The sequence below is a fragment of the Pseudopipra pipra genome, chromosome 12, assembly GCF_036250125.1.
Source record: "Pseudopipra pipra isolate bDixPip1 chromosome 12, bDixPip1.hap1, whole genome shotgun sequence".
In the NCBI taxonomy this organism is placed as follows: domain Eukaryota; kingdom Metazoa; phylum Chordata; class Aves; order Passeriformes; family Pipridae; genus Pseudopipra; species Pseudopipra pipra.
The window spans coordinates 15,859,903-15,931,991 of NC_087560.1; the positions used below are offsets into that span (position 1 = coordinate 15,859,903).

Sequence of the window (72,089 nt, forward strand, 5' to 3'; positions counted from 1 at the left end):
CCCCCCACCCCGTACCTCACCCACTCCATGTCCTCCCCCTCATTTGCACAGATCCATTCTCCACTGTGTTTCCTGCACTGCCTACACTAATTGCACTTAGCATGGATGGGGTGGGGGAGGGAGGATGGAAAGGGAGAAAGTAAAGAGAGGACTTCTGAGGAATCTGAGTGAGTTAAAACTGGAGACTCCTCTGCACATGGTAAAGATGGAAGACATAAAAGAGGCAATGGACGGAAGAGGAGAGAGGAACAGAATAAAGTCCAGATCCAGAGTGACAAAAGACAACCTCAAGGTCAGAGCATGTTGGTTCTCACCTTGTTAGAGGGAGCAAGGAAAGACCTGGACGCTCAGGAGATCCAGTCCCTGCTCTCTACACCACCCACCTGAGGCAAAAGCCACAGGTAAGGCTTATGGAGCCCTCCTTGCCACCTCTGCTGGCAAAAGGTTATTCAGCATACAGGAGAGGTTGTTTATTTCTTACTCATTCTACTTTCTTCTATATTCCATACCCCTTGACCACTCATTATATTGCAATTGCTTGTCTAAAATACGTGTTCACTGCCTCTGTCCCTACTCCAATCCTTAAACTACAGGAAGATGTAGGACACTGACATCGCAGAAGCAATGCACTGCACGTCGGGGCTGTTCTTGCAGGCTGGGGATGAAATCTGCCTGGAGGACCTTCAAAGTTGAGTCCCTGTGCTCCTCACTGTGCTCCTGACAGTGTGTGGTGGATGTGAACGTCACCTCTTTCTCAGAGCAGCTTTTAAGCGTGAGTATTTGTCTCAGAAAGAACAAGCACACATCATCAAACAACAGCCCAACTAACAAACCAGCCCTCAGACTGGCAGCTCCCAAAAATCACTACTCAGTACTCTCTGAAACTTCATTCATTTGGATTGAAAGATACCTGGACACAGAGCACTTGAGCTAGAGAAACTGCACATCTGTGACATGTATTTATTTATTTATTTACTTACTTACTTATTTTCCAATCTTGCACTTGCCTACTTTAGCTGATCTCCAGCTATCAAATTGTGATGGAGTAAAAATAATAAAACGCCTGTAGGGTAGAAAAACCCTGCCTGAAGTTCTCCCACAGCTCAGCCAGACCTAGAAGATGCACAATTCAATTAAAAGAAATACCAAGTTTTTCTCTCCTCACCTTGCCATTTCCCCCTTCTCTTCTGTGCGTTTCCTATATCCATATATTTATATATATATATATAAATAAATACAGACACACGCACACACACGCACGCAAACACACGCACGCGCACACGCACGCACACGCACAAACCCACCCCTCCCCTTCCCAATCCTTCCTTTAAGGTTTAATTTAACAATAACATTTGCGATCGGGGTCCTGAGCATCTCAAGGGCATTGCGCTTGAAATTGCACACACTCCGCACCATTTATCATAGCCTGACATGTGTCATGTTCCAGACTGCAGCTCCAAGAGGTTACAGCTCACGACTGCTCCTTTGTTGATCAGCTGCCGAGACAACTGAGGCACCTTTCTTTCTTTTTTTTCTTTCTTTCCTTCTTTCATTTTTTTTCTTTTATTATTAAAGCTGCACCGTCCTCTTTTCAGAGGGTTCACTCTGACACAATAGAAAAAGAAAACAGATTCTTGTCCACTCTATACAGTTCCCCCACTAGACCTTCATCAGCCCAAATTCATATCACATTTAATTTGGGTTCTATAGCAGAGCCTTGGCTGGTTAATATTACTGCTAATACTCATTGTAAGAGGGATAAACTGTTTTGAAGATAGTTTTCTGCTTGAGGAGAAGAACAGGGTGTATAACTGCTAAGGATATTGGGGACAATGCTAAGGGAGTCCCAAAGTCCTTTCTTATGGCAACACCTAGGATTGGCAAGCCAGTGAGCTTCTTCCATTGCCCAGATTCAGTTCTGCAACTTTGGGGAAATTAATTTTCTCTTCTCCAGAGCTTCTGTTTCATTTACTCCACCCCTTCTCCTTCACTTTCTTGGTGCCTTGTGGAGTTCTTGCTGCGTGCAGAGCATCTGAGACCTACATGTATTTTCGCAGAAATGATGTGTAAGGCAATTCAACAAACCAGGCTGTTTATAAAGCATATTGGCCAGAGCCACTGAATTGCATTCATAAATCACTTGTAGATTCTACTTTTGCCAGTCTTCATCCTGCCAATCAGCATTTGTATAGGGTACAGGTCTGGGTGTCACTGAAACTTACTGTGTAAAGGATGCAAGGTGCTACTGATAGAAACAGAGTCTGAACACTGCTCTAAGATCTGAACAAAACCAGACTTTGCTTTGTATTGTTCTGCTTTCACAAAAAGGTTGGCATATCAGGTGAGCTAATAATTTCTTTTTAAGCTATTTGTAATTAGGAGGTCCTGAAGGCAGGGAATGCTGAACTGGAGCTGATTTCTCCATTTCCTCTCCCCGATTTCATGTTCAGCTCTGTCCTGGAAGACCTCAAGCCCTAATGTTCGGGTCCCAAAGTCTGCCTGTGTTTTGGAATGATACTTGATCTTTCAGATTCCTATTCCCCTCTGAGCTCTAAATCATGCAGTGTTCGTCACCACCTGTTAGCATCAAGCACAGCCTCTGCCGACACAGTTGGAGTTGTCTTACTTTCTCTCACACTCTCGGCTCTTGTCGATGGATATTTTCAGAGGTTTCCTCGATTTAGAGGCTCTTGATTAATCAGTAGTGCCAGATGGGACGGCTCAACTACTACCACCATGTGTGTGTCACACGCCTATTAGATTCACAAATGGAAGGTTTTCTTACCATTGGCCAGCAAGATTTCGCACTTTATCCTTCATTACTTGATTTTTTGCAGTCACCCATCTCAAACCTCTTTGCTTTCCTGTTCAGCACTCTCCTCTCTGTAAAGTCTAATCAGAACAGCACTTTGCTGTCTGAAGGACACATCGTTTCCTTCCTGTTTCTCAAGGAGAGAAAGGTCCATTTTTGTGGCTGTAGCTGGGTAGTCCCACATTCACAGCATCCTCTCTGAGCTACACCCAGAGCACAGGGCCAGCTCCCCACTGCCTGTGATGCATTTCCCCCTTGCATTGCTGCTTGTGTTCCTGACCTTGAACCATGCTTGATCCCTGCCCTCCCCCTCTGCCAGCGCCGAGGCACCTGCCCAGCTCTGCAGGGATGATGTAGTGCTACCAGCTGGGATGGCGTAAAGCAACGGTGGGACTCGGCCAACTTCCAGTCACATCACTCTGCCTGTCCTGGGGAATGCAACCACCTGCACGGTCTCGCCTTCCGCCACACTGAAAGGTGACAGTTCAGCAAAAGTAGGACAAAGCACAGAGGTATAAAGGTAGAGACCACCATAAATGCTGCTCCTCGATCAGTTTGCCACCCTGAGCAACCACCTGCCTGTGTGTGGCTGATGCTGGCGCTGCTCCTCTGCCCCCAAGCAGCAAGGAAGCTGCCTGACTGTACAGTCTTAAATGAATATAATGTCTCCCTAAAACTCCTAGTGAGAAATACTGAGGATATTTAAGAGGGCTGGAGTTATGTTATTTATGGAGGGGCTGTGTCCAGGATGTGCCTGTGCGTCACTCTCTTTTTAGGACAGCTGTTCCCATGAAAGCTGCTACAGTGTTTTAATTCCTCACCCCAGACCTCACAGGGGCCAGTCTAGCCCCCAGCAGTTTTAAATGAAAGATGAATAATTTTAAGGGCATTTTGTGGATTTATAAGCAGGAAGTAAGGAGACTGCATGAGGGGAAAAAATAAGAGTCTATGGTAAAAATATTGAAAATAACTAAAATATCACTAAAAATAAATCAATTTTCCCCATCCAACAACAGATATTCTCATCTAATACCACTCAGGAACGGGGTGCCTTTGGGCTGTCAGCGAAAGTGATACAGAGTCTGAGTGTACAGAACAACAAGGAAAGCAGCACACACAGTAATCAGGTGAGTGGTCAGTGTTTCAGCTGAGGCCATCCTCTGAGTATCTCAGCCATGGAGTAGTGGTAAGACTGGATTCAGAACTGTCTGAACATCCTGGTCTCCTTGTAGAAGGAAATATGGCTAGATCAGCCTCTATTTATTGGGATGGCATTGGGGGATGCTGGAAGTTAATTGGCTCTTCAGATATGAAGAATAAAAGTAACCTTGGGTCTCTCTGCTGAAAAGAAAAGATGATAACCACCAAACCAAGCAACATATAAATAGAGTAGAACCAATAATGACTTTAAAAAAAAGTATTTAAATGCAATCAGGCGGAGTGGAGGAAAGAATAATGACATGTGTATAGTAGACACAATGTAGATTACAATTTATAACAGGATACAGGATGGAGCCAGCACTTGATTAGGGGACCATGTCACAAATTTTTCAGCATATGTCCTCTGTTTTTCTTTGCCTTGGCATAGAAGGCTGGGCACTGCTGGTAAGTAAATCAGATCGTCAGAAAATGCCCATGTTGATGAGAATTTCAGGATCCAAGGAAATTAACTTGACTTGTATTTTAGACAGTTCTGCCATATCCATTCCTTGCCCAGAGCTGTCAACTGGGAAAGAGTTGTGCCTGCTTACAGCTTTAATCAGAGATAAAAATTACCTCTAGTTCATGAATATGTTTATCATGAAGATATGTCAATGGCAGAGAATAGATTCTCAGCATTCAGTTCCGCATGTCTTACACTAAAACATGTCATATACTGAAGTGTTTTGCTCTCCAAATAGCACCTTCATACTCCACTCATTGTCCAGACACAGACAGAGCCTGGGCAAGGAGAAGTCCTCCAGAAGGAAGCACAAGGAGCTTTTGCTGATGAGCTTGTAGCCCTAAAGCTCCTTGGGTGCCTGCTTGCTGTGCCTTGGCCACCACCAGTCACCTGACTGCCAGTGAGGGAAATTTTCATTCGGTTTGATCACAGAGGCTGTTGGGACTCCTTTGATCCTGCTCTGTGTCTTGAGGCTTGATGTCCCTCCTGGATGTGTTCCCAGCTGCATGCCCTGCTGTTGTCCGGACCCAATGCTTCAGCTCTTGACCATTGACACCAGTAAGTCGTGTTGTCTGGTTGGGTGGGGAGGCTGTCATGTGCTATTTCTTGTGGATAGTTGGGCTATAACAAAAGGAAGATGTATTCAAGGATAGAGTAATGCTTTCCACTTCAGAATGTCTTTTCCTTCCCAGTCTGGTAACACCAGAACCCTCAGAGTACCCTAAATTAAAGAAAATAATATCAGAACAATAAGAGCAGGAATGGGAATGACACAGCAGCAAAACAGAGAGCAAATGGCTGACAAGGGATGTTTATGTGTTGCTTGGTGTTATTTTGGCTGCTCTGTTTGTCCAAATTGCCCTAGAAAACAGAGAGAGCACAAGCAGCTAAATGAAGGCTCCTTGAAGTCAGGGGGTTGCTGGATCCTGATGTGTGTGTGCATTCCATCTGGGTGTATTTGTGTGTATACAGTGGGAGGCTTGTTATTGTGGTGTCTTTTTTCTAGACAGGCATAAACACCCCTGTTTATTTCCAGCATGCCATCTAAATTCAAAATTAGCATAAGCTGATGGTGATAATTGATTTATATGCATGCAGGCAGTGCTTTATCAAAGGTAGAGGGACATAAGGTCACTCCCCTAAGGGCCTCTTGGGAACAAGTACCCGTCCGAGATAATGTTGAGATTGGTATAGTTGGGTATATAACTGCTTCCAAGTATGAAGAAACTGAGTTTTTTGTCATTAGCAGCAAAATAATTTTCCTATTAATATTGTAATTCTCCTTTTAATAAAGTCTGCCCCCATTGAGGTCTAAGAAAGGGCCCTCCAGATCCACTAAGAGGTGGCCCAGGCTGCAGCTGGCAGGCTGGCTGCCTTCCCAGAGAAGGGAAAAGTCCTGTCGAATTTGCCATCTGAGCAGGGCTCTAGGATTTTTTTTTCATTCAGGTCAAGGTACCTCAGCCATCATGGAAATACCACAACTCTTCCTTAGAGGAGGTCAGCAATGACACAGAGACAGCACGGACCAACAGGGAATTCCTTACTTTCTAAGGAAATTTCATGAAAATATTTGCCCACAGCTCCACCAAAAGCAAAAACAGAAGAGGGCCTTGGCTTGCAAGTGTCAAAGGAGGAAAAATATGTTCCCTCTTGCACTACCACCATCTCCAAAGGGGGGAAAGGAAAGGAGACAGTTGCTAAAATGCTATGTCCAAAATGTCTCCTATTGCTACTGGTTTTCACTATCTATTTTACAAAATGTTGATTTTTCCAAAGCATGAAAATGGTTTAATCTGAACTGATAGTTAATTCTTCTCTTTTTTCTTTTTCCTTTTTTTTTTTTTTTTTTTTTTTTTTTTTAATTCTCTTTTCTCCTGGGTCAGTTTGGGGGATTCAGATGTGAAATCTGTCTAAAAAAAAAGCATCTTCTTTTTCTAAGCAAGCCTTCCCTGCTTGGCAGATTGGGAATTTTACCCTCTCTGGTGGGAGCTGCAGTGTCTGATTGCTACCTGACTAAGTAGGAGCTCCACAAGGCCACCTTTACACTGAACAATCTCATACATCAGGGGCCATTCGAATTCAATGGCTTTACTAGTGCTAAAATAGGATATTGGAAACTTAGTCTTAAATCACACCTTTCAGGTAATAAGCAGCAATGAATGGGAGAGAAAAGGAAGAGGGAGGCTTATAGGATTTAAGGAGTTTCTTTTGAAAAAGGATCCCACCCTGCTGCTGATGGGCAGACGCTCATGTGTGTGTTAAGATGTGCAAATAAAGCAGGGTATAAAGCTGTTAGCAGTGGTTCAGAGCAACAGACTAACTCCTGTCAAGGAAAAGCAGGTTAGGTAAACTTTTCAGGTGTTTGGAGGTGAATCGTTTCATTCATGCACAGCCCTTGTTTGACCCAACTATTTCACATCATTACCAATTGCTTTGTTCGTACATATCAAACTTCCCTCTTGTGCTTTATTGGTTTCTGCTCTTGCTGACCCCTTCCAGCAGTTTACTTTCTAACATCCTGAAAGCTCCATCATGACTGTTCAGCACACCTCACCGAGGGCTGAGATTAAAAGTTAAAAAAGAGAAAGACTGAACACAACAGGAGAGAAAAGAGAAGAGCTTATGGCAGCAGCCTGGTGACACTCTGGGGAGAGTGAAATGGGATGAGTAACCACCCGGAATAATGGCAGAAGGGAAAAATGAGAGAAGAAACTACAACAGCAGGGCCTGAGTGAGAGAATCAGTAGGAACATCAAGCTGAGCAGACCTGGGAATGGGAGGAAGGTAAAGTCTATCTATTTGTCTCAGCATTCTGTTCCAAAGACAGACATCGAGCCCTGTTAAGATAGAAAATAGGATCATTTAGTTTACAACACTGGGCCCAGATATCTTGTATTCAATGGGCTTCTCTCCTGGACTAAAAGTCTGCTCAAGTCTAAGGAATAAGAGCAGTCCCAGGGAAATCTGCAGTGAGGACAGGCAGAGGAGAAGGTGGGAATCGAAAGAGGGGGAGAGCAGATTGTGTCAGACCCACCTTCAGTGGCTGCAGGACACTGATGCAGCTCGGCCAACACAGCACCAACATCCTCCCTCCACAGGGGCTACAGAGCTGCTTTTGTACCCCCTCTCTGCTCACAAGACTACAGGGGACAGAGGGGAGGTCAGAGGACATCAGCCTGGCAGAGGCTCACTCTGGCTGAGCCCAGGACCCTCTGCCTCCTCTATCCTAGGAACTCCCAGCAGAGTTATGTTTAGGCTGATCATTACTGCTGTTGGTGGAGAATAAACATTTTATTCAACATAGGGAGGCTGAGATTTGGGAGCCTGGCTCTGTTCTGGATGGAGTGACAATGGAAACATTCAGTACTAATGCCAGGAAACATCATAAGATTTATTTCGTGTCAATAAAAGAAAGAAATGTTTTGACAAAACCAGAATATTTTGCTGGAGTTTATATATTTTCTTAATAATTCTCTATTATATGATAGAAAATTAAAATGATAAGTTAAATATTGTTGTGTCCCCTGAAAAAGTTGGCATGGGTTCTTTAGCACAGTCAGAACCTTCCAGTTTTCCTCCAAAAAAGAAGCAGTGTCAAAATCAGTTTGATGTTATGAAGTGTCTCAGTGTTGATGGAAGCACCAAACTAATAGTCAGGATATGTATGGCTATCTCTAACTCTGCAAAGAACCTGACCTCCAGGTGCTCATCTCAATTTGCAAAATTCAGACTTTGCTTTAAGTTTACGGTGCCATGAAACAACATAAAGCTCGGTGATTCTTGGATTAGGTTTTGACAAATAAAAGAAAAACAGTGGGATGTAATGTTAAAGCAGAAGGAACTCCAGGAAAGAGCAACTGGAGGTCTAGGTAAAAATACTGACTATGTGGCTGCAACTGCAGAATATTCAGGCTGTATGAAGTCTCTAACAAAAGATATTATATAAACTTAAAAAAAAAAGTTTATTTGAATTAAAAAAGAGTATTTGACCTGCATTCTTTTTCTCATTAAGTATATCTTTTCTGTGTACATTCTGCCTTTTCTTTTTAATGCTAATGAAGAATTAAATTGTTACATTTACAGACTAATGACCCTCATCAAGATTATTTTAACAATTCCTTCCCAGCTGTTCTAAGTCCTGTTTTCATGTTTAAGTGACACAGACAGTTTTAGCTTCCATGTCTGCCTTTGGTATCTCTACCAAGTGTAGATTTGAGAAATGCACTGCCATGTCCCAGGGTACATAAAGCTTCACTTTGGTGTCCTTGACATCTTTGGTCCTTTTTGTGGCTATCTCATAATTCATGCAAGTGATGCCATACAACTGTAAGTTTTTCATGAGGTCATAAAACTGATTTATAGAGGTTTTCCCATAATCTCCAAGCAAATTAAAGAAGGTTGATGGAGCTATGCAACTCACTGTTGCCTCAACAATGGTCTCATTCAGAAATGACACTGAACAAGATTGAGGTATTAAGATATCAAGAATGTCCTTAAGAAGCCTTGTCTGTCTGTAAAAAATATGATGCCTACAAACCAAGAAGGGCTGTTTCTTCTATACACTGAGTTGATTTTACTCATGACATCTACCTTAAGATTAGTCAGATAGCTTCTTCCTTTGCTTTCTGCTTACAAATGGAAAAGTCTGATTAATCCATTGAAGATCAGCACTTGAAAAAATAATTTGAGGTTAATCTGCTTTCCCTTCTAAGATAGTTGAAGTTTTAGATTATCCATTTTAGAAACGGTGTTTTATTTTGCTTTTCAGCTTTTGAAATAATTTTACAATAAAGGAAACATTCCAATAGAGGAAAATTTTAATTCCAAAAGGAAAAGATATTTATATATACATATATATTTACACACATATATATAAACAATATACATCAAACTATATATTTGTATATTTAAAACTATGGGGTTTTTTTATATAAAGTATTTAAAACATGCATACATAAAAACTGAACACAAACCTCAAGTTACTCTATTTCCAAACTTTTAAAAGTGGACATTTCAGAATTGTGGGAACTTTATTCTTCCATCTTTATTTCTGAAGCTGTTTGTGAAGCACTTGCATTTTGACAGAACTATATAGTCCAAGAAAATGAGCTTTCACTAAACTGCCTCCAACTTCAATATATGCCCTGTGTCAAACAGAGAAAGCTTGGATGTAGTTCCAACCTCTGTGGCTGGGGCTGAGTGCCAATTACACTGCACCCAATGGCCTATAACTGTCTTTTTTGCTTCTGTGAATATCACTTTTCTAGTTAAAACCTTCAGGACAGCTTGCAAATTATTTGCTACTATTGCTCTGGAGTTGAAAGTAACCTTGAAAACATTTCTCCATGGTTGTAATCGAGGTGATTCTTCCATCCTTTCTCAAAAATGGCAGCATATCGCTCCTCTTTTTTCCTCCTCAAACTCTCCCCAGCAGGTTTCTAAAGAACTTTTTGAGGTAGGTGCTATCCTTTTGATTTTCTTATTATTTGAATATTTCATCTCAAACTTCACAGGGAGATGACTATCTCCCAAGTGCATGAAACCAGCCAGGAGTGTTTTATATTTATGTTCTAAAACATTTGATGCAATCTGTGCTGTGATTATAAATAAATAAATAAATAAATAAATAAATTCTTTTTAAAATCACCTTTTTATTGGAACGAGTGGGCCTTTTAGAGCAACAACACCAAAAAGTTCATACACAAACTAAGAGAGTTCTAAAGGTGAGAAATCCAGGAACTGTAAAGAGTATTTGAAATACAAACCAGCAAATATAAACATTAGGCTTATTAGTTTTATTATTAGAATGAAGAATTGATTGTTAGAATGATTTCTTGAGTAATTTAAAGGTGCTAATAAAAATATTGTGCCATAATCTGATTACACTGTTTTGTAAATTAGAACTAGACAATGTGAGTTCACTGAAAGGGAGATGGCATCAACCTTGCCATGTTCAGGCACAGTACAAAGAGATTTAAGTATTTAAATAAAAGACATCTTCTGTGACACACATTACAGAACTATATTTCAAGGCAATGCTGGCTCATGGCCAGTGTATTGCAACAGGCTGTAAAAGAAAGTAATGAAATCATCAGATACTGTGGCCTTGAATTCTATTTTCTGTTTACATGATATTAAACCCTTATTAATATAATCATCCTTGTTATTGTTCTAGTGTTGTAGTTTTGTCATGATATTCCTTAAAGCCTCAGCTGCTGGAATCAGGTGATCATCAGGTAAATTTCCAATTTCTTTTTTTATTTTTTTTTAATGTAATGCCCTGTTTTTTTCTAATTGTGGAAAGAAGTTCAAAACCATATTTTGAGTGCAACTCAAATTGTCCAATTTTATGTAACTACATCAGATGAGTCAAAGCACAAAATTTGCAAAACCCAGTCAGTGTGTGAAGCACAGAAGCTGCCCTAAAGGTCCCAGCATTTAAATTAAACTAACTCCGTTGTTGCCAGTGCCAGTAATTACAACAAGCCTGGCATTTCTTGTTACCCTGTGAAATTACCTGCGAGGCCTTTTCATATTGTTTCCATGCTGTTGTTTTCATGCTCAGTAGAGCATTAAGAGTCAATGATGGGCAGCTCTTGTGTTAGACTATGAATTGTGGGGCACTTTCCTTTGGACTCTATTGAAAATCCTCAAGGTGTTTATTGACAAATGCTTCCTACGGGGCTGTTACAACAGAGAATTCTCCTCTCCGCCTGCTCCCCGGCTCCTACAAGGCCAATATGCTCCACATCTAGTCATGCTGTTTCAAAAAATATATTTTTTTTTCAGTACTCTCCGTAACGTGCCTCCAACAGAAGCTATGGATCAAGCGTGCTTCCAGACCAAAGGCACTCAGTCCTCCAGCTCCGAGCGCCGCGCTGCCATTTCCCCTCCATTTGTTTCTATGGAGCTGCCGGTGTGTGCGGTCATCCATAAGGGTGCTGAGATACCCTGGAGAGAGGAGGAATAGCTGCAGCTATTTTTCATTATTATATACTTCACTTCGTAATAAATGAGATCCATAGCATGTGAACACTGGTCTTGTAGATCATCATATCAGCGAGCACAAGGAACCTTATGTGCCACAAAGCTAAATAAAATAAAGTAAGTAAGCCTGAGAAAAATAGGCTGGGGAGGCAGCTGAGTGTTCAGGACTTCACAGTGCGTCCTCTCAGCCTGAGAATGACCTTAGGACTTGAAGCAACTAGAGAAGAAATAGTTGTAAAACAATTATGTCTGTGTGTATGTCTGTCTGCCTTATCTCCATCTATATATGTAGCAGAAATGTACAGATGTGCTCTTCCATTGTCTTGCAGATGTCTTTGGGATAACAGAAATCAGCAAACAATTTGTGATCCAAAAAAGAAACAGCAGCAGTACCAACAGGACTCCTTTCAATGCTCGTGATGATGGTGAGTGTTGAGTATTCATATAAAGCAGAGAAGACTGGATGTGGGATTTTAAGATCAAGTTTATGGCAAATCGAGTTTTGCAAAACCTTCATGGTCTTGCATGTACAGTATCTGTCTGTAATGCAACACAGCGGAGTTGGATGGTCCTGGTGAGAGTCCAAAGTGAATTTCTAACTCTGTTATACATTTTGACCAAAGATATGAACTATTAAACATTATAGGTATCTATTTCTTGAAGAGCAGTTATACTTCAGGAGAGGAACTTTGTTGTTATTTCCATATATCAGTGATGTTATTTCCATTGATCCTTTTGCAAAGGGATCTATTTATTGGGAGAGATAAAGACCAGTCCTAAAGCTAAGTTGTTTTTGTGGATGCATGGAAGTGTTAGCAAGAGGCTCCAGAATACTAAAATTTAGTTCTGAAAAACCACATTCAAAAGAATGAAAGAATAGAGCTAGACTAAAATGTAGCTCTTTTCTGCAGGTGAGGACTCTACCTTAAAATTTATTTGGCATCATAACATCTGCAAAATCACACACAGAAATTTACACACACATGCACACACAGACACACACACAGACACACACACAGAGTTCTCCCACTGTTTCAAAATATGGTGGTTTTCTTCACTGTTTGCCTTGGAGTGAGTTGAGAGAATTCTGGTTTGGTTAAACTTTCTGCCTCTCAGATAAAAAACAGCAGCAATTTTCTGCTTGAATTTCTCTGTGACTAAATCCATTGATCATCCTTTCTCTCTGTGAGTGAGGAGTGTGTTTTCTCTTTAATAACTCCTATCCTTCTCCCTGAATATTTTTTTCTCTCCCCTTCACTTGTTTGTGTTGTGTTGGTCAGTCCACTGCACTATTCCTCCGAGAGACAGAGAGAGTGCAAAATTGAAGTTATTTTATGCTTGGTCTCCCTCGGTCCCAATTTTCAAATCTTCATGTCAATTTTCACACATCAGTGTCATATGGCGAATGCTATGGAAATTTCAGTGGGGTCCTTGGGAGACAATTTATACATGACCCCCCTATTCCCTCCCCCAAACAGGCTGCAGCCTCTGCCTTTACATAGAATAAGTGGATTTATAATTAATGTGGATTTTAAAATAATAAGTACATTCAGAAATTTTTTCATTTGTTTCCCTCTTTTGCAGTATGAGTCCAAAGAAATACAAGCTCTCTCCATCTTTTTCTCCCTCCCCCCGCTAATAAATTGGCTCAACTAAAGTTAATAAAATAATAATTAATAATAAAAATTTTAATAGAAGATAACTCATTATTAACTTTACTTTTTTTCCTAAAAGTTATGTTGAGAAAGGTTTATCAATTTGGTGATCACCAGTTAGCAAATGCACTCATTGCCACCTTACTTAGGTGAACCAGGTTAGTAGCAAAAGTACTGTGGTGAAGTTTGGATGGGTAATTATATCCTCTTTTAAACTAATGAATTTAAAAGAGTCCTTGCTGAGTAAAATCCTAGCAACAGATGAAAAAGCTTATCTGACACCATCAGAGCATTTCAGTAATTGACCTTAAAATGGGCCCCTGGCATCGGGAAGGGGTACACAGAGCCTACTGCATTTTTTACAGTGTTAATTATACTCTCTGTGGGCAAGGAAAGGATGGCAAATTGTCCAGATTATGTCTCAGAACATCTTAAAACTTAAGCCATTCATGTGGAGACCTAAACTGCACCCAATTCCTACTTTTTTGATTTTACTTAAATATGGTACCAAGGTATCACATGTACTTCATTCTCTGCATCACCCTACCACTGGTAGCTAAAGAAAGATTTTCTAACAATGCCAGCTTGTCAGCTATAAAGTTTTGGGTTGTTTATTTTAGGTTTTGGAGTGGTTTTTGTTTCTGGTTTTTGTTTTTGTTTTTTTTTTTTTTTTTCTTGACAAAAGCAGAGCAAATAGTAACAGGGAAAAAACCTAATGCCTGACTTTGAAAAAAGTCCATCTTCCCTCAGCACCCCCATCCTTTGTGGACACTCAGCACCTCTTGCAGGTTCCCTGCTCTACCAAAAAGAATTTTTTTATCCTTCAGTTCCTATATATCCTTTCCCTCCTCTTCATCTGATTTTGTACACTTTTGAAAAACTATCTTAGGAATAGCAGTGGTAGCAGAATATTTGAGGGAGTTTTTCTTCGGAAAACTCTGGGGATCAGGTTTGGGCTTTGCAATGCAACGTCTCATCCAGGAGATGTAGAAATCAAAATCACATCATCCTCCAGTTTGTTTAACTTGCTTCAAAGCCAACTGCAATGTGTACAACAACACCTCCCCCAAGCCCCCTTCCCTGGTGATTTTGGGAGCAACCTCTGGATGGGATAGCTTTATCAGAATTGTTGTCCCTCCCTATCAGAGGGAAATTAACTGGATGAACATTCTGCTGTGCCACACAGAGACCACACAATGCCCTCCACTGGGTGTGCAGGCAACAGCACACTGTAGTTTGAGGCTGTTTTGGTGACATGACTCTCAGAAGGGCTGTAGAAAATGTACTTGTTCGGCACCTGCCACCCTACTGCCGACTGTGATCTTACCACATCTCCCACTCCAGGTCAGATGAACTTCTGGAGAACAATTCAAGAGGGGAAAAAGAGCATCCTGTAGGTCCTGTGGCTGCCTCACCCCTTAAGGTGGTATTGGCTCTGGAGGCACTACTAAGCCAGTATTAGAGAGTTCCTTTGGGATACTGAGGCCTGCAGGGACAGTCTAATGTAAAGCTGAAAGCTGTAGGAAATATTCACTGTAAACTTTGTGAAGACCTGAGTTTTGTGCCTTGATAGGGAAATTAGTCTCAGAGCAGTGACCAAGATTGTCCCAATTTAACCAGGACCTGCCCATAGCGTGGTTCTAACAAGCCTTCTGGTGGTGGATGAGGTGCAACCCTAGGACAACTTTGCACCACGCAGTCGTAGGACCATCAGTTTAGGGCTGCAAACCTTCTGTTCTCACCAGCTCTACTAAAAACAAGAAATCCCTGTATCTAGGGTTAAATCACCTCAGGCATATTCACTGCAGGAGCAGTCTGCCTTACACTGATGTAGCTGGCAGAAGGATAGAGCCCTTAGCTATATTGTATATATTCCTGTAAAGACAGGGGTAATCCGCCAAATCAAGGCACTATAGCACATAACTCAGAGAGTGGGCACGTGCCTCTGTGTGTGTGCGTGCACCTGGATATGTGAGAGACAGAGAGAAAGATGAGATATATTGGGAAATACATGAGAGATCAGACTGGAGAGATAACTTCCAGAAAATACAGCAACCATCAGAAACTCTGTCTTTCCAGCTGGAGGGTTTTGCACTGCTGGTGCTTCTCTCTTAACTTGACAGCTCCACTCTTAGCCCAGCTCATAGTTGCTGCCTATAAATTTAATTAGAATGGGGGGAAGGGGAGGAACAAGCCTGCACAGCACTTGGCACAGCGCTGAAAATAACCAGCTTTAATACCTTTGACATTGAAGCACCTGCTAAGGGCACAGACTGCTGTACAGCTGACCCACCCTGCTCTGGTGACAGGATGTGTCACTTCGCTTGTCCTCAAAATGTGCAGCCCACCCCGAGAAACCAGGGGATCACATGTATGGCTCTGGGGCTGTGCTTTTCGTACAGCACCACAAGGCAGAATTGCACCCTGGAGTCACCAGAGAGGGACATTCAGCAGCCCTGACCATGTGAAAAGGTGGCAGTGTGCCTCTTGTGTTTCATTTTTCTCTCCCTCTGATGCAGTGGGCTATTTTCTGTGTTTGCAACTAAGTGCTGCACTGCAGCCAGCCGTGAACGTTTCTGTTGGCCCAGCTGGCCTCTTGCTTTAATGCTGTTCTCAGGGCTTTCCCTGGGTAGAGCGGTGAAGTAAACAGATTGGAACTTTGCCCACACATATATATTTAATTGTGAGCTGATTTTATGGTAGGGAAATGTAATAGACCCATCACTTCAGGCAGACAACTCCCAGCTGAGGCAACAGGTTAGAGGTTTTCCCCACTTCTGGTGCTTCTTGAGATGTAGCAGCTCTTATGTACGTGGGGACTCCTTACAGAGACTGAACCTTTTATACCATTTCTGATAAGCTCTAGGCAGCATGGAAGCAATTTAGGGATTTGAGGGATATTTGACCTCTTTCCTATGCAGGGATCTACTTGTGTTCGTGACTTTGGGTCATGTTTGGAGATTTACCAGCTGAGAAAAGAAAGTCCATCAGCTCCTCTCACAAGAGTCCAGTGGTGACAGGGTGTCAGAATGCAAATGAAACCTGGACCACATCTGACCATTTTACCACCATTAAAAGGCACTGATGCTGCTGCTAGAAACAGTTTTCAAAAGCGTAATTTGATTTTTTTTAATTGTGTTTGAATTTAAACCAATTTTAGTTCAAATCAAGTTAGCTAAATTCAATTCAAGATCAGATTTAAACCCTCTTGAAATTTGAGGGTATTTTCACATCCTTCAGGGAAGGACTCCACAGACCCGTCCTTAACTTGAGGTAAAAAAGACTATCAGGGTCTTGAAACAATCTTCACAGAATCATAGAATGCTTTGGGTTGGAAAGGACATTTAAGGTCATCTAATCCAACCCTCCTGCAATAAGCAGGGACATCTTTAACTACACCTGATTTCTCATAGCCCCATCTGGTCTGACCTTGAATCTTTATCACCCTCTTTCTTTTTAGGGTCCCTCTGCCATGTATCATGCTGCCTGGCTATATTGCTCTGTTCCAAAACTCTGGAGCAGCTGCCTTTGCTCAGACCTGAGGCTGAAGCAGCACAGGCAGCCTCCAAGCAGGGCACCATGCCAGGCAAAGGGGTGCACACAGCCCTTGCATAAACCATGCAAGACCTCGGAGGGCAAGACAGAATCCATTTTAAATATGCAATGGAGCTGTGCAATTTTCAGCCTATTCAGGCTTAGCAAATGCCTTCAAGGGATCAGACTGCCAAGCACCACGAGTACAGTTGTGACTATGCAACAGTCCGTAATGCAACAGCTCTGATGTGAAGTTATTACCGGAGGCACAGTGTTGATACCTGTGTTAAGCCTCTGAGCATTGCCCAGTGTGAACTATGTGTTTCCACAAGACTGAGCAGACCCAGACAGAGCTGATTGCTCTTGCAGTTAATAAAAAGCACTGCACTTTCTCTCTTGACAATCCCGACACCTGAGTGCTTCCTACGTATGACAGTTAGCACATTCTGGTTGCTCAGTGGCCTGTGAGAAATGAGCCTCTTCTCAATTTAGTTCCTATCATCAGACAAGCAGTACACACAATAAAAAACACACCTTGACAGTCAGCCCCCAAAGTAGCCCTGGGGACTGAGGGTCTGAACTTCCCTTTCTCTCATACGCAAAGCCATAAAACAGATGGAATTTATTGGGCTGGATTCTGCTACTTCCTTCAGGTAAATCAGGGTAACTCCACCAAGGTCAAAGAAGTCACTGTGGTCAGTGCAGAAGTGCAGAATAGCCTGGAGGAGGGGAACCTCTCCTGACCCTTCCATGTTTCTTCTCTAGATGGAGCTTGTCAAACCCTCTTGACTTGCATTGGTGGCCATGGTCTGTCACAAGGTGCCCTCACAATCAGAACAAGGTAAAAACACTGCCTCCACTCATTAGCTGTGCATTGGGCCCAGGAACTGACCTTCCTGCAGCAAAGAGCATCAGGATGGATTTGATTTTCTTTCTTCATGGGATGGTGAGAAAGGCACAGGGCAGAAGGGCTGGTGGGCTGGAGCAGAAGTAGGTGGATGGTGGATGCTCCGCTCCAGCCAAGCCCAGCTCATCAAGTCATGTCAAAGAGAGCTAATATAAATGTCAGTGTGCCTCTTTCAGTTGTGAAATCTCTGTTTGCTGTACTGCACTTCATTTTCAGTCTTCAGCTGACATGTCTGGCTGGTATCCTCTGCCACAAATACACGCACTCTCAACATTTCTTAGGAGTTGGGTTTTTCCCCCTCCCTATGAAATACTCATGTCAAATATCTTCCTGGCTCTGCGATGCACAAGACTGTCCACACCTACCAGATAAGGAGTTTAACATTTCAAGTACAGAAGTTCTAAGTCTGAGCAAGACATAGGGTGGATTTGCAGGCCTGATTTAGGGTAGGTGCCAAAGGTGGCAGGACTCCTTTAAGCTTCTCTTTTAAGATATTTAAACCCAACAGAAACAGATGATGTACAGATCGGAGTACCATTGATATTCTTGTTATAGTTAAATTGTTTTTAACAGTAGCTTAAATTTTTCACTCATTATTCCCTGCTTCTAGAATAAATTCAATTCTCTTTTGGCAGAACAAGATGGATCTGGAATCAATTCTGCTCCCTCCCTGGGTTTTTCCTATCCTGGCCCTCCACTGGTACAGTTAGCAGGTCTACTTCAGCTTCCCTTTCTCCTCCATACCTGAGTCATTTACCTTGTCTCTGCTCGTGATGCCCTCTCTTCTCTTCCAACCCTTGGCCCTCATCTCTTACATCTTTTTCCAAATGCATTTTTTACTTCTTCCTCAACTTTCCCCTTTTTGTTTACAGTAGTGTACAGGCTCTTGCTGATTTTTCTGAAGAGAAAATTGAATCAGGTTGTTTTTCCCTTCTTTCTCCCTTTCCCATCACAGCCACAAACATTTTTTATTCTTTTCTTACCCTTACAACCCAGAAGTTTAATTTCATCTCTTCATCTTTAGTTTCCCCTCTCATTTTCTTTCTCATGCTACTGAACCTTTCTGTGTTTTCTAGCTCTCATAATTACAGTGCTCTATTCTATTTGAAAGCCTTTTACTCTGTCTTTCTTTGCTTCTCTGGAAACCTCGCTCTCTTTCTTATCTAGGCTTGTTCAATATGCTTTCTCCACCTTCTCTAAAATAGCTCTCAACAAAACCTTTCTGTATTTCTCAGGCAAAACTTGACAGCAGTTTGCCAGCCCCAGCCTCTTGACCCATCAGCAACTTTTGTCATTACTGCTTACCTTTTGAAACCTGTTCTGAGCACCTGTATCTCAGTCCTCTATAGATGCTGCTCTGATTGACTGAAAGCTGTTCATTATTTCCCCACCCTTCAATTTTCTGTTGGCTTCACAACTATAAATCCTTAATCTCTTCCACTTCTGCTCCCATACCTTTCTCTGTGCAACCTTGTCTGCATATTCAAACTCAAGCATCACTGCCATGACAATGACTCACAAGTCTACTCTGGACTTGTTTCTTTTAGTCCAAAACTAAAATTTCATGCTTGGCCTTTGACATTTACTCACTCACAGTGAGCTGTTATCTTAAGCTGATCACAAATTACAAATTTCCTCCCCATAAAATCTTGCCACTTTGTCTCTCTCTTTTTTTCTATCATGACCTGGAGCCCATCTTGTTACTAAGACTTTTTAATGTAAGTAATTTCTTCAACTGGCTCACCTCCCTTTAATTTATTACATACAGAATGTGTCTATGTCTTTCTGGGTTTTATTCATAACAAACAGAAAAGATGCTCACTTTTCTGGTCCTCCACACAACTGAAACTCTTAGAGTGGCTTAGAATTATTTGCATTTTATCTGTGGAAACATCCTTTTTTTTCCTGCACAAATTAGATCACCCGTTTTTCAGAATTGCTCAGTAAATGTAATTTCTCTGGCTTATTAGTGTTACCAAGTTGTTGCTGTCTTGGCTTCCTTAGTGAAAGGAAGATCTTTGTCCATGAGAGTTCTTCTGTTTCAACAAATACAAGCTGTTCTTTACTTTGAAGACACTCTTCTGCCCATTCACACACTGTACTACTTCAGCTTGGTCTGCTGCAACGCTGCTAGTCCCAGTCAGGAGAAGGTCATAGGGGCAGCCAAGGAGCCAGAACCCTGTCCACCCTCCTGGGCTGCCAGGCTAGAACAGACACACTGACTCCTTATGACAGCAAGAGGTAAGTTTGCAAAACTCTTCTTCCCTGGATGAAGCTGAATTTTATGCTGGTGCATGTTCTAATGCTATTTCTTCTGCTCTTTTGGCAGTTCCTCTTCCCTTGGTCTTGCTTGTGCATTTCCTGGGAGAAGAAAAAGATTTTATATTTTTACAGCACCAAGCACAGCAGGTGCCTCACCTCAATGATGTGGACTGTGAGATGTCTCATGCAATGCTGGTAATAAATAATATAAATTAGGAAAGGGTTATGAAATGGCAGTAGGGGAGCAGAAGAGGACAATAATCAGAAACAGTGCTCCAAACCATGCTTTTGAGTCACTCATGCTTTGTGGTGGATCAGATAGTTGTTGATGATGCTTGTGGGTCCCTTCCAGCTCAGGATATTCTATGATTCTATGGCTGTTACACCAATGTTTGCAGAAATGTAGGGTCACCAAGACCAGAATCACTTCCTCTGGCCAGTGAGTGACAGCAATGCTTTTAGTCTGGCAGGCCAGCATCATTCCAGCAACCAGCACAGGGGAAAAACATGCACACACGCAGCCCTGACCTGCCCGTGGCAGCCAGAGCACCTTTCAGACATCCCACCTCACCTGCTGACACAATCCATCAGCGCCCACCAAAATCAAATGCAGCTAATTGGAAGGTGATGACAGCCAGGGGACGGCTGGATTTGCATGCTAATTCCTCTATTTTAGCATCACACAGCCAAAGTACAGGTAAAATGAGACTGTGCACTGCATTCCAGACTATTTCCTGCCTTCTCCACATATACACACACATACACTTTCTCTTGGGTTTTGCTATCCTGAAGCCAAAAATTAGCTGTAGATTGCTTTACATGTGCTTTCCAAAAAGCTGGCCAACAATTGCAAGGGGCAACATGTTTTTGTCCTCTTGTTAGGACAGGGCTGCAAACTGCAGCTGTAGACAAGTCTTTAGAAGTCACAGCAGCTCAGTTCACGGTGGGGAGAACAGAGCTCTTTCCACAGGTCAGGTTACAGCTTCCTCATCCTTCTTATGCCAGGGCTTAGGATGGATTCCTGGCTCTTGTATCACATGATATTGTTGAAGCTTTGTTTCGAGTATCCAACCTCCTCTCCTGTTCTACCACTGGCATCTGCCCCCGCTCTAAGTCTACCAATTATTTCCTTTAAGTGTCAGCAGCACGCCAGACACACTGAGGTATAACCTTTCTTCAAGCTGATGCTGTTAAACTATTACTTGAAACTGAAGTCGCAGTTGACAAGTGCTACTTCAGTCACTAATAACTACTTCAGAAGTGCTAGTGGTGTCTTGGATCTGAATGTTGTGGCTCAGGGCTCAGGGAGTGTCTTTACAGGTCACTTAGAGCCATCCATCTGATCTGAAAGGAGATCAGTCAATCTCTCCTCTGGCTCTGTGCCTTGGTTGCTGGGAGGTTCTCTCTCCATCCCCCCGGGGCTGCAGCAGTGGCCTATCTGGGTGGCTGCAGGGGGCTGCCCAGATCCTAAAAGATCCCACTTTGGGACACACCTGTTAGCTACAACCTGAATTTCTGTGTTTGCAGCAAAAGAAAGCTGAGGGCTCCAATTCCTTGAGGTTGAATACAGCCTTTCAAGGGAGAAGGATCTCCTCTCCTTGTCCCCATCACAATTTTCTGGTTTTTAAAATCTTTTTTAAAGCAAGCTGAACACCTTCCTGGGAAAAACAAAATTCCTGCATGGAAGGAGGATGAGCACTCAGATACACACCCCAGCTTTGCAGCTGCAGGTAGGGAATAGCTTTCCTTTCCTTACACACTCTCCTTTCTTCAGGCTCAACTCCCTTTGTCTAATCAAAGCATCTGAGGTATCTCAGTCACAGAAGCTTCATAGTTTGGCAGGGGTCACAAATATTTCCCTTATATTTTGGCAGGTTTTTGGCACAGTCTTAGGATAAATTGGGAACAGACTAATATAAGACAAGGCCAGATCATCTGGGTCACTGTGCCTTATGCCCTGTTACTGCAGATAATCCTCTAAGAGAAAAACCTGCACTTTTCCTTTCACTCCTGCACATAACAAGCCACAACGTGGTATAACAAACTAGGTTGGGCTTTTCAACAGAGAAAAGGTTTTAAGTCTCCTTGACATGACAACATCTTCATCTAAATTGTGAAGCCATCCTTTGGATAGCCCAGCCTTGGTCTAATGTCTTTTAGAAAATGATGCTCATTTAATTCCTGAAATGTGAAATCTAGGTCTCAGGTCAAGAGCATAGATGTTGTTTAGCTGAAAAATTTAGATCCATCAGACTGTCTGTAAGAGTCTGCAACTTTTCAAACTTTGGATTGCAACTAGACTCTTACTGAAATATATAGTCTTTTGAAAAGTAGGATCTAAATAAAAATACCCTTGAAGTACAGGGTATATTTTATGCTCCCACCCTCATAATTTTTTAGGAAACAAAAGACTTCTTCAGGGCCACAACTTGCCTGCACAGAAAAAATAGCCAGACCTCAGCTTAAACTTTATTCCTCTTTCACTCTATATCTGGCCCTGAATTCCTTTCTCAGGCAGGAGTTTGATGGAACTTAGTGGGAGAATCCCTTAAGATAGGCAGTGTCAGATCACACAGATGAAGGGACTTGACAATATGGGAGATATGGAAGCACCTCAGCCAGAGCAGGGCAGCTACTTCATGGAAAAAATAAACCAAGTTCTTATCTTAGTAATTGTATGGACAAATTAAATCTAGTCCCAAGCAATCAGGAGTCACCCCTTCACTGTTACAAGATGACAGACCTCCGGCCAAGCCACGTATCCTTTGGTAGTGAAATGATGAGCTGAATCTCTTGCCAGGTAAATTTCTAACTCTCAGGAGTTTTGTTGGTTATGGGCAGATGTAGCTACAGCACTGGGAAATTTTCATCCTCAGTGGGAAATACAGCTGGGCCAAAGGGAAGCTTGTGTTGCACCTGTATCTAGCACAGATCGCACATACCTGGGAGTCTCCAGAAGGCACCAGAAAGTCCATTCGTATGGCAATTGTGTCTTTATATCCTCCCTATGTGTATGAATTTATGGTTGTATGAACAGCCATATCCAGTTATTGAAGTATTTGATGATCCAGAGTGCTCAAGGCCTTCTTATTCCATCTCATTCACCGTTAAAGTTTTGTACAACCTTTTTACTGGCTTGCAGCCTGCAATAAATACAAATGGCTTGCCAATAAAAGCTGGTGTCTCCCTCTGTCAGGAGGACTATAGCATCATTGTTATTTAAGAGGTGGCAGTTTTGACACAATGCTTATTTAAAATTTGTAAAAGGAAAAAAGATGATGTAATAAATCTGCATGTTCTTCCTAAGCAGCCATTGAAAGTGGATGCTCTTCCCCTTTCCTAAAGCATCAGCAGTTTAATGTTTCCTAAGTTGTTTTTACATGAATTAGGGCGTTTGAGAGAAGCACTGTCAGTTACAAAACCACGCTGTTGTCTCCAGCTAATTTTGCGTTAGTAGCTCTTTTAAACTGCTAAATCTAGTTTTTAGTGTATGATGATTTTGTTTCGTGATGGTGTAAAACAGCTGCTACTTTTCTGATGAGTTGCCTGTTTTCCATTTTATGTCTCTGCAAGATGCTGGGTTTCACCACGGCCCCGCCTGACTGGCAGCTGAGAACAACCTGTAAAAAAAAAACAACCCAAAGCACAACAAAAAAAAGCAAAGATCCTCAAATCCAGGGGTTCAGCCATCCATCCATCCAAATTTCAGAGCGATCTGTATTTCTCTGTCTCTACTTGTACCCTCAGATCATCTCAACACTACTCTAGGATGGTCTAAATGCAAAAAGGAAAGCAGACTTAGCAGGAAGGCAGGTTATTTGCTGCTCTAAGAGGACACAGGAGTGGCCAGCCAACCCCCCAGGCCGGGGGGCTGGTTCAGACTGGGGTGGCTGTGCTCATGCTGTAGCTGCTCATGCTGCTACTCCCAGCTCTTTGTCTGGTTATGGCCAGCAGGATGAAATCATGGCTTGGGGTGTCTTTCCAAGGTAATTATCACTCTTCTTTCCTCAGATTCTGCTTGCTAGCCACTGCCTTTTGAGGGCCATTTTGCCACTGAATTGTGTGGGTGACAAACTCTTCCTGGGATGTGGCTGCTCATGGCTGTCAGGAGATGGGAGCAATGTCCAGACTGACTGTGGCTTAGCCACCTCTCGCTGACATTCCAGGGGCCTCATTTAGGTAAGTTCCTAATACCTTTCTGCAAGGTGTCTTGCACTTGATGTTCACCAGGAGTTCTCATGAGGAACCACATAGTGGTAGCCCTGTGGATACTTTGCTACTGACTTTCCCATACAGGGAAACAGCCCTGCTTGTATTCAGTGGCAGAAAGCTGAAAGATTGTCTTTGATCTTGTCTTATCCTCTGTATCCCGTGGGCTGGCATTCATTCCATGTGTGCAAGAAAATGACAAAATGCATAAAATAAGCATTCAGAGAGCTATTCAGAGAGGTAAAGACTAAGATCTTACCAATAATAACCCACACCCCATAAAAAAGATCTTAGATTTTGGATAGACAAATTGGAAGCAGCTTGCCTGCCTGATTCTTCCTTCCCTTTGCACTAACACCCCTCCCCAGCACGACTTGCAGGCTTTTCCAAAAGCTGTGCAGCCCATTGAACAGCGGTGGTCTAAACTGTTATGGGGATCTTAAACTGCTGAATTGTTACAAGCTAAAATTGATTGCAACTGAGCCTGTGAACTGAAGTGCTACAAAGAGCATAGAGAGAAGTGGGGAAAGGGTGCAAAGGATTTAGCTTCTTTATTATTTTGGGGTTCTTCCTCTTTTCTTTTTTGTGAAACACCATCGTAGGCTTTCCAAGCAATTTTGCCCTAATGAGTTCTGCATCTCTCTCAGTAATCATTGACAGCTTTTCCTGGTATTTTCAACATGAAAGATATTCTCAGTTTGTCTCCTAATTTGCTTGTTACAGTGTCATTTCTGAAGAATTGTGAAAGTGCTTCAAAGTCAGATCCAGAGGGAAAATCGATGTTGTGGATACTATGATATTTACTCCTCCACAAGCTAAAAAAGCCTTTTAAGCTTTTTAAAACTAAAAATCCTCTCTTAGCCTGTTTCACTCTATTCTGCCTTAGTTTTATTTGCACTCCCATCACCAGAGCATCTGAACACCTTCAAGTAGTACATTAAGCAACGTGACTAACATCTGTCATGTATAGTTTACTCGCTGTTTCTCAGCATCCTTAAAATGAATTTAGTGCTTGTGCTGGATCAATAGTGCTGGAGACAGATGGTCTCTCTTTAGCCTCAGAGCAGCCACAGTATGGGTGAGACCCTTGTGATGGGTCCCCCCAACCTGACCAGTCCCCCAAGTGCCAGCTCATGCATGTGGGGCGCACTCATGGAGAAGCAGCTCTGCACTAAATTTGTTTCCAGTGGGACAATGTCCAAGTGGTTTGGGGGATTGAGGATGTTGGTGTTTCCCTGCTCTTGGCTGCATGCTGAGGGACACGTGTATGGTCTTGTGTGTCTGCATTAGGTAAACAACTCAGGAGCCCAGATGGATCCTGCAGCCACCGATTTTCCGAGGTTTTCTGCCTTCCTCGGGTGGCTTTGCTTATTTTTTAGCATCAGTTACAATTTCTGGCTATTGATGGACAAGAATTTTACGGTTTCTCACCATCAAATACTTTGCCACATTTCTTCAACAGAGACAGCGGTCTCAGAAACTTGAATTCTGGTCAATACAGTTATCACACTGAACAGGGCTGGGAGCCCTTTCCTCCACAGCCAGCACCGGGAGCAAGATCTAGGCATCCTAGGGCACTGTAATTTCAAGCAATATGTTTTCTTAATGGTCCAAATACGCTTTGCCTAATTTTGCTTTCAATACATGGGATTGTTATTGCTCAGTGGCCCCACACAGGTGTTTAAGCAGTTTTCTGGTATGATTTTTCAGTAGCAGCATAAGGTTTTATTGACTGATACCTCAAGAGTAACTTCAGAGGAAATGACATCCACAGCAGTTTGTGATGGATGCATGTGGAGCTGTGCTAGAAAACTCAGAAGCCAGTGACCTCTTTGTCACAGTCTGTCATATTTTGGGTAAGAATGCAAAGTACCTGAAAAAGGACACTGCTTTTCATGCAGTAAGAAGAATTAGGAGGAATTAAATTACTAATTTACTTCTTTCCCCTGAAAACTGTTGCCTTCTCAGCTCTGATAATATGAACATACTGAGGATAGATCAACAAAATTAAATTCCATGATTTTTAGGGATACTAGGTTGTGTGGCTTAATTTGGTCTATGAGTATGCATTAAATGGTAGACCAGGGGACTTTGGTCACTGTGTGGTAACCTAAATTATAAATTATACAGCTTTTGACACATAAGAGACATCTGACCTACAACTTGCCCTTGTTCCAGTTCCATAGTAGGTCAAAACCCAGGTGAGCACCAGTCATTTCTCCTCAGTGCCACCAGCCTGTACCTTGTCATCCATAAAAAGTGAACTCGGGTACCTGGCTGTTTGAGAACCTGGCAGCCTCCTGCAGGACCCACTCAAGGCACATTCAGCCTGTGTCTCTGGCTGATACTGGAAACTGTGCTCCAGTGGAAGCAGCAATGGAAACATGAGTTATTTGATCAAGTAAGATAAATACATCTATTTCAGAATACATAATCTTACCACATATGTGAAGTAGTTTAATCATTAGCAAGTTGTCAAGCATTATTGAATGGAATTAGCCTCTTTATTTCTGGTCAGGATCAATTTTTTTTTCCCCTTCCCAGTACAATGTGAGCTTACATGTTACACATTGCAACGTCTGGGGCAGATGACACTTGCCAAAGGGCTTGATGATCACTTCTGATACAAATCTGACATGAAGAAACAGGAGAGAATATGCATCAGATGATCAACGGGAGAGATAAATCCACATTTAATGCTTCTAAATGTCTATGTGTGTTATATCCACCTCAAACACATTAGTATCCAAAAGCAAGCACAGGGCACAAAGACAGCATTTGGTCTAGGACATGGACAGAGTACAAGGGGTGAGGATGGGCACATGTCTTTTTCAGTTGCATATTGCAGAACTGTGGGATTGAGAGGTTGACAGAATTAAGAACAATATTAATGATAAAATTATGGGGCAGGAAAATGGCCTCTTGTCCACCAACTCTGTGATACTGAGACCATGGGCAGAAAAAAAGTGACATCCCATATTTTTTATTCACTAAAAATCGCTGTTATATTTGCACCTCCAGTTTGGAGATGAAAGAGAGACCTATTAGCAGTCCCAGACCTTGGAGCCATGCCTTCATTTACCACCAGTCTGCTTTGCTCCTCTCCCTTTTCCTTTCCAAGTGGGGCTGTATATGAGTATTCATGAACGCTCTTTATTATTTCTCCCCTCACAGTTGCTTTTTTCTTCCCACACCTGCCAACATTAGCTCTTTTCTTTGACTCACGCTGCTGTACAGCCTAATGCATGTGATCTCCATGCCAAGACGTTATTTAATTTCCCAACAAAGTTCTTTTGGCGTGGAACGAGCTGAGCAGTAAGAGCACAGGAGGGGAGGCATAGGCAGGGGTGGGAAAGGGAAGGAACAGGGGCTCAAATTTACGTTGCCTCTGGCTTCACACATCCAAGTTGTGTTGTGTGTGGCTGGGGAGCAGCACGAGTGGGGTGGAGATGGCAGCAGGGGGTTCATCGATGGCAGGTTGCTGAATCAGGAACCCTGACACTTGTGAAGTACTCTGTCAGGAACATTAAGTATCCAAAAGTGATAAAGCTTCAATTTGCTAGTCCATTAGACTAATTACTGCAATAATTAAGTAACTACTTGATTAGAACTAATGGGTACCTAATTATCCAGGAGAAAAGTATCAGGTGGCAATTATCAGGTGGCAATTAATAGACTGGAGTTAATGTCTTAGCACTGTCTTTGTATGAATTCATAAGCAAGGTAAAGAAAACAAACAATAACTTATTAATATTTATTGGTGCCACAGTGTTTTTCAGCTTGTTTCATTTACACAGAACCAATTAGTGAAAAGACAGTTAGCGTTGCAAAGATGTAAAGTGACTGAAGCAGGAGTTTGATTTTAAAGGAACAGGATCACATTAGCACTTATAAGCAAAGACAAATGGGTATCAGCCAGGGACTTGATTCTGGTGCTACTAATTCATCAACAGAAGAAATCAGAGTAATTGAACTCAGTATTAATAATGAAACACACAGGAAGGCAACTCCTGTCTTAATGGGGTTCACTTTAGTTTTGGTCCCTCCCTGAGCCTTCATCAGCGTTTTCTACATTGCACGGGAAATGGAGGGACAGTTCAGTGAATGAACGGGAACCTCCCGCTGGCAGAGGTGGAAGACACTGTAATAAAGTCCTCCGGATCAATGCTGCAAGCTCTCGGAAGGAGACACGTTTCCTGGACAGCTACTGCCTGGTTGCAACACAGTTTCCATCATGAAGGCAAGGTGCTGGAGCTGAATTCCTGCCCATTCACTGTGATTACCTGTGCAAAGAAACCATAACAACATCTCCATTCCTGGTAATTTCCCCTTAGCTCAGCACCCATTTGAAACATCACTGCTAGTTCCTATGAGTGATGTCTAAAAGCAAATCTAACCTCCTTTAGAACTCAGCTGATTTGAGTGGTTTTTTTGTCATTGTGGGGGGGTTTTGATGTCTTTTTTTTTTTTAATGTTGTTTTTCTTGGGGATTTTTTTTCATGCCCATGCAAAGGTCCATCTTCTCAAATTACATAATTTGCTGTTGTTTCTTTGATGTCAGTACAACTGTAGTGATTTATGCAGAATCAAACTATGACCTAGCATCTACTTTTCTTACTCGCTTCTCCAAATTCAAGAGGCTTTACATTTCCCAGCAGAAAAATGAAAGATCCCAAGGCTTTCTTTCCTACAAATCTTTATGGTCCTAATGATCATTGCTCCTCTTAAATGAGCTTCAATCCAAAAACAGTTGTGCATGCACGTTGTCTCCTTGTCTCTCAATGGGAGATCTCATATTAGCCATAATCACTCTCCTGAGTAAGAGTTGTTAAAGTGTGATATACAATGAACTGGTGACTGCTTTTAGAGCACAGAATGAACAGTTCCCCTATAAATTTAAATCCTTTGAAATTCAACTGTTAGTGAGTGAAAGAAAAATTCTTAGATGGCTTTTGTAGCTCTGCACAGTACATGGTTTTATGGAAGTTGAGGATCTTGCCTTCACAACATCTATCCCCCCCAACCCCCACCCTTTTTTTCTATAGTATAAATAAATGAAAGGTATCCTAATCATATTTAGATTGTGTGCAGAGTCAGATGCTAAACCATAATGTCTGTATATTAGAACATGTGGAATGATAAATGAAGATAAATCTAAAATTTATAGAACATGAACATTTGCATAAACTGCAATATCCAAACATATAGGCTGTTAAGTAACAATTGTCACAAAGGGCATAAAAAATTCAACTTTGTTTCATGGAAAGAACTCAAATTCCTAACATGATTAAGATAATATATCATTTGTTCCTATCTTATTAAAGGCGTAATTGTTGTTAGACACAGAAGTGGCATTAACTCTAATCTGGCTTTATATATGTACAAATAGGAGGGGAGGTGAATGTGAAAATTGATGCTTTTGGTGATCCATAGGCATTTTATTAATGTTTGAATAATAACTGCCTGGAGGGCCTGTTATAAATTAAAGGGACGAATTGAGATATAAATTTTTATGAGGACTAGTTATACATTTCCATTATGTGTTTAAAAATGAAGGAATTACTGTGAACATAGCAGAACTCACATTTATTTGAGGTGATTTGGATGGGAGGGAAGGTGCAGTGAAGGAAGCTGCATGCTGGCTGTAAGAAAGATGTATCTGTCCCTTTGAAAAGATATATCATATGTCATGCATGAACTCTCTTCTACAGGAGACTTTTCTCTGCAGCTGATTTCGCATGATTATTTATTTGACAACAGCAAGTGATGATATAGCAGCGAGTTTTAGCCCACTTAGAGCAGAATTCTTATTCTTAAATCATAGAGGATTTCTCAAACCCAACCACTGTCAAACTAGAGTTAATCTAACGGAGGAACCCAGTAATCTCTTTGGCATATATTTCTCATTATTCCTCCTGTCTGCATACACACATCTTCATTTGCAGTGCATCCGTGGGACCAGCAGTATTTCAGAGCTTCCTCCTGCCCTTTGCTGAGGCTGCTTGTGGGAGCCCAGCTCTGGTTGCTGAGAGAGCACCAGGCCCCCTTTGTTATCCACCAGCACTGGTGCCCTGTGAGATCCTCAGACAATCCCATCAACGTGCTTTAGCGCGACATCACGGGGCATGGCACCCCAGTATCTCCACTCAGGCAAACCCACATCTGTTCATAAGGGAGAAGATGCAGGATCCCAGTACCTAACCAGTCACTTAGTATGTGGGGACCTGTTTTCCACCCCCTGGTTTATTCTAACTGACTACTGAGAGCAAAGCCTTTTAGATTAAATTCTGCAGTGTTTGACCCCTGTTTAAAGGTTTGATTGCTCTGGATTTCAATAAGTGCCAGCAAACTGATGGCTTGGAGGTCCTGAGCTGCATTCTCTGTGCCTCAATTCCCTGTCTGTAAAACGGGAAGGCTCACAGGAGCAGTTTGAGGACGAATGTGTTCATTGTGATGACATCCAGAGAGATGATAATGTCTTATTACCTGCAGATATGCCACACCAATGTATCAGCTGTGGTAGTGTGTGCCAATGGAGTTTTATTGTAAGACACATAGAACAGGGGCCTTCCATTTTGGAGTCTTTCATGGGAGTCTATTAATCAATCTAAATTTTATAGACTTTTTTGTTGTTGTTTCTCCCAACCCCCCTTTAATTAGACTCATGAGGTCTGGACAAATACTTTCTTTTTGGAGTAGACCTGATTCATTGGGAAATAAGACTTGAGGATGCTCTTGGCTTGCAGAGAGTCTGAACCATTAATGAAGTTGATAAAATATTGAAACCTAGATGAGCCTCATCTCCCATCTTTGAAACATCACCATTGGCTCTACCATTCGTGGAGATCACTGTGCATACTTGGACAGGAACAGTTGGCAGTGTCTTTTGATCTACAAATAGTATCATTTATATTTCCCAAGGTGGAAACAAGTTGGCCTACAATAAATATGACAAAATGTTCTCATGGTTCTCACTAAGGTTCCTACTTTTAGCAGTGTTTTGAAACTGGACCGAGTCTCCAGGCAGCTCACTATGACAGTGAACTTCACCCTGTGTCAGTAAGAGGAATCATCAGCTCTGCTTAGTTCCTACACAGTTGGCTCAGCTTTCCATGACCTCAGTGTTTTGTATCCAATCTTTCAGCTGAGAAACCCAATTTTTGACACTCCCAACCTTACTCAGATCAGCCTCCCACTGCCCATTACCTTCAAGGGTAGTACTGTTGTTTTGTCTCTCTCTTTTTCCTATAAAGTCATAAAAACAATGTGATTGTTGTGAAAATATCATCCAGCTAGCAATGAAGCAGCAAAAATTATCCTCCCAGTCAATTGGAGCCTTTTCTAAGTGCATTACAGTGCTGGACAAGTGAGTAATTAGGCAAGACTTGCACTGTCTGTTTTTCAAAACTATGTTTTTTCTGTATGTGTTATTGAAGGGACAGCTTCACAAGAGTTTCTTTAGGGAAGATGCAGGGGAATGTTATAGAGAGTAAGTTCTATGACAGAATTAGCAAATGTATTAAGTACAGTGCCAATCTGGTATAGCAGAAATGACTAAATACCCATCAGGGCCTGTCACTCGTCAAGAAGTGAAATCTTAGACCCATTTAAGTCAATGACAAATGTTCACAGAATCTGGCTGCAAGTTAATAAATGTTTGGAGCCTGTATAACTCAAACTCTGATATTTGTCAGATTAATTATTTGATTGATCTTATTGTCTGTCAAACAATTTCTTTGTGGAGTTAGAATGCTTTGTGTTTTATTATCTATAATTCTGATTAAGAAAACATCATGCAAGTATGGAGATATTTCATTGCAAGTTTTATGTCAGATCATATACAGTTATTATATGTAATATGAAATAATATAACTGAATATGGGATTGTAAAATGTTCAAAATGGGCCATAGCTGAGGATGCATTTTCTGCTTCATTTTTTGACATTTCCTGATTTAGGAGTGCTTTAATATTCAACCTGAATTTTCTTTTATCATATTTTTCTTGTTAAGCTACATATATGTAAAATGAAAGAAAATAACTCTACATGTACACCAATTCCTTCAGCTTACCCTTGCCTTTAATACAAAACAGTGGATTTCAAGACTATATACATCAGGTGTTTTCAGCAAAGTAGCAGCAGCAAATCATAGACATTTGTCATTCCTTGGAGCTGTCTGACAGTTCTGACAATTCATTAGGCTGGGCTGAAAAGAGGTTTAGAAAGCGAAGGAAGGATCACAGGTAGTGGAGTTGCCTTTGCATGATCCAGTAATAGCTGATTTGTATCATTTTTGGTGATGGATACACTGTTCAGATTAAACTCAGCTGAATTTTTCACCTTTATTTCTCTTTTTCTTCTTTCTCTTTTTCCTCCAACAGGAGCTTCTGGGCACATTAGTGTAGATTCAGACCTCAATTTATCCCAAGGAGTAGATGCCCGGGAAATTCTTCCTGGTAGCTACTGATATTTGTGGCTTACCAGAGTTAAGGAGAAATGAAGTGAGTTTTGCTATTCAGCTTCTACCCAGTGAGGCTTTTCTTTTTCATCGTGTTTGAGTTACATTCTTTTCTGTGGCTAAGCCATGACATGTGCCATTCTTCAAAGTCAGAGTCACTCCTGCCGGGATCTATGCAAATCAAACTTGTGACTTTGTTCAGCGATAAGTGCCTCCATTGTCCTGCTCCTTCCACTTACTGATTTGCCTTTGAGGCTCATACACAAGCAATTTTTTGACTTGAAGGCAAATCCTTTGCAATAACGCTGAATCTGCAGAATAGGCCACCTGGAAAATATTTGATCTTCCATTGGAAAACATTTCCCCTTTTCCAGGTTGGTGGACTGTTTCGAATCATGCGACAATGTAAAATGCCTGGGTCAGGTTCTGAGTGGATGAGGCAACGCTGTCCAGCCAGAGAGCATTCCTGGGGTCAGACAGATGATGCTCTCCAGGATCAGCAATATCACAGAGCCTGCTTAGCCCTGCAGAGGATGAATAGCTTTCCATCTTCATTCTGTCTATTTTATAGCTGCCACAGAAGAAACAGTCTGAGATTGATCCTGACCCAGTAGTATTATATGTAGGTCTTGCAAGAGCAATATTTGCTCTTGGTGACCACTGGAACTTTAAAGAACTCTAAAATAGCCCTAAAAGAAGGGCTTGAACACAGGGGGTTTTGGGGTCTATTTTTTACACATGAAGTTTTTCAGACTCTCAAAGCCATGAGTAAATTGTAAGTATTTCCTAATTTGTGCCTTTTTTTTTTTCTCTAAGGTTTAAAGTGCTGACAGCACTGCCTCACCATCCATCTTGGGCACAACTCCTCCTTCTAGGTAGAGTTTCCTACCTTTCTCAGCCAAACAGAGAGAGACAAACCAAGTTTTTAGCTTGACAGTCCAAGAGGTGCAAATTATGTCAGTCTTCTGCTTCTTCCACCGTGTCTTTGCAGGCCTGAATTCAGTTGCTTTCCCGTGGAAATAAAGGTATGTCTGTCCATGTGATCCCATGTGCAGGATTGGATGGTATAAAGCGAATGAATGACACCCGTGGATCCTGGATCATGCATCACCTTGTCTGATGTGCCTCCGGATTTGCTTGTAGGTTGTGTGATTTTTGCAGTCAGTTTTGAGCAGCAGGCTGTACTTGTTGGTTTATTATTCTGGAGTTGTGTGTGTGGGTTGAACTGTTGGCATTAATTATTTTTAATAGTGAGTCAGACGCTGAATTACAGGATCCTACCCATGGATATAAGGCAAACAAAGAAACAAGCGGCCTTCCTCTCCCTCCCCTGACATAAGTCATATTTTGTCTCCTACGACCTCAGCCAGCCCTTTAAATTTCATATCAAACATTAGAAAGAAAGAGGTCAAAGTAAGAGCCCCGTTGAAAAAAAAAACCCACAGCCAACCCAGATATGAACTATGGGAACTTGTCATCTTATCATCCTAATTGAAGTCATTCTGCAATGTATGACAGTCCATCATATATTCTGCCAGTCAGTGTGTCATACATGATGTGTAACAAGAGAGCTCATAAACCCAGAGGGGAAGCCCCTTCTTTTTTATTACTTTATTTGATCATTTTCATAAAAAGTCCCCTTGCTCAATACAGAGGGACGTGTTTATTAGCCCCATTAAAGCTTTGTCCATTCATTTGACACTGTGATTTACACAGCTTTACCACAAAAGAATCCCATTATTTCCAGTCTGGAGAGGTGTCTTTTTTACTATGTGATGAAAAATAAGTATTTAATTCCACAGGTGAAGGAGAAGAAAGGGGAGGTTGTTGTCAGAGGCTCAGAAGTAAACAAAAGGATGCTTTAGGTATAATTGACTCAGAGAAAAAAAACATTCCCAGTAAATATAGAAAAATAAATAAATAAAGATGCTCTTCCCATGGAGTGGGATTTAACTGGGCTCAGCTGAACTTTTTTTTTCCTGCGTGCCTTCATTAAAAACAGCAGAATTTGGCAAAATTTCCCTCTGTGTTCTACTCATGAATGTTTCTAGAAAATATCAGCTTTCATACGCAAATATTCTTGAAGTGAAATTGGTGGCTTCCTTTGAACACAGCTAGTGCCTCAAATCCCATCTGCTTTTCCTACAACACGCCCACTCATTATCTAGCTTATTTGGCTTTATTTTATTTTTTTTAAATGAACACAAATTAAGCTATTTAATCAAATATGTACATGATTACATGGCATTTTTGCATAAGAGTTATACACCCACGGAAATCATTAATCACAGATAACAACACTATGTTAAAATTAGACATTTTGTTTTCTTTTTGTGTGTGTGTGCTTTTTAACATAATATCCTGCGTAGCTCTAATTTCACCTCTACTCTCATTTGAATAAAGCAGGATTGTTTTACACCAAATTATTCATTTGTCTGTAGCTCTGATAATTGGTATTTATGTTTAGACTTGATCTCAGAGGAATAAAAATACAGGACTTGAAAATAAAATTGGAATGGTTCAGATTCCTCTTTTTCTTTTTTATTTTCCTCTTTTTTGCTTGCACAGAATGTCACCATGAATGTCCATTGGCAAACTGGATAAGAAAGAGTGTCACAGTGCAGGACAACCTAGAAGATGACAGGTATTTCCAGGCATAGCAATGATGAGATCAAATTCCCCTCAACCTGCCTTGTTTGCTGATCTTTTAATCAGATTCAACTTCACTGCAGCTACAGCACAAGGTTCCCTGACAATGTATGACAGCATGTGACAGAAAAAAATATTTTTTTTTTTTTTGGCCATTTGATGCTATTTCAGATAAATCTGAAGCCCCAGCAGCAGCTTATAAATCTACCAAACTATTTTAGTAGAGGTTTTTAACTATGTATAATTGAACTGGAGGGTTTGGGGTTTGTGTTCATGTGTTTGTAGTGGAATCCAAACAGGAAAGCTGGGAAATGATCTAAACCCTTTGAGGTTAACATGCCATGAAAGAGCATCAACGACAGAAGAGGACATTATTAAAAAACAGCCAACCTCGCTCAAAAAGAACCACTGCGTGAAGCAAGAGCCCAAAGAACAACACCCAGGGCTGTTTTTGGTCCTGCAGGGATATGTATTTCATCCCCTGTCTTCATCTCTCCAAATTTCCTCTGAACTGCTTCTGAGCTGCATGCTTGAGAAATAAAAACACCAGCAACTACTGAATGGGTCTTATCAACCTTTTCCCTGCAATCTACTTTGTATTCCTCTCACACCCGTGCTCTTGCAGTGTCTTGGGGAAATGCTTGGATCAAAGATAAGAGAGAACAAGGAAAGGAATGAAGCAAGAAATAAACAACAAAACAAAACCACCATCCCCCAAACTTTTTGACGGAACTCCTCTGTGAACCCTGTGCATGATTACTGCAAAGCTAAAACTGCCTTCTTCTTCACCAGTACTTAATTCCTGCTTTTAAAATCAGGGTCCCTTTGATCTTGAGAATTGAAATGATCTGGAAATGAAACAGCCATTGCTTTGCAGAAAATCTGGAGAGGGTCCCAGACATGGCTTTTACCTGGAAGACTTCCAAAACAGGATGAAATCTCTCTAGTTTCAGAACAAATTGCAAGACTTTTTTCTCTATGTCTGGTCCAACTGTGGAACTCTAGTCCCGATGTCTGCTGGTTCCCAAAGCACAGATGTAATAACCTCTGAGGTGAAATGAGAACGTTATTCCCCCATCTTCTCCCCTGTGCCTCTCCTTCGAGGGCTGAGGGCTGGGAGAATGTTATTAAAGTGAAGGCTTAAAGTTTTGGGCGAACTCAATTTGAGGAGACAGTAGGTTATAACCTGGGCTAGATCCAGCTGAGTGAAGGTTGGAGAGGACAGAGGACCAGGAGCATCTGTGACATCTGGATCCTGTTGTAGGCTCAGAAATATCTGCCTGGCTTTACATGACCTGGTCCCAGAGCCAAAAGGGCTGAGAAATGTGGTTAAGAGACTGAAGCAGGCTTTGCCCCAGCAAATGAGTCCCACTGAGAAAGCAAGACATCAATATTTCTTCGAGTCTGTTTCTTTTAGTGAATGTATTTCCATATGTTGCATTAATATTTCTTTTATTGGGACTTGTAAGTCCATCTGGTACTTGGATTGTGAGGGCTTGAGCTGGCAGATCCCTACACTGTGCTGCTGCACAGAGATCTGGACAGCCCTTACGAGGATGGGTATGTGACTGGATAGAGACAACGTCTCCTTAGCTGTCTTTTTAATTGGATAAACTTCTCAAATCAATCAAGATAACCAGGTTACTTATTGTCAGTTAGCTCTGTCAGTGCCATTTTTTAATAATGCAAAATGAGTATGGGCTGAGTATGAAGTATAGCAGCCCACAGTAAAGAAACCTCTCTTGGACACTGCACACTGCAACAGCCCTGATCTAGGAAGTGTAAAGGATGCCTGAGCACCAATATTAAGCAGAAAATGTGCTGAAATATCATAGTTTTTCCAAGACAATAAGAATCACTTTCCTTTGCATGTGTTATTAAGGAACTGGGGAATAATTATCTGCTTTAATACAAGCTTTTTCCTTCTGCATGATTAACTTCACTGATATCAACAGAGAGCGTGATGACTCTGAAATGACAGCTCCTGGTAGCACGTTCTGGGATTAGCAAAAACAGGTTGTCACTTTACCCCAGTTAGGAACAGTCAGTCGCTCTGTGCTGAGTGCTGGACAGAAGAGCCGGGTTCTGCACCAGACATCTGACAGCCCAAGTGGGCAGCAGGTCCAGCCTCCTGCCAGGTGGCTCTCAGGTCGGGCGTGCAGGGCTCGCTGCTTCAACAGGAGACTCGATTTTGCGAGGCAGCACAGTGTGATTTCGGCTGTGCAGCCTCCAGACTGAAAGCACTCCGTCCTCCTTGTGCTAAACCATGACCTGCTTTAGCCTGGAGATCTCTGAGCAGCCCCGCTGCAAGGCACAAGGCTCTGTCTCTCCTGCTTTCACTGTTCTTTACAGCAGTGAACAATGCACTGAGCTGATTCTAAAATATTCTGTACTTTTGAAATGCCCTGTCTCTGGCTGCTCAATGTGCAAAGTGACAGCGCACACACCGTGGAGGGGATGGAGGGAGAGGTAGGACAAACACGCCAGAGAGAACTCTGAGCGATGGCACGAAACAACAAAAAAATCCTTTCATTCTTACTAGAGCTGTAAAAAGTCTGTCATGGCTTCTGTAGAAATTAATCAATAGATGGAAAATTGTGTAACAACTGTGGGGGAAACAGGAATCTGTTTATAAATTAAAGAAAACTATTGTGAGTTTCTAGAGCTCTCTGGGAAAAGCACTGGGGTGACTAGCCGGGCTCCGTGGAGCCAGGACAGAGTGCATGGAATGGGATCCTTCAGTAAAGTCCATATTTTGTCAGTGTCAGGATGCATAGGAACTGTAAAACAAAGCAAATTTTATGCATGGAAGCAAACTAAAAATTTAGCCCTGCGCCAAATTCCTTTGAAAATTTCTTAATAATTTTTTAAAAATGATGAAGTGTCTGTATATTTTTAAAGAAAAATAGGAGGTAAAAAGATTAATTCTCAAAATCTGTGAAATATACAGTGATGAGTTACCGAGGATTGCAGTGTGGGGGGGTGTTTTTGTAATTCTGTAGGCATCTCAGTCCTCTGGTGAAATGATGTATGGGGCAATCGTCTGGTAGGGGCTGATGGGATGTAAATGAAACTAATTAAGGAAATGTCAAACATAATTAATAAAACAGGTTTAAGTTGCAAAAGCACTGTCAGCTGAATGAATGGGGAAGAATGCTGCATTCCCATTGTTTTGGGGCTTGCTTGCTTATTTATATATTTATTTATTTATTCCTTGCTCAACCCCTTGCCCTCCAACCGGCTTTTTCAGTTCCAGCGTTCAATTAGATCTCAGAAAGCTCTTGGTAGCCTCTTGCATTTTCACCTTGCCCCCCTTCTGAGCTGGGGTCCCATAGAATAGAAGGAATATAAATCTGCCTTGTCGGCTTGCAGCCTGGGAAGAAGAAGGAAAAAAAATTAATTGCTAAGTCCTCCTCTTCCCCAAGTACTACAGGACATTAACATAACCAATTTGCTTGAACTCCTCACTGGCTGCTTAATAGAACATCTGACCAGCTGATAAGACCTGGGTGCTGCTGCCTATGATACCTTGTTATTAGCATTTTCATAATATTCAAATATTACAGCCCCATGATTCACTAGCCTCCATTCATTATTGATAAGTACAAAAAATAAATAAAAAGGGTTTATAAATAGCAAAGGGGGGTGAGCGACCTATAATTATGGCAAGCAAATTAGGGTGCATGGTAGAGTCAGTTACATTTGCCTAGGAGTAATGATGCTCAAGAACTTTTTCTCCCCAGGGACCAGAAAAATAATGGATTCCCTGGCAGCTGCAGATGGGCTAGGAAAGGCTGTCACCCAGGATGCTGTTTATATAAGTTAGGCCGAGCATATGGCTCTGCGTCCTGCCTGTAGACACCTCCAGATATTGCAGTTTCAATGAAAAGAAATAAATACATAAATAAAAATAGCCCCTCGGTGGAAGGTGGTGGTGCAGGGATACGAGGAGGAGAAATGTGTGGGGGAGAAAAAAGTGAAAAAGCAAAGGGAGTCTGCTCAGAAGTTTCTGCTGAGAGAAACCCCAGCGGCTCAGGGATCAAGTAGGGGTGATACCCTTAAAACTAGAGGCTGTTTAGCTGCATCACTGAAGAAAGAAAGATGAAACGTGATTTCTGCTAAAGCAAAACCTTTCCATGGTTGCAGTCCAAGATAGTCATACTTAAACACCAAAGCTTTAAGCCTGAGATGATAAAAATCATGGTCCCAGTTGAAAGTAGGAGCTACTAGAAATAACCACTGGATACTTTATAATTTAGTCCCTGTGGTTCTATTTCCATTAATCCAATCAAAGGCTTTTTTTTTCTTTACTAATGAAACTGGAATGAAACACAAAAGGGAGGCTGACCTGTTAGCAGGTGACTGTTTCTTGTAAGTTATTCATTAAAAACACCCTAACACTCTGGTGCTGAAGGAGGCTGTACCTATTTCTGTATAAATTAAACCTAAGTGAGTTGGTTGAAAGATAAAAAAAAATGAAAGCTATTTCTCCTGACTCCAAATCCCTGTACAGGATGCATGTAGAGGGAACTGAGCCCTTGCAGACATTTTCAGAGGGCTGGGGACTAACCTTTACATACCAGCTGCCCCCAGATTTTTAGTTCTAAGTAGCTCTGAATGTCCAGTTCTATTGTGGGCACAAATATTACCAATACTTTGCAGTCAAGGTACTTTAGATAAAATAGGAATGAACCTTGGTCTGGCTCTTCTTAGTAAAAGTCAGAGTAGGCTCAGAAATAAAAGGGAAGGACTTTGACAGAAAAACTGCAGTTCAGTTGTTCTCATCCTTTGATTTTTTTACACATGAAATTTAATTGAATTATTAGTAAAACTGTGTTAGGCATTATATTGCTGATCTGCATAATTCAATCTTTCTTTTGGGAAGTTTGGAAAATACGCCACTAGCATTTCTTATAAAGACACTATCTGAAAACACCAATTTCCCTGCAAAATTTCCAGCTAGTTTTAAATTTTTTTCTTGTGTTATTTTCAGATTCTCCCAGCATCTCTATTATCCAGCATTATTAGCAAGTATCCACTCTGGACTGCATCCTGATCTGAATTTACAATTCTTAAGAACTTTCCTGCATCTTAACAAAACATGAAGTGAGGATATTTATTAGATAAATCTTCCAATTAGCCACCCTCAACAGCCTGTGCCTGGAGCCTTGTCCATTTTGATATATGTAACAAAAAGTCCAAACTAAAACTTATTCATCTTTATGCTCTGAGTGCTGGCAAAGTTTACAGAGTAGACACAAGCTCAGCAATGAATCCTACTCCTGCAGGAAGCTTTCTCCCCAGAACATCCCCAGTCCTGCAGAAGCTCACACCTGGGCCTGAGCTGTCCATCTTCAACACGAGCATCCATCTTCCAGAAGCATCCTTAGGCATCCTGAAGGCTCTGCTTTGCCTTAAACCTCACGTTAACATCATCAAGGGAAAATATAAATTTAAACTGACACAGACTTGCTTGTCTCTTCCTTTGTGTTTAAACACAGATGGTTGCTTTTGTTGTGCCGCCGCGTTTCAGCCAATGCAAGCAGCAAAGTACTTAATTGGAATATATATCTCCTCTCTTCTTCTCTTTTCCAAACATTCACAGAGGTTTTTTTTTTTTTTGCAGGTGAAGTATCATTCTTCAGAATATATACAATGTTTTCATGCATCTTGATTCAATCCATTAGTCCTTATAAGTTATTGTTAACTGCTTGGATGTAGGAGCCATGACAGCTTTGAGTAAAGCATTTAAGCAGGCATCTGCTTTGTATAAATTATAGGAACCTCGGTCACACAAGTTTTCAGAGAGAGACAAAGGTCTCTTACCAGCAGCTGTAGCTTTGGGGATAGTGATTTTTTATATTTTTTTTACTGTAAGAAGCTTTAGATCTTGGAAACAGGAAAACTATCTGCAGACTTGTATTTACATTTGTGCTTAGTATTGTGCTAACGGCTCCAAGGCAGGAGGAATGTGATTGACATGGCGTTTGCGAGCTGGAAAACACTTTTTTAGACTCGAATCAGCTCCTTGGGGGCTAAAGCCCCGATTAACTATAACTGAAGTGGATTGTCTTAACCTGACTGCTTTAGTATTTTGTGTCTGGTCATTGAGGCTTATTTCTGTAAATACTTCAGTAAGCCTGAATCAATTACTTCAGTGTCTCCCTTTGTCTCCTGCCATCAGAAATGGCATGGTGTCATGACATAAGTAAGCAGAACAGAGTCATGATATAGGTAAGCAGAACAGAAGGATCAGGGAAAGGATACCTTGTACCACTGAGCAAGGAACATTTGTGTTAGCAGGAGAGAGAGACTTCACCTTGGAAGACAGCTCCTCATGCACAAAGAGGGATGTTTCACACGCTTGCTCAGTGCCTCTCAAAAAAAAGATGAGTTGCAAAAACTGTGTTATCCTGAATATTAGAGTGTACCAAAGCCCTTTCTGTCCTCTTTTGATCACCCCTCCTGGCTTTTGTCTGGCTATGAGACATCTGAAGGGACAGCAACACTTCTGCTGGTGATACGCAGTTGACCAAAGGTCTGATGTGAATATGCTCTTGTTGCCTTCTCACTCGTGCTGCTTAGATTAGCTTGGCTCACTCATGAAGCTTTCTGCATTGCACATTTCCTAACTAAACCAGAAATGTCTGACAGAGCAAACTAATTGAAGCACTGTATCTCACTTTGGCACCATCATTCCATGCTGGAGATGCACGGTTCAGAGTTAATAAGAATGCCATGTCAGGGATGCCACTCACCAAGGTGAAATGCAAAGCAATGGTGGAAAAGCCTGGTGAGTGGTTTTCCTCTTCAAAAGTAGCTTGGAGACATGGCTTCCCTCTCCTTAGTACCTCTGGCTGCACAAAGGCATAGCTGTGAAGGTGATGGGATCACAGGCAAATCTACCCGAGTGCAGAGCTTTGGTTTAATTTTTTTTTTTTTTATACCAATGGCTGGTCTCAGCTCTAATTAACCTACTCCCCTATCAGTCCATTCCCTCCCCACATGCCATCTTTTCCCCTTCCTCCCTGTGATCTCCATTTCACTGCAGAGATGGCCTGGCAAAGAGACATTATTCTATTTAGAAGCCGAGCACCTCACTAGGGGTGACAGGCCTGTTTTTAGGTCATTTATCTAATTGCTCTTTGCAGATAAGAATTAATTAGCCCGATTATTTTTCTTAGTTTTTGGATGGGTTCCCCACCTGGAGAGAAGAAATTCCTCTATGTCAGTGATTAATTGCTGAGCCAGAAGCTTTCTGCCTTGCATTTGTAATAAATGCCGACTAGTTCTTTAGGTCGCATTAGGAACCAGGCAGATTGTGGTTAAAATGCACAGGATAATAAAGCATTTCTACAAACAAGATCACTGCCATTAGATTTTGATTAAATATTTTAATTTATCTGGAGGTTGAGGGACTGCGAGAATCAAAAGGTTTAAGGTCTCCTATTCCCAGCACTTTCTGATGAGAGTCGCCCTATAGCCCTTTGATCTAAACCAGATGAACCTCGTGGCAATGCTTTAGCCCAGGATTTGGCACAGCTGGTTTGTCTCACACTGGTCTGAGTGCTCGGAGGGTTGTGAGTGTGTAGCCAGCTCAACTCAGTTGTGATAACATTTTGTGAACTACAGGAGTTTGGTCAAGCTGAGGGAGGAAAGGTTAAGATTTGTGTGTGAAATTATGGCAGGTTTATATCCAGCTGGGTTTAACACAGTAGAAGTTCTTTCCTTTCCCCTTTCTCTTCCCCTTTCCCTTCCCCTTTCCTCCTCTTTCTTCTTTCCCTTTTTCCTTCCATTCCCCTTTTCCTTTTGTTTCCATTTCCCTTCTTCCCCCTTTATTTTCATAAGAATTCTGAGCATTCGATCCAAAGAAAAATCTATTTTTCTGCAGGAAGGACCTACTAAAAAAACACAGTGGCCTCGATTCATAAGCTGGTCAGCCTAGGACAGGTCTCTTTTCCAGGATTATAGAGCAAGCCAGACAGTATGATCTCCTGTGCCCTTAAAACCTGATTTCTGACCTAGAAAGTTCATGGAAGAAAATTGGAGTCTTGCCATCTATTTTGCTGTGCTTGTGAACTGTTTGAAGCCCCTGATGTCCCAATAGGAGAAATTAATTGCTGGAGTTAGAGCAGCTTCTTTGATCACAAAAGACACGGAGCTGCCATGATCGTTACTGCCTCGGAGAGACAAGGGCTGAAAAGGCAGAGGGATGAGATCCTGTGTCATCCCTTGGTCTGACTCCCTCTGTCTCACAGCTGAGAGGTGTTAGGAGGGCAGTATCAGGGCATCTGGCACCAAATTTCTGTGCTGTGCCTGTTCTCTAGGAAAAAAAATAAATCTTCCTTACACTGAAACACTTTAAATTGGAGAGAAGTAAATTAAGGTCCCTCTGTGCACTTTGTTAGTGGGCAGTTATTTTACTGGGGATTTTGTTTGTTTGCTTTTTAATGGAAAGGGGGGGAAATGAGAAAAAATGAAAGCACGACAATTTTTCTCCTGACAAGTGGGCTGAAGACAGACGAGGAGAACTGATATTTCTCTAATGTATAGGAACAATATTACATTGTGAAAAGTAACTTTCCGTGGAACTTCGATTCTTACTCAACCACAGTATTTTGAGAATACCATTCCCAGCTGTGATTTAAAGACAGAAAAATCTAGTGCTACACTGATGGTTAGTCAGAAATCAATGCTTAAAAATTGCTCCTACTTTCAACTTTGAGCTATGGGACTATGGGAGCTATTTTGGCTTTCAGTATTGAGTAAAACTCATGTGTGTCAGATATGGCTGATATTTTTCACTACCTACAACATGATCAAAATTATTTTACCTTTTCTTTTGGTAAATTGAGATATTATTCTGGTCTCCATTTCTGCCCGTATTTCATAACTAGACCAGAATAGACATCCAAGACAGAGCACCTATTTTTTTACTTACCAGGTAGCCAAGCAGTCTCAGATACTTGAATTCAGTGGGAGTAGAGCTGCCAAACACTATTTTTGATCTTAGCTATTGGACCTTATTTTAACTAATATATTACATAACATTTTGAGAATAAATACAACATCTCCTCATCTCACTGGGATGTTTCATTACAACCCATTTTTCGGATGTAGAAGTGGTGTCCCTGTGAGCCTGAGCCTTTTCCTTAATGCCACAAAATGTGTCACTGGAAAAACTTCACACGAAACCTTAGCAATGTCTTGTTTTAAGCCCACACCAAACCATTTAATTTAAGTAAGATTTACCTCCCCCACCTGTAATGTCATTTCTGGCACTGTACATGAGGAAATTTAACAATATCGAGTGGCCTGAGTTATGATAATGAAAGATGGTTGCTAAGAAGAAGCATGATGATAGCCAAGAAATTAATATTACAGAGATGAAAATCTTCTTATAGACCCAAAATAATAGATGTTCTGTATCAATATATGACTAATCAGCACTCAAGGATTTATCTTTCAAATTACAGAACATGGTGGAGACATTTAATGCAATATGGTCTCCCTTCAGAGAGATACAGTATGTGACTAAATATCTCCAGTGAGTAATATTCACACTTACTCAAGTACTGTAAATATATCCCTGATAAATCTGGAGAGCGAATTCTTGTAAATTCTTGTTTAACACTGCAAGGAAGCTTAATAACTTTCCAATCTATCAACATGTTTTAATTTCCTACTGTGCAGTTTCTAACTGAAACAAGGCATATAATAGAAGAGATTCAAAACTAATGGATAATGGACCGTCATGTTCTAGAAAACCTTGGTACCAAATGTGACACTGGGCTTGGGCAGGACATTTCCAAATGGGAATGTTTCATTGCTGCTATGCCTAATTACGCATACATTTTTTTCATGTAACATTAAGTGCATGTGCAATGTGCAGATTAAAATAAGAAATCCTTTCTACTAATAAGTAGAAATGGTTAAAACCTGATAGATGGTTGCAGCCAGGTGGTTACATCAGCAAGTGACGTGTGTACTTACACCAGCTTTCTAAGGTCCAGAATGCAGGTGGAGTAGAACACTCAGTAAAAATCATGCCACGCTTAACAAAACCAACTTGTTTGTAAGTGGGATTTAATAATGCCAACCTACATGTATTTTACAGGGCTTGGAAAGGTGCAGATTGGCTGATTAGTTAAGCAGATGTTCCAAGCACCTTGTTTTGTATTTTTTGCTCCACATTTTGAGCACGTACCTGGGGTGCCTGGCAAGGGTATGTCTCCTCAACAAATTAAATCCAACAACTCACCAACATATATAATATTCTATATAGTATCAAGTTGGGCTTTTTTTTTTTTTTTTTTTGTCAGAGAGGAGCCAGGGAATTTGGTCTTCTTGGGATTGAAGGGAAGCAGGTTTCAGAGTGAAGATACCATCACTGAGACATACTCAGTATAGGCTTCATCTCCTTTAGAGCATATTCCTACATCACTGCCATGAGAGCAGATGAATTTATAGTTAGACCTTTAAAATAACTGGGACATAGGCCATGAGAGGCTGGGAGTTGCACTAAGAGGAAATCAGTGCTGCTCCTGAAAATCTAGTTTTGGCAGCCACATCACACAAAACTTGAGCTGCCTGGTAGTCTTCAGGTACTGCCCCAAGAAGAAAATATAGAATTAGTCAGAGCTGTGATGGAGACATGCCTGATCATAGCTGCTATTTTTGTGTGTTACATGTATCAATCTTTACCAATAAACTGAAAATACCTCAAACTTTTTATTTGTAGGTGACAATTGTTTTTAGTTCTCTACAATTTTTTTCCCCTAAACACTGTGACATTTTCTAGGCAATGAATTAAAGGCAGAGAGTTGGTGTGGCCCCTCACATGGGCAAGCGCAGCAATACCTGTACACTATTTTATAAAGTGTACAAGTTTTTTTTAATATAAATTATTCAGTTATTATGATGCTGCTGCTGCTGCTACTGTGTATATAAACGTTTCCAGTCCCAGAATGGGCATAAACTACTTACTCTGAATAGCAAACATGAAAGAAAACAACTGAGCTGAGAATTAATGACTCACTATTTCTTTTTTTCTTTTCAACTCTGGGGGTCTCTGCAAAAGAAACATCTTCCTACAAGTGATAATATGAAATCTTCCTGTTCTTCCTACTTGCCTTTTTCCTCCCTGGGGTCTCTAAACTTACTTCAAGCATTTGAAAAACTTCCTTAATTTTTCCTATAGTCCTCCAAACCAAGCTTCCACAGTTTGTGGAAGACATTTTAATCTCCTGCTACCTGACAGGACTTTCCAGTGTTCTCTGTAACATTGATAACATCTGATATTTCTTCTGTCTTATTTTTTCTTTCTTTTTTTTTTCTGCACAAAAATATTAGATGGGGAAATAAACACAGAAAACCAAGTACTCAAAACATTGCCAGCCACCTGCAATAGGCCAAGGAATGGAATCATTATTTCCTGACCTAAGTCACCTTTTGCCTACCACAGGGCAAAGAAATTAGGAGTACAGAGACACCTCATTTTTTGCCTGTTATTCATGCAATGAACAACATTAAAACAACTCACAATAGCATTTTAAATGTGAATATTGTCAATATATGTGCTTCCATTTGAATAATACATTCCTAGATATCTCTTGTTATGATTCATAACCATTTAGTGTCATCAAGCCTCTGGTAACTCTCTCAAAAGTTCTCAAAACTTGTATTTATTTCCATCATTTCAGGACACTCTTTGTAAAGATGAATATCTTTTAATACCTCTTGCCTGGGTGCAAGGGGTGACCCTGATTTTTGCAAAATCCCATTTTGCAAAACACATGCTGAGTATATTAAGGCCCTGATGAGATAGAGCGCTGGCAAGAGAAACCTTCAAACATTACTTTTTTTCCCTCCATAAAGTAGGAAACTCCAAATGATATTGTTGATTAGATACAGCATATTGGTAAAGGTCTTGCTAGCTCTCCTGAGCGTGTCTGCTTGACTTCTAAATTCACAGCACTAAAATGTTTTCATTCCCTTTCCCTTCACTCCCCACTTAATCCTTAAGCATTTTCACCTTAATCCAGAAGTTTTCAAATGCCCTGACAAACCAGCTAAATGTAAAGAAATAGCTGCTTCTCTTAGCTTTTTTTCCTGTCAATCATTTAAAACCCAGCGGAATGTGTGATGAGGATGACTCAGTTTGTAGAAAAGCAGCAACTTAGCAGTTGGCTAATGTTTTGTGAGCTGCTCAGCTTAAACAGATGGAATACTTGTATTTCATATCTCAACACCATCCCTGATTATGGTTTTTTAGTAGTCCCAGGTACTAACTACCTCAGCTTCAGAAGAGATTGGTGGCAGTCTGGTGTTCACAGCTCACTTGTGATTCTGGAAGGTTTTCTTATTATATTCAATAGTTCTGTCAGACAGGTGTTGGAGGGATGCAGTTGTGCTTTGGGGAATAGCAGGTAAATTTATGCATCTTTAAAGGACTGGCAGATTTAGCTGCCTACATATGATTTAAGGGCCTGATCCCAAACCCATTAAACTTAATGGGAGTTTTTCATTGACTTAGTTGGCTTTGGATTAGCTCCTAAGTGAATTTCCAGTAGAAGGCAAAATCCCAGCCAACAAAGCTGTCGATTTCTTGGCACACTCATCTCCTTTTAGTGAGCAATGGCATAGCTAAACCTTGCAGAGCTGCCCAGTGAAGTTATTCTGACAAACACAATCTTTACCTGCAGACACTTTCATTATCTTTTACCTGGAACCCCCAGAATATTTGATAAAAAAATAGAAAAAAAATAAATGTAGACTTTTTATTTAAATAAATGTGCCTCTATTGCCTTAGAATACAGTATTGCTGCATCCTGTTGGACCTAAGAGCCATATAACCCCATGTGCTCTCTGGATTTGAATATAAGCAGATATTTGGGGAACAATGCAAACATATTTTTCTAAACTACTGGGATGTTTTTCAGTGACCTGTGGCTCAGAAACTCCCTGAACAAAAGCTTCCTATGCCTTGAACATCTCTCAGTGTGTTTTTCTTCCATGAATTTCTCCATAGATCATTTTTGAAACCATACAACCACCCCTAAATCTTTTAGCAAGGAATGTTACAAGTTGACTTTGTGCTACAAAGAGAGAAGTCTTGTTCGTTTTGAGCATCCCCTGTGCTAGTTTCATTTGATGACTTTTAAATCTTGCATTACTAGAGACAGTGAACACTCATTATCTATTTGCCATTTCCAGGCCAACCAGGATGCTGAAGACCTACAGCTGACCTCCTTATCCCCCTTCTAGGTTGTTCTTTTACAAGATAAAAAGTCTTGATCTATTTAGCTTAACTCAGAAACTATAATGTAACTTTTCCTAACCTCAAATAATTAAGGACCTGCAATTAAATTCTGTGGTCAGCTTGGATTCAATCAATACATTAGGTTTACTGGACATGATGATACTTGTTCTGACTTTTTTTTTTAATACTCAAGCTCTCTCATGAGATATTGCAGGGGGAAAAAGTGGTGGGGGAGGGTGGGAGATCTCCATTTTGAGTATTCGTGACATTGCATTAGTTAATAATGAGGGACATATTAGTATTCCTGAAGTTCCTATAGTCTCTATGCTTCATACAGAGCTGTAAAGTAAAACAGTCATAGCCATTAATATGCTAATGTTATATGCTATGACCATGTTGCTCTCTCTCTTGAGTATCTCCCCTGTCTTCCTATCTCTTTCCACATCATATTAACACTCCCTGGGTGAAATCCTGACCCTGTTGAAGTCAATGGCAAAACTCCCATTGACTTCACTGGAGGCTGGATTATCTCCTCCGAGGAGCTTTATGGCTTCTCTCCTGACTGCTTTGCTATTTTCACATCCTGCTGCATCCCCAATTTGCTCTCCCTCTTTTCTGATAAATGCTCACCCTTTTGCTACCATGTATTTAGGTCTTACACTCCCAGTTATGCACCTTTTTGAAATGAGTCTGCCAGCATGGAAAAGTCTTCCTCTGCTCTGCCTTCCCATTGACTCCCTGCTCCTGCTATCAGATCCTGCTTAAATTTTGTATGCTAATCTTTCCCTGCTCGCCACTGCATTCTGCTCTGCTTTCACTGCATCCCATCATGATATAGTATGTACTAACACTAAGAATAGGTGAAAATTGCCTGTCTGCCTCCTCAGATGACTTTAGACAAGGTTCTCATATTCAAGACATCTATAGTAAGGGAAATGCTTCCCAGGCATTTTATTCCTCTCATTTTTCCACCTTGTATTCAGTCCTTGCATTAGATAGACCCGTAATATTAATTCCTTGCTGTCCAGTCTTATATTTTTAATTTAATTTTATTAGAGTTATGCACAGTTATAGAAAAAATAAATTACCCTAAAATTAGCATGTTGAATAGGCTAAGGAGTATTTAGAAATGAGCAGAGAAAAATGCTCTCTAGATAATTTATCATGCAGGCAAGAAGAAAGAGTTTGCCTGACTAAGGACTTCAGACTCTCCATAAATATACAGTGTAATCAGTAAAGGGTTTGCATGATCAAGTACTAACCAGAAAAATTTCAAAATATGAAGTTCACTTAAATCAATAGAAAGTCTCCTATTGTCTCGGATAAAGGCCTAAGGAAGGATTTCAGGATTTGACCCATTGCATCAGATTGCACAGAAACCTTGTAATTCATGGTGTTTTTTTAAATTTATTTTTATTTAATTTAAAAACATAGGCTGAGCAGCTTTACACTGTTGACTTTGTATGGTTTTGAGCCTAAGCTGAAAGATCCGAGAAACTATTAATACCCTCCAGAGAAATATCAGCTTGCAATAGTGAGTATGGATCCCTCTTGTTGACCTAGTTTATATCTACAGAATCAACCTACACAATTCCTTTCACCAGCTGCTCTGTGGCTTAGGGAGATGGGGTGTTAATTAATGAGACATTTGTTGAAATTTATAAGGGCTTTTCCTATCCAGGTTAGACATAAATTATGAAGGCTCTGGCAAAGTGGGCAGAATATTGTTGACTGTAACTGTTCTGCTTATTTTAGCCAGTACCAGAGAAAATAGGTCTTCAAAGAACAATTTATGTGCAGGAGCAAGGTTGATGAGAAAAAGAGAAGAACATTTAAAAAAACCAACAAAGTCACAATATGAAGTAACTTGTTTTTCTTTTTCACTGTACTGTTACTTTTTGCAATTTCTTTTTCAGTAGGGCCTTTTAGTCCCTGATTTGTTAGGTGAGGCATAATCGTGTGGTGATGATACTGTGATCTGTTTGAAATGTGTATGATGTCGTACAAAATTCAGTATTATCTGCTGCTTGGATTTTACAGAGATAGATACATTGGAAATGCACACACAGAGAGAAAAAAATCAGATATATTTGCTTTGATTATGTGTAGTCTCCATTTTAATGTTAATTTCTAACAAATATTCTAGCATGGGAATTTAACAGCAGACGTGTTGGTAGAAATAGATTCTTTTAAGTGAGTGTTGGAGAACAGTGGTTTTCTTAATAATGAAAAGCAAATTTCCATTTCTGAATCATAAGCATTGTCATCATCAAGCTAATTCAAAGCCTGACATTTTATCAGTCAGGAAAAGAAACATGTTACATGCATTTAATTAATATCTCCCTCTGAGGGTTCGAACATGCACAGGAGTCTGTGACAGCCATTCATTTAGGAGCTGTTCAGTTCAAGCAGTAGATCCAGATCTGGAGGTGCCTGTTCCCATTCACCCTTTTCATTTCTTATGACATGTGCAGGATTATATGCCAATGGGGCAGACATTTTGCAATGGAATGTATTTTCATCAGAAAATGCTGATTCGCCAAAAGCAAAATGTTACCTGGAAACATATTGATTCTGATGAGCTTCTAAGAAAATACAGGTGGGGTCTGCTGAATGTTTGTGTTTTTTCCATTCAGCTTGCTTATTTTCCTAGCTTTTGAAGAAAATTTTGTTTCATTCTGAAACTACCTTAAAAAAAAAATCCTTCCATGGTTACTTTCTTCTTGCTTTTTCTTCAGAATCTCTTGCAAAATCACATCTGCTTGGTTCATAACACTTTTGTTAATGAGCACCAAGCACAGCCACCTCAGAAACCATTCTTGGTATGAGAATCCAAATTGAGTCATCTGATAGTTCCAAATGCTAGGAGCTGCTACAAGCTGAAAGAAAGGAGTTAAATCCTTCAAAAAAAAAAAAATCTTTCTGAATTACTAATATGGTAAATTCCAGCAAGAGCAGCTTCCTTTCATGGCTACTAGACCATTAAGAAAAAAAAAAACCCAGTCTATGTCTTAAAGATGATGGTTCAGCCTTGGAAGACATTTCATGAGCTCTTGCAAATGCTATTTTCCTGAAAGTCCATAGGGTTATCAGAGACTCAGAAATCAAAGAAGTCCTGATACTCAAGTTGTTTAGATCCTCCTTTGCTCTTTCTTCACCGCAGTCTCCCTGGGATTGTCTTTCCCCATGAGCCATATAGGCTCCTTGCTAGTCCTACGACTACAGGAACACTGTGATCTGTGGGGCAATCAAAAAAGCCATTTCATGTTCCTTGTCAGTCCTTGGGCCTCCTGATCTCTTATCAATTACTTGTCAAAGGAAGAGAGTGTTCTTCTTCATTAACACATTGCAGTGTGGTAATTAACAACCAGATAGCACAGGGCTTTAAAAGTGGCCTCTCTTGACCACTTGTTCAATAAATATTGACATAAGCACCAGTAAAAGTATGTCATATGGGTCTTTGCTAAAAATAACAAGCAAGAAAAGAGTAGAAAGGTAAACATAGTGTCTCCTGACTTGTTTTTTGAAGAAACCTCTGGCAGGTTTTAGCAGCAAATGGGAGCAATTTGGGCATTATTCAAGCCCTGGTTGCCTTGTCTCTCATTTCTCTCCTGAGTGAAGATGTGCCTCCCCCTCCCTACTTTTGGGTGGGGGGCAGAAAGGGGAGGTTACCTTCCTGTTGAAATAAGCCAGCAAGAACTTTGTCAAGGAATGAACTCTTACTGTAACCCACACCTCATTTGTCACCCTGATGGGCTGAGGAAAAGTGACATTTACAAACTGAGAATGAAAGTACATCCATTTCACCAGTCTGACACCCTGATATAATAACTATTTACCTTGAGAAAGAGGGACTGAGATTTCCGATTCTTGTGAATCTTCTCACTTTGGCACTTATTTTCTCACTCTGTCAAACAGCCCCAGATTAATGGAACAATTTGTTCAACAAATCATATTAGCAGAAAGCGCACAGGGTAAAGAGAAGGAGGCGGGGGAGCAGGAAATTTTTACTCATTCATAGCAGTGGTATCTCTGCAAATAAAAATGTAGTTATGCCTGACATTTACAGAGGTACAATGTGAAAGGGAAAAAGTGTAATGACTTTGGGCAGTTGAGAGATCACTTTGCAAGAACAGTAGTGCTCAAAAGGGAATAAGATAAAGTTACACATAACATCTAGATTGAGCTTCTTTCTGGAACATATTTGTCAAACACAGCAGGATCCGTCTGTGTTTAAAAAAGAGTTTTCCATTAAAATTAAGCACTGTGTGCTTTCCTAACTATAAAGAAATGCTCCCTTACAGTCTGCATTTCAGGAATGTTAGGTAAAGAATTAAAGTAAGTTGGAGCCGTAGAGTGAATGCTATGAATCCTTCTGGCTGCCTTGATAATGTTCAAGGGACTGATACAAACCCCATCTAAGCCAAGGGAAGATTTTCTGTTGACTTCACGGGACTCCAAATTGGGCACAGAACAATCAGTAACCCAACTCTTCTTCTGCATTTACTCCTCATTTACACTTTATAAACAGACAAACAAGGTTTCTTCTATTTCCCTATAAATTTATAGTTCCTACCATGGAATCAAGAGAATGGAAGATGGTAACAACAGTTATTCCAGCTTTACAGGGGCACAAATATAAACATAATCAATCCCGAATAAATCATCTTGGGTATATGTTTTGTTTAGGAATTGGTAATGAGTTAAGAGCATATTGATGAGTAATTCACTGGGCAGCAAACCATACTTCTTCCTCTCAGCTCTTTAACCCAGAGCTCCTTGCAAAACAGTGTGTCAGTATTTATAGCATATACAGAGTAGATTAGCTTTAAAAAGTGTTTCTTTTTAAGTCTGTGCTGCCTGTTTCTGCTAGCCATGAAAATATACAGAGCAATGCAGCATCATCCCCCCGCATGCACACTCACACACTTACAAACACATTTTAAGAGGACACTCCAAGTTTGCCATCACGTTAATTTATTTCTGTTAGCTTGGTACAGCAGCACTGTACCCTGCATCTCCAATGAAAATTGACGCTCTCTTGTTCCATGTTTCTTTATGCCATGACCTTGGGTGTCAAGAGAAAATATTGCTTTGCATCCTTGTGTTGCTTGAGTCCTGCTTCTCTCTTTATAGCTTATTACTTGGCACACTTCAGAGCACCATGTACTGCAGTGAGATATGCACAGTACAGCTGGAAACACTTGGAATACTTCAGGCTATGGAGATAAGGAGAGTTGAGTCTGTTGTGGAAATAATATTTTGCCCCAAATTCAAGAATTTAAATGAATGGTTCAAAGATTTCTTGTGGTAAATTGTTATTTTCTTAATAAAATTTCTTCTTTTATGGCTTGTTCCATAGCCCAGTGAAGTCACAGATCAGCCCTTTTCCATGAGGATGCTGATTTTCTCAGGCATTTAAGATGTGTTTGTATTCTGAGCAGGATAAATGGAGAGGAAAAAAGCTAAAACCCCAATATCATTACTTACTAATTCAACTGGATTTTACCTGTGTTAGTGGGTAAGACACATGCACAATTTGGTAAGGATCTGAACAACGGGAATCTGGCACAATTAGTGCAGTTGGGATTTACAGCAGCACCACAGAAAGAATCTGTGCTCTTCAAAATACAGTGAGGGTAAGGCTGTTCATTGGTGACATTTTCTGCGTAAGCACAGCAAAGGAACATTTTCTAAAGCTAACCTGATTTTAAGTGGCTCAGCCCCTTCAACCTATTTCAGTAAATCGAGAGCTTCTGAGAAAACTGTGCCCCCCCTTGCTGAGCAAGACCCACGTGTTAGGTAGGCTGGTGTCTCTGCTGACCCTTCTCCTCCTTTTTCCCATTCACACACTGTATTACAATTTATTGGGTTTGAAGTTCCCTCTTCTAGATGGCCCGAGGGCAAAAACACTTCCATCCCCTATGGCCTGAACAGTGACCGAGGATAAAAGTAGTAAAGACTTGGCTGCTCTTCTTTGGACATTTCCAACCCAGGAAACACTCAAGTAACATCAGCATTAGTTCAGAACAAAAGAGGTTTTGTACACTTTGAGGTTTACACCTCACTGATCCTTCCGGATGCTTCCCTGTTCCATGGGAAGTAAATTACAGCACAAGGTTGCAAGAAGAAGTCTGCGAGACTTGGCACGTGCTGTGCTCAGATGGCAGGTTCTCCTGCCAGTCTGCAACCCCTGAGGTAAACAGAGATCAATCCCAGCCTGAAAGGAGGAGTTTCTGGGGATTTTGTTTTAATTTTTTTTTTTTTAAATGGCAATCCTCTTCTCTCATTTTAGTAGGCTACCACAAGGGGAGAAAATAAAATCTGGTTTTATATCTTGAGGGTTCAAGAGAGTATTGGACCTTTTTAGCAAATCTGAAATTTTGTGGATGAAGCCTCTGGACAGTTTTATTATGCAGATACTGAAATGAGCTTCTGGTAAGAGTTGGTCTTCCTTACAGCAACACAAAAAGAAGGAGAAAGGAGGTGCCAAGGTGGCTATATTGCAACTGGAAGTATGCCATTGGGAGGCTAGAACCAAAACAACATAAAAACAAAACAGCCCTCCCTCTCCAGAGAACTGGAAAAAAAGGAACACAAAGCACTGATTGTGGGCCTGTCCTTCCCAAAGCATCTCTGTTTGCCAACATATTCATATTCTAGAAACAAGTGCTCTCATATTTTCCCAGCTGGGGATTCTCCATCTCTCCAGGCCTGTTCAGTCCTAATAATCACAGACATAAAGATGGGCTAGAGGTGTTTGACTCATTTTGCATTTTCTAAAAATCATTAGTGAGCACAAGGGCTCTATTTCATAAATGGGCTCCACAGTGGAGCTCAGTTTGAAGACGTATGAACAGTGAGGGATACTCTAAGAGATGGTCCTGAGTCTAGAAAAAACAAATAAAAGAATTGAATCTGAAACACTAAAATCCACAAGCTCTCCCTCTCTGTCTGTGTATGTAGCACTTTCTTCATGAAGAGTAAATCACATATTTTAATTTTGACCTCTTTGAATATTTCACATTATTGTCATGGCAACTGGTGTTTTCACTTTAGAATATCAGCAATTCAAACCCTAATTCCCTTTTCCTTTCTGTTTTCTCCATATCCCTGGATCATTTGTCCCAAAAAGAACTCCAGTAAATTGTCTGTTTTCCAGTTGTAACAATAAGATGAGTCAGTGGAATATCATGTACATGGGTACAAATGCCTAACTGGGCACTAGAGTAACTCTCCAAGTCAGAGATGGATTTTGGCATGAGCCAGGACTTCTCCAGGTGCAATCACAGCTGTTTGAGTTGGATTTTTTATGTAAGCAACACCGCAGCCCAATTGTTTGCTCTTTGTGTGAACCCCAGTGCCAAGGTTGTGTGTGTGTATATATATATATGTAATATTCCTCAAAACATAAAACACAAGGAAAAAATAATTAAACCACTGTCCTCTATAAAATCCCATATTAAATTCTAAGTTCATAATTGTTTCTTATGGGGTTTAACTTTCATGGGCTGTTGCTGAATGAACATCCAAGTCTATCAGCAGTTGTGCTAATCAGACTTTACTCTGGAATTCTATTTTACAGAGCATGTCGGCTAAAGATCCTTCTCACACATCACTCATGAGCATTTGGAGGGCAGCCTTAACTCCGAAATAGAAATATTAGTCTTTGTGTCATGTGAGATGGTTTGGGTCATGTGGGAGTGCAATATTCTGAAAGCTGAGGTCTGCCCAGGGCTGCAAACATACTCGTGTACAGCAAGAGGAGAATTTTTTAAACTGAAAATAAAACCTTTAAAAATTTATATCTTGCAGTGAAAAAATGTAGTAGATTAATATGAAATATGAGTAGCATTTTGCTTCTTGGTGACATCCTTTATGACTTCCTATTCATAATAATTCTTTAGATACAGAACAAACATTTTCACAGGTACAGGATTTAATAAAGCCTAACGAAGGTTTTTAATGGAGACGTGTCTCGTAGCTGGGTTCCTTCTCTTTCTTTAGGGTGAAAATATCGACAGCAGCTATTTCTCCAGGAAGCTTTTCCTGGTCTAGGGACATTCATAATGCCTCTCTCCTGTGTAAATTATCTGATGTCTAATGGTGACAGACGCATACACACATACACAGACTGTGATTGCATAAGCCTGGTTTCCTGAGTAAACCATGCTGAAAGAACCCATCAAGAATGCTAATCAGAATTTGAGACCTTCAAATACCGTAGGATATAACATAGCTATTGCTCTTCATGTGAAGTTGCAAAACATATACATACGTACCTATAGGTGTGTATGTAGAGTTTATAGATAGATGTGTATATATTACTGTATGTATCTATATCTGCAGAGTGTCCATGCACTATAAAGTCCCTTCTGCAGGCAGCATATTATTGGTTTTGTTGCCTGTGCAGCTGTGAATGAGTATTAATTTGAGATGACTCAGCTTGCTGCATGATTCATTCCAAATGTGGAAGGGGGCAGAGTGGGTGGATTCTCATTTCCCCATAATACAGCCTGGGGTAAATGGGCCCTGGACACCTACATATTTAGAAATCCGACATACCTGTGAAGACTTTTTTCACCCCTCTGATGAATATGGAGACACCAGTGTGAGTTTTATACACTCTGCTCATCAGGCCAATGTATAGAAACTTGCTGAGCTGAGACATAAATATGGTCTAATCATCAAATGTGGATTCAGATCTCCCCTGCTGAGCAGGTAACAGTCTAAAGTGTTTAAACTGATACCTGCCCAGCATGTGGTATCTTAATCAGCATCACATTCCTGCACTTCCTCCCTCACTTTGGTCTACAGAGACAATGACCTCAGGAAGACAATTTTATTTTAGTGTTCAAATTTGCCTATATGAATATATTTTTAACTCCTGCATTGCCTCATGGATGAGCTCTGCATCCACTGTGCAAAAGAAAAGGTCTCTGATACAGGGGGAATTATAAAGAGGTCATCAGATGGAAGGCGGAAAACTAAGAACCTTAATGAGCATTTTAAGAAATCTCATTTTTTTTTTAATGTTCACAATTTTATACAAAAGTCAGAAGTTGGGCTGATATGAAACCAGGAAGTTCCAGACAGGAACAGCTTATCCCTCAATATGCCATCTCCTTATCCCTCATAAAGGCAGAAACCCAGTACCTGCAGACTGCCGATACCTGCATCTGCCATCATCCTTTCTGGGCAGGTCCAGCCAGAAGGGAAAGTTTGATTTTCCCACTTCTACTCAAATTCTTCTGGGCACAGACAGCATCAGTGGTTGCTTTTTGAATTTCAACTCTGTTTATCGTGATTAGGACATATTTCCTTGGAGAAGGCCTAGTGTCATACTGGTGCCTGGCCAGAGGCAGGGACCAAACCCCCTGAAACCCGTGGAATTCATATATGTCTGAAACAACCCCACTCTCATCCCATTTTTTTGACAGGCTAGCAGTCTGGGAAGGGGTGTGAAAACTTCAATAGCTGAGTCCAGCCTTGATCATCCCTCCTCCACGCCTCTTCCTGGACCCTGAGGGTTCCCAGCACACTCAGTTGTTCCTATCCAGTGAGCCGCTTGGTCCCAGCCCTTCCCAGAAATTAGAGCTGGAGAAACCCAGTGTCCCTTTCCAGGTAGGAGAGGTCCTGAAAGAGCACAAGGAGTCTCCCAGGTGCCTTGGCTTTATTTCCCACTTTCACCGTGGCGGCAGAGCCGGGTGGCAGTCGGAGCAGCCGGAGAGGCCTTATCTCCAGCTCCCAGCACTTCCCCAGGCGTGCGTGTGGGAGCCGGCGTGCCACGGATTTCCAGCATCAGGGGGGAGAACCGTGGCCGGGCCAACAGGAAGGCTCCCTCGCCGTGCGCCCACATGCCCGGGCCGTGTCCCGCCAGCAATCGGGCAGCTGCAGGGATTTCCCGTCGCTTCCGCCCAGGCGGGCGCAGGCCTCTCCATGTCTTCCTGCGAGGCCGGCGGCAGGTCGGCAGCGGCCGTCGGGCCTCAGGAAGCCGCCGGCCGCGAGCGAGTGGCGGTGGGTGGGCAGGCGGGGGCGAGAAGGTGGCGGTGGCCAAAACCCATTTGTTTGGTGGCCGCCACGCCGCCACGCGCTGGCCGCGCCGGAGGAAAACAAAAGGGGGATGTCTGCTTCAAAAAAGGCAGGAAATGGAGCAGCACGGGGTGGGGGGGGGAACAGAGAGACCTATTGGGAATGGGCTGGGGCTTCTCTCTTAACCTATTGTTTCGTTATATATTAAAAAAAAATAAATAAATAAAGAGAGAAAAAAAAAGAAAATAAATTGAACGCATCCTGTGACCTCTTATCAAGCCATCGGGAAGAAAAACAAACAGCTCATTCATCTAAAGGCTGAGGGTGTTTTTGATGTGACTGCTGGACTCGTTAAATCCGTCAGGCTGGGCTGGCGCAGAGGGGTCAGGACCATCACTCTCCCCTCGCTTTTTATGACTTTTGGGCCAGGCAGGAGCTGTTTGTTTGCCAGGGTTTCTATATCCAGTGTTAGGCATTTCCCAGTCAGCCACAGCCCCCTGTTCCCCTGGGACCGCTGTTCCCTGTGTGCAGGAAGTCTTTCATTCCCCTCTTATCTGCAAACCAGAAGATTTTGATGACTGATTTTTCTTCTGCTCCATGTCCCCTCCCTTTTTTTGGCCAGACACATATAATTTTCTAGTTCTCTTCTTCCAAAGGAGGTGACATTTAAGTAAAAACAATACCATTGCTTTATTTATCTCTTACCTATGGCATTGATTTGATTTTTTTAAATTATTCTTTTATGACTGCTGAACTCATGAAGAAGTGGACTTATGCTCTAAAACGCTACAAATCTGACCTAGGAAAATCTCAGAGAGTCTTGGTTCACACACACACACACAGAGAAACTTGTTTACATCGTGCCTATAAAAAAGCCATATTCACTTCTCAGATCTTTGGCTAAACTCTTAGATTTTTAAAGCCAGGAGGGGTCATCAGGTCACCTGTGTTAAGCAGATCTATAATTCCCATCCTAGTATTTCACCCATTTCCCACTGTAGTGGGGTTAATAAATAATTTTCAGCTAAATTATATCTTTTAGAAAGGCATCCACTCCTGATTTGAAGACTTAAAAAGAAGTGGAGAACCCACCATATCCAGTAGGAATCTGGGTCATTCAACTTTAGCAAAACACTTAAAATATCTTCTGAGTAGAAACTAATGTGCTATTCTGACCCATGATGCAATCCCATGGACAAGTGTTTTGTAGCCTGAGAAGAAGAGCACAGTTAAGTGAATAACTCTACTGACTAGATGTATAAAGGACATGGTAAGGACTCATCTGATTCAACCAGTTTAAAACTAAAGAAAACTGAAGTTACCAGAGATACATCTTTTTTTTTGTGATGTGCAGCTTGGCTGATGGCTTGCACTGGCCTCACTTGAAGTCCCTACAAAAATGGCCATGCAAAGGGAATGGCTTGAGTATTACTGAAATCCCAGGGACTGGGATGGTCCTTTGAGCATGAATGTGAGGACTGTGACTCCAGCACCTTGGAAGAAGGGAAATAGTCCATCCAAAAAGTCTTTCATGAGAGAGGGCAATGTGTTTTTACTACTATATGACTGAGAAGAAACCCAGGCACTCTTAACAAGATATTTTACTCCCTGGCCTGCTCCAGGCGGGCGGTAGGTGTGTGAGCTGCGTTGACTTCGTCCAACACCAGAAAATCCCACACCTGTACTACCTTCATGCCATAGCCAGCCCATTGAATAATTAAAACATCAGCAGGTGCTTCCTGCAAACAATTGGAGGCTAATCCACAAATGTAGACTCTTTTGGTACCAACACTGATTTAAAATTTCCAGCAGAGATAGTTATTCCTACAGCAAATTTAAATGAAACTTATAAATACGTAACTGAAAATTAGACCATAGCATGGTTAAGATTATTTCTTTAGGTGCATCACTGGTATTGGTGCTTCATTTTCTAGAAAGCAGGACATGGTAAAGTGCAATGATATATCATAGTGAAACACTGTTTGGAATCTCACTTGACCTTTCAGTCTTGGTGCTTTCCATATTAATCCCATGCTGCATAAATTATAAGAGGGAAGATAAATATTTAGTTTCTTACTGTTCTGAACAAAGTCCCACAATGTTTTCTTTGCAGGCTGAAGCAATTCAGAGGCAACCAGGAAGGAGGCAGGCAGCCCGATTGTCTTCCCATGATACTGGTAACACAGACTGCACATCTAATTGCAAAAACAGACAATAAGGACTGGAAATGCAGGCAGGGTTTTTTCAGATTTTCAGAGAGACATAAGTACAGGAGAGTGGAATAAGAAGACAGGGAAATAGAAGACTAAGGAAACGGGCTTAATTCAATTCACCATGGTACCTAAATTTGCTGTTGATTTATGGAAAGACTTTCAAAATACTAGTTAAGCCCCCTCCCTCAAATTAATATTCAGTACAGATTACTCTCAGAGGCTTTGAAAATTTCCCCACCAAGTACTTCAGAAAAGAAAAACAAAAAAATCCGTCCAAATCAAAACATACAGCTCAGAATCTGATTTTTTTTTCTCGCTGATTTATCAGCCTAAATTAGGACTATTTTGTATGAAAATTTTGCCCAGAGGATTAAGACATATGTAAGCGATTTTCCTTGTATTCCCACGAAGTGTTGGAGTCAAATGCATTTCAAAAACTTGATAAAGTTTTTGAGTAGGTCTAGTGGTTAACTCAAACCAATTACCCCGAGTGACATCAGAGCTTTCTTTAATTTATCCTTGGCTCTCTTCAGTGAGCTAAGTCTGTGTCCACAAGCCTCTTCTAAGTTCCCATGAAGTTTAGCTCATGTTCTTGGCTTCAGCAGAAGCAGAAATTGCACAGTGCAGGGACTGTGAGTTAAATCACTGTTGAAGATGATTGTAGATCTACAAGGGAAGAGGACAAGTGTGGGTATTTGGTATCAATTCTGAAACTGGAGGGGTCAGTTAAAGCAGAGAGGTAAGGAAGAAGGGAGACAGCTGATTAAACACTGATACCTTGTATTTCTAGGGAGTTTGAAACTCACTGTTTAACTATCTCTTGTTTTTTCTGATCTTGCTGGCAACTTGAATAGCTGATGTCATGGACTTAGTTTCCAGATTCTAGCAGAATTGACACACATCAAACACAATCAATTTTTGTATGGAGCAGACTTGGAATTCGTAAGGTGTGTTCAGCTGCTGAGCTTCTTTGCCTCCTAAAATCTCTTCATTTCACTAAACACACAATATACTGATGGTCCTGAGGCAAGAGGACTTCCAGAGCCTTTAGAGGGAGTCCTATACAAAGAGTAAGTGTGAAACTCTTGAAGGCTATCTTATCCTCTCATCGAGTGTTAATGGGATTTGTATTGATTCATTGATGGGAGATTACACTCCTTAGTGTCTTTGTCATTAATACTTATTGGTAAAATGTACAACATGTGGAAGGTCAATATCTCATCCATATCCTTTTGATTTTTTTTTTTTCTAATTTGGATCCTAGTAGTTGGGAAAGGGGCTCTGAGATAACAGCCACCTGCAGCAGGGGCTGTTAAAAGAGGCCCCAGCTACCAGCAGCCAGGAGGAAATCTTCAAACATTGATTTTCAAAAACAGATTGGCTTCACTTCTTCCTGTACATACAGTACCAGAATGATATAAAAAAAAAAAAAGTTAGACAAATATTTATACATATGGCTAATGAGAGCACCTGGCATAGCAGGCAAACAAGCTAATGGGAAAAAGATGGAATGGATGTGGATCTCACGGTGTGTATTGCATCCCAAGCAGCTTGTTTCCTCTACTGATGTCTCCTTCAAAGAGCCTTTTGCTCCAGTGAATGAATGTGCTAGAGCTACTGTCCTTGAAAAGAGTTGGGTTCCCACTCTACCTCACGGCAAAAGCAAAAGCCACCAGGCTTTGGAGGAGGGCCTATTAAAACCTTCAGGTACCAGTGTCTTTGCAGAGATGTCTGACAGGCTGGTGATGGCACTTGGATAGAGACAGATGTCTCTTAGGACCCAGGCTGGCACCACCAATTTATCTCATGTTGACCACAAAACAACCATTACCTTATAAAGACTTTCATTTATTGCTAGTGACTGATGAACCTCTGGAGGTTTGCTTGGGACAAATACCAATTCAGCTGCCAAACCTTATCTGAACTATCTGAACCTCTTGTGTCTAGAAAAATTGGGCTGGAAATCTCATCAGATAAGGATTTACTCTGTGATTGACCCTAGTTATTGCTTCCAGATGGGATAGAATTACTGACATAACTGTCCTTTCACTTGGTATTTGGTGTATCCAATTCTGGCTCAGAATGTAGGAAAAAAATATAGGTGCCCAAAAAGTATACATATATTTTATATTGTGTAAATTTTGATTAATCTTCATTTTTCTAGTTTTTATCTTCTATTCTTCATTTCCTAATCTTTCCTGAATTGCAGAGAAATCTGCACTTTTTCAGCAGACAGTCCTCTGATTCCATTGAAATCTTTGAACATTGGCCTGCCTTGTTTTGGTAAGAGTCATAATTAAAGTATATAACCAGGAAGGGTGGGAGATGGTCATACCACATCACTTAAGAGAGCTGCTGAATGAAAAGCCAGTATACATACAGATAACTGAACTGCCTGCCTGAACTTTCACTCTTCCTCTCTCCTTACATAAAAAAGTTAGATAAATATTTAGTTCAAAAGATGCCCACAACAATTCCATTTTGTAAATATTTCCTTTGATTCTTTAAATATTTACAGTGTAGCTGCATTTTTAAGTGCAATGTTCCATTGAATAAACAAGTAATGTTTTTTGGTTTTTTTTTTTCTGTTTCATTTCTTGGTTTTCTGACATTTCAGGAAACTGTTTATTGGTGTTGATTGACAACAGTGCCCACCTCCTTGGCCAGACTTTTACTGAACAAACAGAAAACTGAATATTCCTTTGTTTTACTTTTATCGAATAAACAAAGGGCTACTGTAGCAGTAAAGAAGCAACCAAATTCCTACAGAAAGGCAATATCACTGGTAGGTGGAGGGAAAAGACTGGCACTGACAGTGGGCCAGGAATCTGTGAGAGTGAGAAACTTGAACTTTACATCAGAAGTGCAAAGATCCAGAATGGAGCCAAGGTTGTTCAGATGGTTTTTCAGTGTCAAGCCATTGCTTGTTAGGGACTGGCAGATGCACCAGAGGGATTGGGATAAAAAAGCAACAGAAGGTGGTAGGTTTGAAAAAGCAAAGCATATCTTGCAAATGAGAAGAAAAAATGTCCATTACTGTGAATCTCTGATATGTCCACAAGCACCATGAGATTTTGATGGTGCAGCATCTTCATGCGGGGTCATCTAGTGATTAGGAAGGGAGGAATTCCCAACTGGCTACAGGTCAATGGTCCCTCTAGTTCTCCAGCCTGTCTCTGACAGTGCCAATTTTGAAAGATGAACTGTGGAGTGGATTCCCAAGGGAAGCAGTGGAAGTCCCATGTCAGGGGACTTTTACAACTAGACCAGACAAAACACTAGAAAATGTACTGTAGCTGTAGCAAGCAATTGTGCATCAGCAGAGAGATGGGTTGAATGATCTAATATGGCTCTTCCATCTGCAATTCCTGTGAGTCTATGAATCACATTTCTGTGTGGCAATGCAGCCGAGTAAATACAGTGCAGAGCAGCAGCAGCAGCTATCTTGGTATCTCTGTAACAGTAACATGAGTAAATTAGGCAGACAAATTCCAAAAAGGGATATATTTGAGTCTCCAGTTCTAAATCCATCTGTTCAAACTGGCTATAGTACAGTATGCTACTGCTAATTCCTAAATGGTTCAGGCTGGATAACAAGATATTTTGTGTCAGGTATGCTATTAACTAAGAGCTAAACCATTATTTTTTCGTGTTTTGTTGTATAGAACTAGTGTTTCCTAACTCAGCACACTTTGGATTAATACAAAGACTGACCCAGCTATCTATAGCCTCTGTGAATTTTAACTTTAACCATATGGAAGGATCTTGCAAAAGTAGACTATAAAAATTGAAAATATGTCAGTTTAAGATGCAAAGTGTCTTCTGACTGGAAAAGCAAGGGTGGAAGGATTGAAACATCTTATTACCAGACAAATGTGCTCAAGCTTCATCCTGGTCCTGTGCCCAGATAATCCAGACATAAATGAATTCATGGACATTTGGGTAGGTGTCAAATCTAACCATATGTCAGACTAACCAAACATTTCTTTTGTGCATCCAACCAAGTCCAGTGGGTCAACTGGGCTTAGAAAAACCTCTAACTTTGTTGATTGATTTGGGAAAGGGAAGTATCAAACATATCAAACTTCACCGTCAACAGTGATCACTACTGAACAGGATTATGTGGAACATATTTGCATGATACTTCTGTGGAAATGGGGGCCATATAGAGAGATGTTACACAGATGTTACACAGTTGACAAAAAGTCCAGTGTTTCACTCTGAATATTTAACAGGAGAAATTTCTCTAGCAGCCAGGAAGATACTTTTCATAAATCAACTGGAAAAGAAATGTTTATGACTTTTGGTTTTTTTATTCATTCTGGCTGCAAACTCCTACAATCCCAACCAACAAAGGTTTATTTTTCTCCTCATTGCTGCATCTGACCCCTCACAGCCATGATCTTTCCACAGCCTTCTTAACTATCTCCATTAAGCATTACTCTATTTCCCAAGGTTCTTGCATGATATTTCTGCCACACCTTTGGGATCATGTTTGATGACTGGTGATCCTAAAAATTCTTGTTCCCCTAACTGGCTTCTGAGAATGCAAGAAGGTCACCACCTCCTGAGCATCATTTCTAATGCTGGAGGCCTGCAGCACTAGTGGATTGATTTGGAAAGACAAACCAAAATTTCTGGGAATTGACACATTTGAAGTTCTTCAATCTCATATGTGAATAGTGTGGTTTGGGAAGAGTGATATCACTGCACACATACCTGTCTATGGATGTCTATCCCTGTAGGTGTATGCTCTCAGCATTTACAGCATATCCAAATAGAAAGGCTGGACATTTATAAGGGACATCATTTGGGACTGTATGCCTACATATCTTTGAGTGTGTGAGTATTCCACCCACGCCACTGAATGCCCAGGTTCTAAGTTGTCAACAGGCCTTCACCAGTACCCTGACTGACTATTCATAAAGATACTGAAGAATTCAGTTTCATGACATTTAGACCTGTTGATTTATTAATTTTGAACTGCAGCATCATTTCTTCACTATTCTTCATTCATTTTTCCCTTGTTTAAAAAGTTTCATTCACTCAGTCATAAATAAGTAAATAAGTAAATAAATAACCAGCACGTGGCTTGGGTAACCAATTCCACACCTTCGTGGAGAATGGAATTGAACTGTTTATAAATAAACCATAAGCTAAAATGTGTTTGCATAAACTGTTTGATAAACACTTAGGAAAAGAGCTACTGGGAAGAAAAGAATCCATCTTCGGATATTTCACTTGGAAAATGAAAACCATTTTCAGGTAGGGGAAATATTTGCACCCTTTCCTCTATTTCTGAACTGACTCAGCCGCTAACAGAAAATATTGAAATAGGTAACAGATCATGGCTTGAACTTAATAGTTAAAAAGTGTTTCCACTAAAACTTAAAAATGAGTTGGTCTTGTTTATTACTGTTAAGGGGGACTGTCTTGTCTGTAGCTGTCTTAAGGTTTGGCACCTGATATGGACAAATCAGCCAAATCCCCTTGACAGTCAAAGGAAAGAAACTGAGCCCTTTCCAGTATAGCCCAAAAAAGACATCTGCAGCAGGTCCTATGAAAAGCTATAGAGAGACAATCTGGACAAGTAGCTTTGACATCCAAATTTTTGTTGGCTAAAGCTGGGTTAGATGAGTTGCCTCAGAAGGTCCTTTCAAACCAAGACATTTGCTTCTGATGCTATTTACAGTTGTTTCTCAATGACCAAAGAACCTCTAGGCATCAGATGAACTATATGTGCATAAACCCAGTAATAACAAAGTGCAGAATCTTTGCCATAGCTGTAGAATGAATAACAGCATTTAATAATTATATGTGTATATTTACATTATATCTGTTTTGTACACGGATTTGCTAAAAAGGAATCTACAATTACTACAAACAAACTGCTTATACAACTTCAGGGCAAAATAGATTGCAACTAAACTCAGGAAGGATTTTTATTACCTGTAGGTTTCTGGATTAGGAAAGGCATTCACCGAGAGGTTTGTACTACAATATAGCCCCCAAACTTAAATGTTATGACATTAGCAAGTAGCTTATAATTAAAGTATGTTGCCATTTCACCAGGCTTTCATTTATAGGAGAAAGTGCAAATTCTATTCTCTGTGAACTTTAGATACATCCAACTTTTTTCTTTGTTCTTTTCTTTAAAGCCTTGCAACAAATGCATCTCCATATGTTTATATTAGTTAATCTAGTATTAAACATATTGGCTGTGCAAAATGTTGGCATGCATTAATAAATGTTTTCATTTTTTTATTCTTTTTTTTTCCCCCCCTTACTTTAAATTCTTCCTTTGACTACACAAGCAACAGCTGTCTAGCTTCCTGTTCAGTACTGGATCTAATGCCTCTACAGAAATCTAGGTCAAAACACTTGGAATGCATGAATATCAAACAGAGTTTTCAAAACAGCAAATGAATACATCTTTAACTGGTGACATTTTCCTGTAGCATATGGCTGCAAGCTCAGGGGACTGCATGCTTTTTTGATGAATATGTTCCGTCAAAAACTAAGGAATGGCAGTGAGCTTATATCACCTTCTGTTTTTCCTTATGAAATGATAATACAAACTCATAAATGGATACCACTATCACAAGACTCCTGCCTTTTGTCCAATCCCAAAGTAGTACAAGGCCTACTGGTTAAGAGCCTCACTCTTTGGTCATGTTAAAGTATAAAAGATAACTGTCAAAGATGCATTTTTGTAAAGCACTTGCCCATGTCACAGAGGGCATAAGATTACCTGCATTTCCATACCAGTGGAAAACAGCAACATACGGTACCAGGAAAGAGGTAAAGATTAATTCTAAAATTCCACTAAGACATTAAACCACGCACATAATTTCTGCAAAAGAATAGCATGGTGTAACAAAGGTAATATTAAAATAGTTTAGCTTGACAACACAAATATGCAGGGAAAGTTGTACATTTTTAATGATAGAAATAAGAGAATAAAAGAATAAACTAAAATTAAAGTGCTGGCATCTCAATAAACCCCATATCAACATAAAAGCGACAGTCCAAAGAAAGCTGCTCTAACAAGCTTGTCTGCTATTCTCTGAGAAGAAAGCATGGGTTTGGCAGCAACACCAGAGCCTGTTGAATAATTAACCAACTACCGATTCTGACCAGTAGGAAACGATGGAGCAATTATTTCTGGTCATGTATTCATCTTTTCAGATAGCAAAAAAAAAACATTCCTGTCTAATACCTCCTTAGGTTGATGAAACAGGTAGAAAATCATCTAATTAAATACTCTCGAATATTCCACAGGACCTGGGGTTGGAAATGCGTGTCAGCTGGAAGTGCAGTGGCTCACTTGTGGGATTTGCAGGGGATTGTGCAGGGGTTTAAGATACAATTGTGGCCAAGGTCTCTGCAGGTTCTGACCTCCAATATCCTATGAGATGTAGTGGAGCAAACAAATGCCGAATACAGGTTCTGCATAAAGCACCCAGGAGGTTTTTTTCTGGGTTGACATTCATGGAGCAAATGTGAAAATTGAGCCCATCTCGTTAAGATATAATCATACAAAACTGTGTTTTTGTATGAAAGTCTGATTTTAAACATCTCTTTGAGTCACATAAGGGCTGTGTGCTGCTGAGTAGGTATCAGAGCTTCTTGTGTATTGTGAAGTTTCTTTTCAGCTGAGTAGTTTCCCTCCACTTTCTGTCCTTCTTCATCTCCCATATTAAAACAACCAAGAATCTAAATTTCACTGTTCCTCTCTGATAATTCACTAGTTTCACATCACCCCGCTGGCTCAGCTTGTAGCTCTAGGCTTAGACCGGGGAAAGAGGATCTAGGAGGAAAAAATCAGAATTCAGTGGATTTTGAGTAGTTTTTTTAACAGATGTTGTAAATAAAGCTAGTTCACAAAAAAATGGGTGGATGAACAGATGAAATGGTCAAACAAAGAAAGGTTATCATTAGCCTCCTATGCAATTCTCATAGTTTATAGGAAGTATATCTGTTTTCAAAGCCATTTCACACAGGTGCTTTATATATATTTTGCAAAAAAATGTTTGGTTAAATAAAAATGAAAAATATCAATCCATTTGAAATAGGTAGTTTTATTTCCCTGCATGTTTCTGCTACTTCTAAGTGCAACTTTGGAAACACACAGTCTCTTTTTTTCCCCTCTCTTTGTATCCCTTGCTGTCTTTTATATATTTTATTGTCACTCAGGTGAAAATTCATTGCATTTAACCCTAGAAAAGGAGCAGCACTTGTTTAACCTTCACACTATGAGCAATTGTATTTCTTATAAACATCCCTATTAGCATAATATCTATAATAGGGGTAAACTGATCAAACTATGGATGTATTTGTATTTTTGTATTATCCTTTAGTTCAGCAAAATAAAAAATAAGGCCATTTTCACAACGCCTTTCTGAAAAGTTGGATGACATTTTTTAACATATTCTTTCCATTTATGACACTGTAAATTTTTATTGTTGCAATGGCTTAACTTAGGTACTTTTTTTCTATCAGGAAAGTAGTCAAATTTACATTCAGTTGATGTTAGGTGAATGAACCAAAATGTTTGGTTGGCACAAAATGAGATGTAATAAATCAAATTTTTTCATTTTGAAGATGGAGATATATTTTGTCTGAAACCAACAGAAAAAAACATACTAAAACTTAGTTGTGTTTTCTTTAGTTTTAGAATTCCTCTATTTACACTAAACAGAAGGATCTATATACTTACATATCAGTCCAGCTAGGGGAAAGAGAAAGACAGCAGAGCTACACAGCTATCTGAGCAGGGACAGTAATGTTTGAGCTATGAAAGCAAAGCTCATTTATGTTCTAAGCTTATTTTATTTTTCTTAAATCAACATTAAGAAGAAAAAGTTGAGATATTAATTACCCGTTTACTGCCAATGTAGCGGAAAATGTAATTTATAGACCACTTGCAAAAAAGTGCTTGCTTAATTTAAGAACTCAAATTATTCAAATAACATTTTGAATTTGATTATTCGTATAATTGAAATGTTGCTCTCACAGCCTGAATTGCTTCTCTGAGTTATAACCTCAGCAACAGTTAACTAAGACCACACTCACTGTGGAGATTGTCATAAATGGGATCAGGAATGGAAGGGAGACTGAGCTGATGTACAGCACTTACCTGGAGAAATCTATGAGCCAAACATCAAGGTTTAATTGGAATTTGGCATTTCCACTAGTTCTCTACACACAAAGCTGCTGCCACGCCCTTTATTTTCCCATATGGACTATATCAAATTAATTTGGTCCCACAAATCTGCATGCCCGAAACGAGTGATGGGAAGAAGCCAAATTGTCTGTGTCTGAACTGGCTGACTGTGCCTTTGATCAGGTGTCAATCACTGCTGCTACCAAGGCACAACTGAATTTATATTCTGGTCCACCAAGTCAGATATTTTGGAACTGCAGCTGTACAGATGTTGAACTGAAGTTTGCCCAGTCCTTCTTTAACAGCTTCCTGAAATCTCTGCAGTGTCCTGCTACCAAATATAGTCCATGGAAAATTTACACTGAAAGCAGGGATCCCACTTCAGAAATTCTGACATGAATAATATGAAATGTATTTCCCTTTTCTGCAATGTAAAGAAAAATGGGGCCGAATCAATACACCCAGATGCAGACTGTCTGTTGACTGAAATCTTCATTTTACTTAGCAAAGACGCCCTTGAATTCAAAGATATCTTCCTGTGTCTTCTCAATTTCCAAAATAAGTGTTTCCTGTCCATAGTAAGAGGGTGAATGAGATTAAATGGGATGAAAGACAAATGCAAAATTTCATACTTGGCATCTAAAACACTCATGAAAATAAATCTTCTGAAGCACAGAGCACACGAGGCTTTAGTGAAACTGGAGAAGACCTACTTTATATTTTAAAACTGGATTAAGATATTTAAACAGTCTTGCATCCATACAGAAAGAGTCTCACCTGGCCTAGCACAAGTTTAATTTCAATGCACCTGGACTTTCTTAGTAATAGTATCTCAGCTTTTCCAGGATTTAGAAAAGAGATTCAGACAGATCTAACATTAATTTTTAAATTCTCTACAGCAAATGCATGGCAATTACTTTTCACTTAATATGTAAAGAATATTATAGTTATTTATTAGATATATATTAGATATAATCATTAACAGTAATTTATTATTTTTGGCACAATTTCCATGATATTATCCTCATCTCTCTCCACCTGGCTGTTAGTGAAGCCAAGGGATACTCAGCAGAAAAATACGTTCATATTAGGGTGTGTGATTATAAGAGAAAAACATTAAGGTTTTCTTCCCACCAAAGAAGGAAGCTGAGAAACATGACAAAAATTCATAATGGGAGATGTACCCCCAAAAGTTTCTCATTTCTCATGTGTCTAGGTGGAGATGACGGTGCATATTCTTTAACTTAGACAAGCAATATAACTTCTTTCAATGTCTCAAAATGACTGAAAACTTTTTTGCTGAAAAATATAAATAACAAAAATTAATGCTACAACCTGAAGTTTACTCAGGAACACTTAAGAAATGTTTATAAGCAAATAAAAATAAAGTGTAACAAAAAGAGTGCCCCACAGCCTGAGGTATAGGTATTTTTACTTGTGTTACTTATGACTAGAAGTTCTCAGGAAAGCATATAGTCCATTTTGAAAACTTCTTTGGACTCTGATGCTGTTATTTCAAATCTAATGACATCCTGCTACATCAAACAAATCAAAACAGACCCCAAACTGTGGGATTTTCAAAGGAAATGTGACGATTCATGTCTCATTGAGTTTAAATACCTAACTTCATCAGAATCTAAATCCTATCCATCGTCAAAGACTTGGTGTATAACAAGTTGGAAGGATTTTAAATGACAGATGAGCTTTGAGAATTATGGATGAAATTAAGTAGAGGCTTTTTTTTTTTTTTCCCAAATTCTCAATGTCTCCAACAACTATGCTTCATACTTTGCTGCTGAGAATATGAAACACTTGGACAGCCAATGGCACGAGTTTTTCCGTCTTTTTTTTCACACCCTTCTTTCCCAGCTTGTCTTTTCTTGTCTAGTCTTTTCTTTTCCAAACAAGTCTAATTCACTCTTCACGTTTCAGCTTCCCCATCCTCCAGTCTTTATTATTCTTTCCTTCTAGTCAGCCTGCCTTTCAGCTAGGAAAAAGAAGGGTTAATAAAGCCATGATTAAGCTGTAAAAGGCTGACATTTAGATATCAACTATGAATCAACAGCTGAAGTATTAGTGGAAATGATTTTGTAATTTTTTTTTCTGTCTCTAACACGGGCACCCTGTGCTTGCAGCTCTTCTCTTGTATTCCACTTTTCCAAGGTGCAAAGGGACAAATTGCAAGTTGTGTCACTCCATCCATGGCCTTCCCCCATTGTACGCTCGCCTGCCAAGTCTCAGTGATAAAAAAATCAGAATCTTTTTGCCCAGAAAAACTAAAG

The 72,089-nt window shown here is 40.5% G+C and overlaps 1 long non-coding RNA gene across 1 annotated transcript; it reads left to right on the forward strand.

The window, feature by feature from the left end:
• The first annotated feature begins 6,355 nt into the window (after window positions 1-6,355).
• On the forward strand, window positions 6,356-38,345 carry LOC135421006 (uncharacterized). Its single transcript, XR_010433812.1, has 4 exons — window positions 6,356-10,711; window positions 11,265-11,887; window positions 33,303-33,511; window positions 35,055-38,345. It is a non-coding gene; the product is annotated as an uncharacterized LOC135421006 (long non-coding RNA).
• The last annotated feature ends 33,744 nt before the right edge of the window (window positions 38,346-72,089 follow it).